The sequence below is a fragment of the Oncorhynchus kisutch genome, linkage group LG8 (genome assembly GCF_002021735.2).
Source record: "Oncorhynchus kisutch isolate 150728-3 linkage group LG8, Okis_V2, whole genome shotgun sequence".
In the NCBI taxonomy this organism is placed as follows: Eukaryota; Metazoa; Chordata; class Actinopteri; order Salmoniformes; family Salmonidae; genus Oncorhynchus; species Oncorhynchus kisutch.
Genome location: NC_034181.2, coordinates 76,863,178 through 76,930,686, shown reverse-complemented (window position 1 = coordinate 76,930,686; position 67,509 = coordinate 76,863,178). Strand labels below are relative to the sequence as shown.

At 43.4% G+C, this 67,509-nt stretch overlaps 2 protein-coding genes across 3 annotated transcripts; both read right to left on the bottom strand.

Annotated features, from left to right (window-relative positions):
• Window positions 1–7,058: 7,058 nt before the first annotated feature.
• LOC109878793 (lysophosphatidylcholine acyltransferase 2) lies at window positions 7,059–18,672 on the bottom strand. Of its 2 annotated transcripts, none has more exons than XM_031831245.1 (13): window positions 17,960–18,672; window positions 17,302–17,444; window positions 14,944–15,028; window positions 13,443–13,555; window positions 12,644–12,704; window positions 11,271–11,364; window positions 10,928–10,982; window positions 10,629–10,711; window positions 10,407–10,532; window positions 9,993–10,146; window positions 9,476–9,574; window positions 9,017–9,158; window positions 7,059–8,586 (listed from the first exon to the last, which is right to left on the bottom strand). In XM_031831245.1, coding segments are annotated over exons 1-13 (1,332 nt in total). In that variant the 5' UTR covers window positions 17,961–18,672; the 3' UTR covers window positions 7,059–8,410. The 2 variants fall into 2 exon arrangements, with proteins under 2 accessions (XP_031687105.1, XP_031687104.1); XM_031831244.1 differs by having other exon boundaries at window positions 14,811–15,028; window positions 17,960–18,669.
• A 702-nt stretch (window positions 18,673–19,374) lies between these two features.
• On the bottom strand, window positions 19,375–51,659 carry LOC109878791 (72 kDa type IV collagenase-like). Its single transcript, XM_031831243.1, has 13 exons — window positions 50,104–51,659; window positions 49,469–49,695; window positions 48,489–48,637; window positions 47,795–47,923; window positions 47,371–47,544; window positions 46,269–46,442; window positions 39,658–39,831; window positions 39,222–39,377; window positions 38,863–38,989; window positions 29,845–29,981; window positions 22,446–22,605; window positions 21,942–22,051; window positions 19,375–20,416 (listed from the first exon to the last, which is right to left on the bottom strand). Exons 1-13 carry the CDS (start codon window positions 50,257–50,259, stop codon window positions 20,310–20,312), a joined length of 1,980 nt encoding a protein of 659 aa, XP_031687103.1. The 5' UTR covers window positions 50,260–51,659; the 3' UTR covers window positions 19,375–20,309.
• Between the last annotated feature and the right edge of the window lie 15,850 nt (window positions 51,660–67,509).

Genomic DNA, 67,509 nt, shown 5'->3' with positions numbered 1-67,509 from the left:
TTACAGTAACTACTATAGTCACTACATTCCAGCTGTCAGTCCCCCCACACACTTACAGTATTATAGGCTTACAACCTGCACACCCTGCATAAACTACCTGCACACCCTGCATAAACTACCTGCACACCCTGCATAAGCTACCTGCACACCCTGCATAAACTACCTGCACACCCTGCATAAGCTACCTGCACACCCTGCATAAACTACCTGCACACCCTGCATACCCTGCCTGCACACCCTGCATAAACCACCTACATACACGGCATAAACTACCTGCCCACCCTGCACAAACTTCCTAAACACCCTGCACAAACTACCTGCACACCCTGTACAAACTTGTCACGCCCTGGCCATAGAGAGGCTTTTATTCTCTATTTTGGTTAGGCCAGAGTGTGACTAGGGTGGGCATTCTAGTTTCTTTATTTCTATGTTTTCTGTTTCTATGTTTTGGCCGGGTGTGGTTCCCAATCAGGGACAGCTGTCTATCGTTGTCTCTGATTGGGAATCATACTTAGGCAGCCTGTTTTTCCACCTTAGTTGTGGGTAGTTGACTTTGTTAGTGGCCTGTATAGCCCTAGGAAGCGTCACAGTCATTTTTGTTGTTTCACGTTTTTGTTGGCGACGTTCATAATAAAAAGAAATGTGCACCTTGGTCCGGTCATTTCCCTGACGACGTTCGTGACAGAACTACCCACCACAAACGGACCAAGCGGCGTGGCCGGGAGGAGCAGCATTGTCTGGAGGAATGGACATGGGAGGAGATCTTGGAAGGCAAGGGAACCTGGGCAAAAGCTGGAGAGTATCGGCGTCCAAGGGAGGAGATAGAGGCCGCGAAAGCAGAGCGGCGATAATACGAGGAGTTAGCACAGCGGAGGAGGCACGAGAGGCAGCCCCAAATTTTTGGGGGATGCACACGAGGAGATTGGCTGAGTCAGCACCATCCGTCCTGGCGGATGCCATCCGTCCTGGCGGACGTGGTACTGGTCAGGCACCGTGTTATGCGGTGGAGCGCACGGTATCTCCAGCGCGCATTCACAGCCTGCATTGGACGGGCTAGAGTGGGCATCGTGCCAGGTCGGATGGTGCCGGCTCAGCGCGCCTGGCCTCCAGTGCGTCTCTTTGGCCCAGGATATCGTGCTCTGCGCACTGTGTCTCCGGTGCGTCTGCACAGCCCAGTGCGTCCTGTGCCATTGCCCCACATTTGCCGGCCAAGGTAACCATCCAGCCAGGACGGGTTGTGCAGGCTCTACGCTCGAGACCTCCAGTATGTCTCCCCAGCCTGGTGAGTCCTGTGCCTGCTCCCAGAACCAGGCCTCCTGTATGTCTCCCCAGCCTGGTGAGTCCTGTGGCAGCTCCACGCACCAGGCTGCCTATACATCTCCTCACTCCAGTGATGATTCATGGCACGAAGCCTCCAGTGATGATTCATGGCACGAAGCCTCCAGTGATGATCCATGGCACGAAGCCTCCAGTGATTATCCATGGCACGAAGCCTCCAGTATTGATCCGCGGTCCGGAGCCTCCAGTATTGATCCGCGGGCCGGAGCTTGCAGCGAGGGTCCCCAGTCCGGGCCTGCAGCGAGGGTCCCCAGTCCGGGGCCTACAACGAGGGTCCCCAGTCCGGGGCCTGCGGCAAGGGTCCCCAGTCAGGGGCCTGTGGCGAGGGTCCCCAGTCCGGGGCCTGCGGCGAGGGTCCCCAGTCCGAGGCCTGCGGCGAGGGGTCCCAGTCCGGGTTCTGGGGCGAGGGTCCCAGTCCAGAGGCGCCACCAAAGTGGGGGGAGCCAGAGGTGGAGCGGAGTCTGCGTCCCGCACCGGAGCCGCCACCCGGACCTTCCCCTATAGAGTCAGGTTTTGCGGCCGGGGTCCGCACCTTTGGGGGGGGGGGGGGGGGTACTGTCACGCTCTGGCCATAGAGAGGCTTTTATTCTCTATTTTGGTTAGGCCAGGGTGTGACTAGGGTGGGCATTCTAGTTTCTTTATGTCTATGTTTTCTGTTTCTATGTTTTGGCCTGGTATGGTTCTCAATCAGGGGTAGCTGTCTATCGTTGTCTCTGATTGGGAATCATACTTAGGCAGCCTGTTTTGCCACCTTAGTTGTGGGTAGTTGACTTTGTTAGTGGCCTGTATAGCCCTAGGAAGCTTGTTCGGAAAATTATGATTAAATGACTGAACAATAGTCTTATTTTAAATGAAACTGTAACTAAGTTAACTGAGTTCATAAGAAGGGATTGTGTGACACGGACAAGGAGTAATTAAAGTTAATGAACACCATTCCAACTAGGAAGAAAGGAATGGTTTGTGGATTAAGTAAACAGATAAGGTAGTTAACCTATGGTCGAACCGACGAAACTGAGCTCTGGGGTGTTTTAGATAAGGCAGTGAGTGCATTCCTAGGTTTTCTGTTAATTAGAACTGTCAGCTAAGTGGTGATCGATAATGGTGAGGAGTCAAAAGTTAATTCAGTTGTGTTGTGTGTCTTGTGTATGTGTTAGTGAGTTGGAATGAACTTGTAAAGTTCCCTTTGTCTCGGTCGGGAGGAGGGGATTCATTTTAGAAGCAATGAAATGACGTCATGTTATTGTATATAAACTGTTGCTCGTGGTAACGTAGCAGTGCGCTCCGAGAATAAATTATGTTTCTTATTATTGAAAAGACTGGTCTCCGTCTATTTTATGCAAACAAGAATCTTACAAATTCTCATAAAATAGATTAAGGGAATTCAATTAATGAAAGCATATTGGAATAACTAAATTACAGTAACAAAGCTTCACATTCATTTTTGTTGTTTCACGTTTTTGTTGGCGACATTCGTAATAAAAAGAAATGTACGTTCACCACGCTGCACCTTGGTCCGGTCATTTCCCTGACAACGTTTGTGACAGAACTATCTGCACACCCTGCAAAAACGACCTAAACACCATGCATAAACTACCTGCACACCCTGCATAAACCACCTAAACACCCCTCAAACAATATATGATTCTAATCCTAAACACCTGTCAGCCAATTCAAGTAATTCTACTGAAATTCAAGCAATTTGGCATATTCTCACCAGTTCTGTCTTATTTAACTCTTATTTTAACTGGTCAATTGAGCTGAGAACATTCTCTTATACAGCAACGACCTGGAGAATTGCAGGGGAGACAAGAGTCTTTGAATGGGTCAATAGGAAGATTGGCCAGAGCCCAGTTGGAGCTTGCCCTGTCCATCCAACAGGTGCAGAGTCAGTCAGTTAGGGTATGTGTTGGCCCTTTGATGGATCGGGTATTAACCTGTCCTTCCCTGACCACCTTAGTTTACCGTTCTTAAACTCTGGGATTTAGATGTGAAAAGGAGGCAGCATGTTTTAATAGCCTAGAGAGACAAAAAGGCCAGCCTTGTGTGCCAGGCACACAGCAACAGACTATATAACAGCAACAGGAGACTATACTGTAGTACTTAATTAGGATAAAGTGGATTTTTTTGCCTCTGACTGTCGTCATGCTAGCTAGTAATAACTATTCCAGATAGAGACAAACTTTGTGAATGGAAGAAAACCAACTCTATCTGTCTCTGGCTGGTCCAAACCCACAATCTATGGTCCAAACAGAGAATATACATGACACGTTTTACAGCAGCCTTTTCTAGGCTGGGAGCCTCCCTTGGCCTTCACTGTACTGGCAGCAGAATGTGGCTGCCTGACACAAATGGTACCATATTCTATAAAGTGCACTACTTTTGATCAGGTAATAGGGTGTCATTTGGGACACAGCCTGAAACTGAGACAGGCTGGAGATGGAGCAACACTCAGAGACAGTCACTCTCCACATACCCCTCTCCTTCCAGACTCACATTAAGCATCTCCAATCCAAAATTAAATCTAGAATCGGCTTCCTATTTTGCAACAAAGCCTCCTTCACTCATGCTGCCAAACATATCCTTGTAAAACTGACTATCCTACCGATCCTCGACTTCGGCGATGCCATTTCCAAAATAGCCTCCAACACTCAGTAAACTGGATGTAGTCTATCACAGTGCCGTCCGTTTTGCCACCAAAGCCCCATATACTACCCACCACTGAGACCTGTATGGTCTTGTTGGCTGGCCCTCGCTACATATTCTTCGTCAAACCCACTGGCTCCACGTCATCTATAAGTCTTTGCTAGGTAAAGCTTCGCCTTATCTCAGCTCACTGGTCACCATAGCAACACCATCCGTAGCACTCGCTCCAGCAGGTATCTTTCACTGGTCATCCCCAAAGTCAACACTTACTTTGACCGCCTTTCCTTCCAGTTCTATGCTGCCAATGACTGGAACGAACTGCAAAAATCACTGAGGCTGGAGACTTATATCTCCCTCTCTAACTTTAAGCATCAGCTGTCAGAGCACTGTACCTGAACACAGCCAATCTGTAAATAGCACACCCAACTACCTCATCCCCATATTGTTATTTATCTTCTTGTTCTTTTGCACCCCAGTATCTCTACATGCACATCATCATCTGCACATCTATCATTCCAGTGTTAATGCTAAATTGTAATTAATTCGCCTCTATGGCCTATTTATTGCCTTACCTCCCTACTCTTCCACATTTACACACACTGTACATAGATTTTCCTATTGTGTTATTGACTGTACATTTGTTTATGTGTAACTCTGTGTTGTTGTCTGTTCACACTGCTTTGCTTTATCTTGGCCAGGTCGCAGTTGTAAATGAGAACTTGTTCTCAACTGGCTTACCTGGATAAATAAAGGTGAAATTAATCCCACAGAAGAGATTGGTAAAACAGCTTTAGTTGAGAGGAGAGGTATTACCCTAGTTAGGGTTTTACATTGGAGGAATTACCATACCCAGCCAGCAGCCTCTAATTAGGACCGTCTCACTGCATGGCATCCATTGTCCCTGTGTTTGGCATCTCAGTAAGACAGACAATAGGGGCCGACTGGCTGGAGGGCCCGTCAAGCTAACGATGGTGGCAGCCAAAGGTAATTGGATAGACTTTATCCTCCTTAGGCCAGATATTAGAGAATGGTAATCAATGCTATAGTTTTCTTTCACAAACAATTTGATTTTCTGCTGCGGTTAGGTTTAAATCCCATTAATTTAAATCCCCTTCTTTTCTGAGGGACAATTCTTCAGAAAAGTCTTGTTTGGTCCATAGTCAACTAAGAGACTTACACAGAAAGAAGAGAGTAAAAAACAAACTACACAGAACTAACTAATGCCCCTGACTGTGGGAAAAGAAGAGCAATTAATAAGGTATCAATGGTATCAACATCATAGCTATCCAATAGGCCAAAACTCTCAATTATGTATTTATTGTGGTAATCTGGACACTAGTAAAAATGAAATTGAAATAGTTAACTAAAATGCATGTTGGTAAATAGATGCTGGTGAAAAGACGTTGGGCCAGTTTGGCTGCGTCTACATAGCCAGCCCAATTCAGATAACTTTTTCTACCAATTGATCTGTTGACCAATCACATCAGATCTTTTCACATCAGCTCCCCTTTGGGCTCCTGAGTGGCGCAGCGATCTAAGGCATTGCATCTCAGTGCTAGAGGCGTCACCACAGACTCTGGTTCTATCCGGGGCTGTATCACAACCGGCCGTTATCGGGAGTCCCATAGCGGGCGCACAATTGGCCGGCGTCGTCCGGATTAGGGGAGGGTTTGGCAAGGTTAGGCCGTCATTGTAAAATAACAATTTGTTATTAACTGACCTGCCTAGGATAGGATAAAAGGATAAATAAATACATCAGTGCTGATCTGATTGCTCAAAATAACAATTAGTGAAAAAATATTAGCTGGGCTGCCTGTGTAAACGCAGCAATTGTGTGATACATACATCACTATCTCCACCATGGGGTTAAAAAGTTGTATTTGTCTCCCAGTGTACAATGAATGTAGTAAGAAAGAATCAAGTAACAAAAGCTAAAAGCAAGCATTTTGTAGATGTGCACTGCACCACCTCTGCTGACATGAATCTAAATTATAGCCACAATCATTCCGTGGCCATCATACAATAAGAAATGTAATCATCCCCCGCTTCCAATTGGCTTGTTCAACTCCTATCCTCTTCCCTTGGAGAGAGGGATGACGCTAGTCAAGTGGATGACTTCTGTCACCTGGTGGTGGGTTACAGAACAGAACATGCAGATAAACCACTGAACAAAAATACAAATGCAGCATGTAAAGTGTTGGTCCCATGTTTAATGAGGTGACAAAAAAAATACCAGAAATTTTCCATATTTTTCTCATATTTTGTGCACAAATTTGTTTACATCCCTGTTATTGAGCATTTTTTCGTTTACACATGACAGATGTGGCACATCCATAAACTGATTAAAGAACATGATCATCACACAGGTGCACCTTGTGCTGGGGACAATAAAAGGCCACTTTAAAATGTGTAGTTTTGTCACAAAACACAATGCCACAGATGTCTCATGTTTTGAGGAAGAGTTCATTTGGCATGCCGACTGCCACCAGGGCTGCCATCAGAGAATGGAATGTTAATTTCTCTACCAAAGGCAATGTCGTTCAATGTTATTTTAGATAATTTGGTAGTATGTCCAACCAGCCTCACTGCAGACCACGTGTAACCACGCCAGCCCAGGACCTCCAATTCTGTCCCTATACCCTCACAGGCCCACCCATGGCTGCACCCCTGCCCAGACATGTGGAATCCACAGATTAGGGCCTACTAAATGTATTTAAATTGACTGATATCCTTATATGAACTGTAACTCAGTAAAATCTTTGAAATTGTTGCATGTTGCATTTATATTTTTGTTTAGTATATATGCCATCCAGCAGACACTTTTTATACAAAGGGATTTACAGTAAAGTGCGTGCACACAGGTATAGTATGTGTATGTGATCCCTACAGGAATTGAACCCCCAACCTTGGAGTTTCTCATGCCAAGCTCGAATCAACTGAGTCAAACAACCATACATTTACATACACACAAGTAAGTACACTAACAGGGAGAATACACATAATTAGAACAAGACAGTTGAAAGCAAAAAGACTAATTACAGAAGTTTAAAAGCTATAAAATACAAGTCATCGAAGAGTTAAAATTGTACTGGATTTTATTGCAAAAAAATAAAGTTTGCTGTGTTCACAAAAATTAACAGAATTGCAACAATGCACTCTGCTAAATAAATAACAATGCCACCTAGTTAACTTGAAACCATACATATCCCCTGGAATACACTGTTGTATTACAAGGCACACTTGCCTTTTTGCTCACAAATTGCCTTATTTTTCAGTAGATGCTTGGGCTTTAGTTTGGCTAAAGCCATACGGTTACACTGCTGCCTCAGCAACCTCACTCTTCAATGGAAATGCAAATAGAAACAGATGCAGAGCAAAACCTTTAGCTAATTATACAGCAGCACTACTTACAGTGTGTGTCCCTGAGCAGTGGAAAAACTGTAAAGCACAGCATGTATCCTTATAGCTTGTATTATTGTTCCTTTGCTGGGTTGCCAGATTGGGTTGATATCATTAGAAAAAGCAGGTATTAATGACGTTTCCTGCAATCCAGTCATACATTAAAGACTTTCAACTCATACAAAAGCAACATTTGGCAGCCTTTCCTGTTATCTTCAAGGAAAATCTGTAGAAAACAGAGGTGAACAGGTAGACACATTAAAGAGTACAGGACACAGTCATCTCAGAAGGGTATCCAGGTCATTTACATACATTATGGGCTGGCACTAGGTAGTTTTCATCTGAAGAGGCAAAACTATGACAAAACAATGGGATGCCTTAAATCAAAACCAGCAGGGGAATCTATAAAAAACATTGGCAAAAAGTTAAACATTGCTATGAGCAACTTCCTAAAAGCGTTAGGATTAAGTGGATATCCGTATAATGTTCAACCTTCCTATGACCACATTACTGCCATAAACAAGGATCTGAAAAAATATACTTGGAGGTCTATGATTCCACCCCATCTGTACAGAAACACAACCAATAGCTCTTACAAAGCTCGCTTACAAATCTTTTTAAGGCACTAAAAAATCATAGAAAGAATTTAAGCAAAAAATATATTTATTTTCGCAAAAAAGCAACATTAATTTTAACACACATCATCCTATTTCCTATGAGGTCAAAATGAGGTTCCAGTTCTCTAAAATCAGTGCAATAGAAAATATCCTGTTGTGGTTCATCAGACTCAGTAGTTCGCCTCTCTGTGTATTCAACTGAGAGCTCAAAAAGAGTTCCGTCTCTGTACATGATCTCTGTATACGACAACATTGCAGTCGCCAACTGCAGACTTACTGATCAACAAATCACCTTGGATCTTAAATTACTGTATAATTAACAGTAGATCAGTCAGTTTGCTCAGTCCGTGATCAGCTACTGAACAAAATGTATGGTAATGCTCTCGAACACATCGACAGTCTCTGCCTCAGACTTAGTCGTCCTTCTTGTCAGAGATGCTCTCTTCCTGGTTGTCCTCAGAGGAGACATGATTGGTAGAAGAGAGTTCTGACTCCACCCCCTGGAGGGCCTGGTACCGCTGGAGCTCCAGATAGGTGGTGAACAGCTTGGCATACTCTGGGTGGTTCAGGGCAAACGCCTGGAACTCGGCTGGAGAGGGAAATGGAGAGACAGAGGGTCAAATCAAAACTTACAGTAGTATATCTGGTATATTATCGATGCTCACAAAACTGGAATTCAGTTTCAGAGAGGATCAGTGACTAAAGAAGCAATTCTGTTACATCATAAAAATGTAAACAAAATTCCAAAGTTGTTGTTTAAAATGGCCTACTTTTGGTGAAAGTAATGTTAATTTCCTATGGATATTAAAACTAAAGGATGACAAAAACTATACAAATATTAATATCCCACTTTCAAATCCATATAGTATTTCTCTTTCTATATTTCTAGAATGGAGAGATCCAAGGCTCAACCCGGCCTTTTCTATGGTGTTCCGTCAAGGCAAGCAGTCAGCTGCCTTTAGTTCAATCTGGAGTCCTCCACTTCAGATAACCTTTGACCTTCACAAGGGTCTACTTACAGAAAGTGATGAATTCAGAGCTGTCTGTATCTATCTCCTTAAAGAGTTTGGAGACGTTGAGGTCACACACGCCTAGAGCAGAGCGAAGCATGGAGGAGAACTCTTCATGAGTGATTCTTTGGTCCTCGTCAGTATCAAACAGCTGAGAGGAGAGGGAGACAATTAGTTAAGTAATGACAACACATAGGATTGATTATTGAAATCGAGACTGCTCTTATGACCGTGTGTCTTTCAAACCTACTTCATGTTCCCCTCAGACAAACACAAAATACAGTACCCCCCCCCCCCCCCCCCCACGTATTTTACTTTATCGTAGCCACTGAGTGCTCCTCTATTGCTTCCAAACCATGGGTAGACACAGTCTGCGTCAGCTATGTTCCAACGCCCCAATGTCATGTGTTGTACAGCTAAATGTGACACGGCAACATTCGCAACAAGCAGTTTTTTTATTGGCCGAACCTGGAAAGCTGTGCGGAGGACCTCTTCGGTGTTAGCTGGCCGACATAAGATGGTTACACCGATGACATACTCTCTGAAGTCAATGGTGCCATCTCCATCCTAGAGAGACAGAGTGACAGCTAAGTATCAGTTAACAAAGCCAGAGTACACATTGCATTCGGTGGACGACAATACTCTACAAATACAGTATGTTTTTCCAAGATGAACAATGGTTCCTTTATTTCTTCAGACAGTTTGTTTACCCTCTCTATGAACAAAGCAGTGGGGGACAGCATACCAAATCCTCGGTTACTTAGCCCATCCAGTCACAGGTTGGAGAGAACAGACAGAATGGCTGTGGTCTGATTCTCTACGCTTTGAAAGAATAGTGTAGTCATACACTTCCCTTTGTGGATTTCAAAGGAATGTTGTAAGAAATATGGTGCAGACTTCCTCCAGCCAAGCTTGCACCAGTCCAACACAACCTAGGAAAGCCTAGAAGAGAGATTGAACCGAACTAGATGTGACTGGCTCTCACCCTGTCAAATAGAGCAAACAGCTCCTGCAGGGCGGGGCTGATGGGCAGCTTGAGGAAGCTGGCGAACTCCTGGATGTTGATGCGGCCTCCTTTACAGGAGCAGGCCACAGCTGCAAAGCCCTCTAGCTCCTTCTTCACGTTGTCCCACTTCAGGCTGAGGGGGACCGGGGAGGAAAGGAGGAGGGCAGGACACAAGGACTTACTCAGGGGTGGAAGAGAGTGTAGGTCTGTGTGTGTGTCCAACTATTACCAATTGCCGATGTAGCAGTTGGCCAAATAAAGCAGTATTGTCTAAGGCAGTGTTACTTCAGTGAGGAGCTTGCCAGTGGGTGACACAACAGTACATAACAGAACATAGTGTGTTGCCACAGTGGCAATAGCACAGTATTAGAGCGGTAGAGGAGCCAGTCTTACTCAAGTTTTTGGCTGATCTTAGTGAACTCCACTAGACCAGCCTCCATTGGCAGGGTGAGCTCCCCAGCTGAGATCATCAGTCTACAGTCCTCATATGTGTGGTCCGTCACTGGCACACCCAGGGCCCTGCACACACATAGGGATAGCATTGAAGAGATGGGTAAGAATATACATAAGGAAGCGATTATTAAATGCTGTAATACCATTCACACACACACTTACTGGGCCATAACATTTCGTACTGTCCTGGCGAACAGCACAGGTCTTTTCTTTTCCTCCTCAGTAGGGGTAACTGGAGGAAGAAACTGGAGGAGAGGGCAAAGGTCAAAACAGGGACTAATCAGGAAGTACAGGCTAACTAGAGGGCTACCTAGATAAGGTCTTTATAACACATTCATAAGCCATACATAACACCTTTATAAGCCATACATAACACATAGGTACTGCTAATGAATGTGTTATGAAGTCATTATCTCTTGGCTTTCTAAGTAAGTATTCCTGTGTAGTGTGTTAATACTAACCTCTATCTCTACATTGGTGTAGAGCTGAGACAGAGTGAGAAGCAGCAGGGTTCTCCTGAAAGAACATCACCACAAATCATCATCACCTCTATTCAAAGGGCATAACGGTAATCCCATACAACAAGATTGAAATGTAAGCCCACTAAACTGAAAAACAATTCATTGCTCAACAGTGAAAATCTCTATTCCCAGAGTTTGAGGCCTAACTATGGCCCATGAGGAGAAGTCACAGGAACATAGTTGCAATGTGAGACACTGTACAGAAAACAACAGGGGAAATGTAGCGTCGAAGCGTTGAGGCAACACTGATGATTGTAATCCACTGAGTGCACTGCAGACTTACGAGCTGAAGCCTTGCCAAGTCCAAGTCACAGTGTCCAGTCTGTTGGGATATCTCATGACCACAGGCTGCACCGGGACCCCAGGGATGAAGGCACCTGACGGGGAGAGAGGGACAGAGTGAGACCCTACTGACCTCCAGCACTGACTACTATTCTAACTTAATGAGCACACACACACACGACCTATATGTGCAAACACAGGAGCACAGAAAGCCTACTAATTGGACAGAGTGCAGCCGATGACAACTCATTTACCCACAGTACACGTCCAACCAATAACAAGACCTGAAGCTGGATGCATCTAACCCTGATCAATATATCAATCAGTACTGTAAGGAAGCCACTAGTATTAGGTATGTTGGTTTGGATATTGCCACTATAGTAGAACAAAGTAATTCAGTTAGATGCAAATGTCTATGCAAAAACTGTAACATGCCATAGAGTGTAATTGATGGTCTTATATGCTGTTATTTGCATTGATTATTAGATGCATTCTCAGTTTACAGCTTTAGGATTGAACCATAGCAATTGCTACTGTATAATTCCCTCAGATCCTAATAGCCTAGTTCTTGGTATTGAGTGAAGATGATCAGTCAGTCATTTCCTTCTGAAGTTAATTATCACATCGTGCAATCTATTCCATGTCGCTATGGCTACTGTTCTGTTTCAGGAAGTAATGGATTCACTCAGGCCCCTTCACTCTAGAGAAGCCCATTGTGTGTGCATCAGGTGACTGACCACACAATGAGGCAGATAGCATGTAGCATACTGGGAGTAAATGAAGAGGTGTTGTGTCAAAACAATTGTAACAGTGTTACTTCCGTCCCGCTCCTCGCCCCAGCCTGGGCTTGAACCAGGAACCCTCTGCACACATCGACAACAGTCACCCTCGAAGCATCATTACCTATCGCTCCACAAAAGCCACAGCCCTTGCAGAGCAAAGGAAACAACTACTTTAAGGTCTCAGAGTGGGTGAAGTCAGTGATTGAAACTCTACTGGCGTGCACAGCTAACTAGCTAGTCATTTCACACCGGTTACACAAGCACCCTAGAAAGAAGCTAAATGAACACCATTCTGCAACCGTATGATGGCCCTATCTCTGCCATTAGTTTACAAGTGAATTTGCATTAAGTAAATGACACCACTATAGTGTGGATGGTACTGTGTGTCTCTCCCAGCAGACGGTCTGTCCCCACTATAAACAAATGAAAACCAGCCTATTAAGTGGGAATACAACATGGACATTGTAGGGTCCCACATGATTTTCATACCCTATCAACAGTACACTGTTTGGTATAAGTTGATACCTTGGATCCACACAAAGGTGTTTCTACTCCTATTTAAAAACAAGCATGGTAGTGAAGTTCAACCTACCTTGTTTGAAAGTGATGAGACATGAGCGATTTGTACAAGTCCCCTCAGGGAAGACCAGGATCTGGAACATAAATAACTAAATGTTTCTTTTAGGAAAGGGAGATACATTTCAGTTGTACAACTGACTAGGTATCTCCTGCATTTAACCTAATCCCTCTGAATCAGAGAGGTGCGGGGGGTTGCCTTAATCAAATCCACATCTTCGTTGCCCAGGGAACAGTGAGTTAACTGCCTTGCTCAGTGGCAGAATGACAGATTTTTACCTTGTCAGCTCGCTGATTTGATCCAGCAACCTTTCGGTTACTGGCCCAATGCTCTAACCATTAGGTTACCACCACTGACAATGTAGATGGATCTAGTCCAGTGTTTCATTCTATGCTGAATGAAGCAGACTTTCTGTCACAAAGAAGAAGCCACAGAAATTGTGTTTGAAGGATATGTCACGTGAGAGGAAGTTGACAAGCTAGACAAGACATGATAAATGATGATAAAAAATGTCAAATGGCTGTGTGTATGTGTGTGTGTTTAACTATACTTGTGGGGAACAGAAGTCCCCCACATGAATAGTAAACAAACAAACAAAAAAAATGGACCCCAGTTGGTTAGGCCCCACAAGATCAAATGGTATTTATTAACCCTTAGGGTTAAGGTCAGAATTAGTGTTAGAATTAGGTTGAGGGTTAGGAGCTAGGGTTAGAGTTAGGGGTTAGGGAAAATAGGATTTTGAATGGGACTGAATTGTGTGTCCCCACAAGGTTATTCAAGACTGTGTGTGTGTGTGTTTATGCATGCTACAGACCTGTGGCCAGCGGCCTCCAGACTTGGCTCTGCTGTCTATCTCCATAATGGTGTTCTTACGGGAGTCTGGGTCCTGTCTGGAGACCAGCACCGGCTGGAGACACCGCACAAACCCTGGATGGAGAAAGGAAAGACACATCAGATAAACTCACACAGGAGTGCTGAGCAATTAGTGTTTCGAATACGATTCTTTTTTTAAAGATGAAATGCACTATGCATTATGTGGGTTGAATGCTGTTATACATAATAAAACAATGAATAAAAGTCCCATGATGGTAGTGACTGTCCATTACTGCTTATCACTTATTAACCAGCATTTATTCACATTACTTTACTAAAATATTGCAGTTGTGTATATTACATCTGTTTTATTTGATAACTTTATTATTTTATTATAATTTTGTTCATCTCTATAGAGTTGCTACCTATGCTGTCTGACAATATCACTATTTTGTAGTTCTTCAAAGTAAATAAGGCATACTTTATGACTGCTGAATACCAACTATCAATCCCTAAGATCATGTATTTTTAGTTAGAGATGCCTCACGAAGCAACATCTGCTCTCTATATCACCTCACGATCTCACATGCTTCTGTCTTCCGTTGCAGGCGTAAAAGAAACACAGACTGGACAAGCAGATGCACAATAGATTATGGTCATTGTAGTTAATTACCATGTTTTATGCACTAAACTATGTATAATATTGGCCTGTTGAAAACTACAACATCACACAGTTCAGGCTGGATCTGATTTATCTCTAGAGAATGTACGAGAATGTGTGCAATGTACGCATTGAGCTCACAGAATAAATGTATTTTTTTTAATGGAAATTAAATAATTGAACCACTGTTGGTCAATTAGTTGTTTAAAAATGTCAGTTAAGCGCTCAGCACTAACACACACCATTAGAGGCTGGAGGCCTGTAACCCTGGAGAGAGGAAACACACACATCAGATAAACACTAACAGATATTAAATCTGCCAACAGAATCAGCACAAATACCCACACTTATCGCTGACAGACCCACACACACTTATCGTTGACAGACCCACACACACTTATCGCTGACAGACCCACACACACTTATCGTTGACAGACCCACACACACTTATCGTTGACAGACCCACACACACTTATCGTTGACAGACCCACACACACTTAACGTTGACAGACCCACACACACTTAACGTTGACAGACCCACAGACCCACACACACTTATCGTTGACAGACCCACACACACTTAACGTTGACAGACCCACACACACACTTCCTGCTGACTCACAAACACACACTTACTGCTGACTCACAAACACACTCTAAACAAAAAAATCCCTCTACTAAAAAACAACAGAAAGAAACAACACTCACTGCCGAATATAGGAGTGGCGAGGTTCTCAGTGCGGGACACAGTGGAGGGCAGGCCTGCTACGATGCACACAATGCCATCAAAGAAGGTGGAGTGTGGGGCCACAACCAGAATGGGGGCCTCTGTACTGCTCACCTGCTGGCCCTTCACCACCACCCTGAAGCCCATGAAGAAGTAGTAGGACCTCCCCAGGAACGCCATCACACGCCGACACATGAACCTGGGGAACCAGAGAGTCAAACAACAGAGATTTAGCATGAAACTATACAGATTAAACTAAATAAAAAATAAATAAAATAAAAACAGTTGTACACTGTCAGGAATATTCACCTAGAGACACTGAACGTGGATACATATAGCCTACATCTGAATGGACCAATATTACAGTCAACATAGATCTGTGTGTTGTCAGGACCTCAACTTAGCCTTTTGATGGTCAGTAGTACTGTACTAAGTTGGTGCTCCATGTTCATCAGCTAGTTAGTGTTATCAACTATCAAATAAAACAGACCTGAACACGAGCGATAAACAACCAGCAGCTGCATGTAGCTGTGGTCATATCAACACATACAATCAAAGAGGGAGGGAAGTGGGCTGCTTTTGAGTCACAGAAGAACACATTTGGTTTATTTATCATGTGTTGCATGAAGCCTCATGCAACATATCTTTCCGAGGAAATAAAGAAGAAGAGGTAGATAGTGTTTCGTTCGATACAGACAAGATCTAATGAAGACTGCTTCAGCTACACACAAACTGGACACTTTTATCTCCATCTCTGCATTCAAAGACTCAATCATTTACACTTACTGACACTTGTGGCTGCTTTGCATCATGTATTGTTGTCTCCTCCTTTTTGCCCTTTGTGCAGTTTTCTTTGCCTAATAATGTTCATACCATGTTTGTGCTGCTACCATGTCGTGCTGCTGCCATGCAATGTCGCTATCGTGTTGTTGTCATGTTGTGTTACTACCATGCTGCATTGTCATGTGTTGTTGTCTTAGGTCTCTCTTTATGTAGTGTTGTGGTGTCTCTCTTTATGTAGTGTTGTGGTGTCTCTCTTTATGTAGTGTTGTGGTGTCTCTCTTTATGTAGTGTTATGGTGTCTCTCTTTATGTTGTGTTGTGGTGTCTCTCTTTATGTAGTGTTGTGGTGTCTCTCTTTATGTAGTGTTGTGGTGTCTCTCTTCTCGTGAGGTGTTTTGTCCTACTTTTTATTTTATATCCCAGCCCCTGTCCCTGCAGGAGGCTTTTTGCTTCTTGGTAGGCCGTCATTTTAAATAAGAATCTGCTATTAGCTGACTTGTTTTGTTAAATAAAGGTTAAATAAAAACAAATAAATAAATACACAGAAAGGGCTTATGTAGGCTACATTCCTTTAAACTGCTTGACAGTTCATTTTTAGTTGAGGATGAACAAGAATTTGTGTGAAATTGCATAGTTGTTACTCCTTCGTCCTTCCTGCATTTCTCCAGGTGTGAAAATCCCACAGCTCTTGATGTATAGGGGCAATTCCATGGTAACAGAGTGATGCTGAGACAGATTTTTCACTTTAAAATCTAGGTCAAACAACAACAAAGACTGCAAAGTTAAAGTTGCACTATGCAGGAATCTCTAAGCCATTTCCTGGTTGCTAAAACGAATAGCTAGCCTAATTTCAGTTTATGTGACAAAATAAGCTAGTATAGTGTAGAGAATAATTGTACCATCGAAACCTCTGAAATATAGTTTCCATAATCAAAATAATTGTTTTTTCAGCTGTTTGAAACTGGTGTACAAAACCGAAAGTAAAAGACTCAAAAACAAAAATTAACAGGAAGCATAGAAATAGTGCACACAGAACAGATTTACCGATTCCTATACTTGCTTTCATGTAGAATGATAGATCTATAACTCATATTTCTATGTGAATTTGGTCCGTTGCCCCAAATTATACATATTTTCACTTTAAACAAACCACACAACTATATGCACAATGACTACTTTGAACAATTTCCACAGAAAATTTAACAAAAACACACAGTGCACATGCAATATTTGGTAAAAGAATGATGGTTTGTACTGTTTGTGCAGTTCTGTTAATGTGGAAGTGCCCCTACGCATCTAGAGCTGTGGGATTTTCACACATTAAGAAACGCAGGAAGGAGGGAGGAGTAACAACTACGTAATTTCACACTAGTTTAACTCCTCAACTAAAAACGAACTGTCAAGCTGTTAAGGACTGTAGCCTACATCAACTCATTCTGTGGATCTGAAGCTGTCTTCATTAGATATTGTCTGCATTGTCCAAAACACCAGCTAGCTCATCTTCTTTCCTTTCTCAAAACTCTGTTACCGTGTTACTGCAAATAGGCCTAACTACTTAAGTCATAAACAACAATGCTCTGTACATCCTCTGGAACTAATGACTAAAGTACTCATAGTGGACGCATAGTTGAAATATAGTTATACATACAGACCAGTAGTGGCACAGGATGGTGTTTTGCAGTATATTTACCGTCTCCATCCGGTCATGGGTGCCATTGCTCCTTTGAGAGGGTGCAAGAATGTTGTTATGACAGCAACAGGCCATGTTACCATGAGAACCAGAGTCAGGAAGATGGCACGGATCGGTACCAGGAAGATTCCCCGGAATACACACTGCAAAAAGAGATAAATAAATATCACACACACACCAGTTTTATTTTTTTTACAGATCTACAACGTGTTAAGGTTACTGACTTCATGCCACTGAACGGACTTTAAAGAGCCATTTTAAAAACACACATTTCCTAACCAACATATATAATGCGCAACGATACAACCATTGACCAAGGGATACGCACGTTATAGACTTTTCATTCTAGAAATTCACATGGTTGGAGGAATTTCTAGAAGGGTACACAAATGCCTCCATTTTTTGTGTTACACAATAACAAGGCATTACAAAATGATTGTCAGGGTTTCATCGGTTTAGATTAGCTATGTACCTGTACTGTATGCTATAGTCACGCACCACCAGACACACACACAGTCGAGGAGCTATAGAGGACAACCACCCGGCTGCGCTCATCGGTGGGTAGTGGAGTAGAACTGTTTACGTTTGAATACCAACCCCAGTTCCGTGACCGATAAATTAATTGAGTTGATCGATTTATTTTACATTTTATACTCACTTTAATAATGTCAGCCTTTGCCAATTTCACCTCCTGCACAAAAGGATTAAGGACGGCCGGAAGAAACAGGGATTGCTGCCTGGGTAACGCGAACACTCTCCGGGGAGTCATTCTTCTCGCTCGGGTCGCGGTATGGCGTCAAGAAGCTTTAGAATTGCACAGTAGTTCTGCAATCACCCCACTTCCTCAATTCGAATCTAGCTAATTCTGTTCGCTCTCCAAATGTTGCGATAACATCGTTCACAACAACCGTAGAGTGAGGACGAGAGTGATCTGGAACTCTGCCTCCGATTACTTTTAGGCCCCACCTACTGCACTGGGTTTACGTGGGATTGTAACCTTTTGCCTGGTGAGCAGTGGTGGGGTGAAACCACAAATAAAATTACTTGACACAATAACAGAGCAAACTAGAATGCGATTTGAGCCCAAACAGAGTACACCGTGGCAGAATACCTGACCACTTTGACTGACCTAAAATGAAGGAAATCTTTGACTATGCACGCTGTACGGACTCACGGAGCATAGCATTGCTATTGAGAAAGGCCGTCGAAGGCAGACCTCTCAAGAGAAGACAGGCACACAAAATGAGTTGGAAACTGAGCTCCACTTCCTAACCTCCGATTGCACTGACACACAAAGAATTCGAAAACACAGTGTGCCATCACAGCAGCAAGATTTGTGACCTGTTGCCACAAGGACAACCAGTGAAGAACAAACACCATTTTAAATACAACCTATATTTATGTTGATTTATTTTCCATTTTGTACCTTAACAATTTGCACACCATGCCAATAAAGCCCCTTACAATGAAATTGATTGACTGAAACAAATGGTGTTGAATTACAAAATGTATCATTTTGAAGCAACTACAAGATTAGGGTTGCATTCAATAGACTAGATATAGGGCCTAAAGAAAAGAAAACACAGAAATACCCATAGAAGAATAAGAAGTTATTGAGGTTTATTTTCACAGTTTAGCAATTGGGGTCTAATTGTTGTGTTCATTTGTATGAAATAAACAAAGTCATATCTCAAGTGCAAAGGCATACATACTATGGCTGGCGTGATGATGTGCTCTGCTCAATAATAAAAACCACAGAAAAGCGTTTTTCAGAACTTCATCCATCCACAAGATGTCACCTGTTAGTCAAATATGGCATTTACATTGACCACAGAGGTACTGTATGTAAGGGCCCTCAAAACGGCTCAACAAGGACCTGAATACAAATGTACAGTATGAAGTGTACTTGAGAAAAAACGTTTTAGAACTACACCTATTTATAGGCTATTCATTTACTGATTACAAATTGTGTGCTAGTAGGCTACAGAAAGGCATAGTCATATCTAGTGTGACAGTCCTATCTGGTAAGAAACATCATGGGCTTTTCTCTCTCACACACACACACACACAATGTATTGACCATCCATCTTTATTATTTTACAGACAGAGAATGACACATTGCACAAAACATTATAAAAAGTATACTAATCAAAACAAAATGACTAGTATCAAAACAACAAAACAAAAAGATTATTACACAATACTTCTGTGGTACTTCTCTTGTCATGACTCTATCATGCAACAACAAACCAGATATTCTCTAGGCAGTCCGTGCCTTTTATCTCCCTGTACCATCAGTGAAACAATAGACAGATCCTACAAAATGGAGAATTTGGTCTCCATATTTGTGCAGTACCCCTGTATAGTCTAATACAAAGTGCTAGCCCTATTTGAAGAATAAGGTGTGTCTATAAGTACTTACTTCTGAAAATAGTCTGAACAGAATGTAGAAAAACTGCATATCAAATATAGGATCATGCAATTAAGCATTTTCTATAAGCACCATTATCTGTCCAGACATATTGTGCAAATTCATATTTTCAAATGTATTCCACAACACTGAAATTGCTATTGACTATTTCTCATTCTATTGCGGTATCATGTACTCTCTAGATTGCAGACATAGCAGTAAATATAGACAGCATTCATTCTCCAGATGATGCAATACTGCTCAGGTGAAGGTACATTTATATAGGAGAATATCTTCCAGTACAACACTGCCTGTCTCTATGTAGTGTGGACATACCGGATGTCTGAGTTTCTAATAACAAACCAGGGGGTAGAGAGATCAAAGTAAATCTGCATCATCATAACATAGAAACTGATAATATCACACAGTAATATAATACAAAATCCTGATGCCTACGTTCCGCCTGTGCAGATGGTCCCACGGTGTGTTAGAGGGTGTCTTTAGTTTCTAGGCTAGGGTGCAGGATAGGCTGGTTGGATAGGGATGGGGGAATCAGTCCGCTGAGAGCTTAGCCAACGTCTATGCGTCTCACTGTTGCTTAGTGACAACCCAGCCAGTCCTTTGTAATCTCGCCCAGTTTGACGATCTTCAGGCTACTGTCATCCATTTTGAAGTAGTGGGCACCTTTGAAGAAGTAGGTGTAATCTGGAAAACAAACATTATGATGAGAGACAAGGTACATCAAAATCATCACATTCAGTGCATCAAATATACATCTAATTTCCTTGAGCAAGCCATGAGGCCTTACACACTAGAAGGGAAAATGTAAGATATTTTACACTATGTCCCCTAGAAGCTTAGAAGCCAGAGGAAGAGGACATGATGATGTCACTCGTCTCCTCAGTAAAAACACCCAATCAGGAATCAGCGGTGGAGGAGCTCAGGCTAATTAGAATGAAGACAGAGGTACCTCTGTGAAGCAGCGCAGGCTGGCTCTATCAAACACTGTTTCTTAGTCGGGAAGTGCGGTGTGTGATGTATAGTATATGTGTGTCAGAAGCAAGGGTATAAAAAACCCCTGGTTAACTGCCATAGACTTAAGATTTACCTCCTGTGTTATACTACTCTCGCTGCTTGCTCTCTACTTCCTCCTCTCTCTCCTCCTGCCTCTACTCTCTCTCCTTGCTCTCTCTCGCCTCCTACCTCTACTCTCTTTCCTCCTGCCTCTACTCTCTCCTCCTGCCTCTACTATCTCTCCTTGCTCTCTCTCCTCCTGCCTCTACTCTCTCCTCCTGCCTCGACTCTCTCTCCTCCTGCCTCGACTCTCTCTCCTCCTGCCTCTACTCTCTCTCCTTGCTCTCTATCCTCCTGCTTCTGCTCTCTCCTCCTGCCTCTACTCTCTCTCCTCCTGCCTCTACTCTCTCCTCCTGCCTCTACTCTCTCTCCTCCTGCCTCTACTCTCTCTCCTCCTGCCTCTACTCTCTCTCCTCCTGCCTCTACTCTCTCTCCTCCTGCCTCTACTCTCTCTCCTTGCTCTCTATCCTCCTGCTTCTGCTCTCTCCCCCCTCCTGCTTCTGCCCCCTCTCCTTGCCCTCTCTCCTCTACTCTCCCTCCTTGCTCTCTCCTCCTGCCTCTACTCTCTTTCCTCCTGCCTATCGGGCATGCAATGATGTGCAGTGCAATGATGTCAGAGGGAATGAAACAGTTTTGGTTGTTTTAAGTAAAGTCTTTGTTGTTGTAATATCTAAACAGACGTGGCAGTTTCACCACTAAGGACTCCAGCTTTAAGGCCAGGTGCCAGTTCATAATGAGAGGACTGGCTGGGTCAGGTTGGGTTCTAACTGCCAGGAATGTAAGCCTGCAGCCAGTGGTGTGTCAGTACAGCTCAGACTGAAGCAGTGCTCCCTCCATGTTCACACAGGCCCCAGCTACCTCTCCAGTTGACATCTCTCTCTCTATATTTCTCTCTTCAGTAGATATCCCACTGGGCACACACTGGTTGAAGCAACATTGTTTCCACGTCAGTTCAATGAAATTACATTGAACCAAAGTGGAATAGACGTTGAATTGATGTCTGTGTCCAGTGGGTATCTCTCTCTACATCCCTACCCCCTCTTCCTCATCCCTCTCTTCCCCTCTCTCCCCACCTGCTCTATGTGTGTGGTGATGTCACTCTAAGTGATGTTCAATAAAGTATCTATTATACAGTATTGTATTCTACTATGCTTACCGATGCCATTCAGACTAAAGGCAGAGTCAATGCCGTCTGGGATTCCGTTCCAGGAGTCAGCGATGAGCTTGGGGAAGCCAGGGTCCATCTTTTTCTTGGCTTCATTGTACCTGGAGGGGCATGATAACACACAGAGGCCATGATATCAATGTTTAGTCATGAGTACATGATGCTATGTTAGTCTGTTAGGTACGAGAAGATTGGGCCGTTTTGGTTGACAAATCACAGCAGTCATGCAAGAGTTAAGTACATACAGCAACAGTATCCTACATTATCCCTGTATTAGGTAAGAGCAGAGTGAGCTGTTTTAACAGTCCATTGGAAGCTAAGGTCTCTCATTAAAAGCAGACATGGCTCAGCACAGCAGCACACCAACATATCAACACAAAGTGACGTCTATAGAATTAGATTTTAAAGTAATTCTAATTCTATAGCGATGTCATCGCTACAATCCTGAGTGGATCAGACACAGGCTTTGGTAGGGGTTGTGTTGTGGTGACTCACCTCCAGAACTGGTCTCCAGCGAACAGGTAGGTCTTCTGGCTCTTTCCAAAGGAGAAGGCTGCGTCAATGCCTTTCAGGTCTGTGGGCAGGCCTATAGAGGAGATCCTCTTGGGGTAGCCTTTCTCTATCTGGTCTGCATTGAAGATCCACATCTCATTGCCTATATGAGAGAGAGAGGAGGGGAGAGATGGCAAATGAGCACAGGTCAAGATGCTCACAGGGAAGGGTTTGTGAGGATAGAGTTTCTCTAAACTCTTACCTTATCATTAGCCACAGAGAGACAATGATCATAGGAGTTGGCAAGACGGTACAAACAGATCTGGGGCCAGGCTAACATTTGATCATAGCTTGTGGTTAGGGAGGACTGGATAAATGATTGAGGAAATGTGACTCATAGCTTTACAATTGAAGGGCTGGATGGAAAATAAATGGTTCTGTTCTACAAGGCAAAGCATTCTCTTCTTAAATAGAGACACTATGTTTTGGAAGAGCTCTGATTTCATGGTCTTTTCATGGAGCTTTTCTAAAGGAGAAGGGCATGCTTCTACAATGCATGGCATGTATTATAAACCACTAATAACTACTTACAGTACTAATGTCCAAAATGTCCAAACCACATACTAGCAGTATACTTGACTGAAATACTAAAAGACACACTTATGATTCTCCTAATGGTGAACTTCTTAGAAATAGGATGTTATTGACTGGAAATTGTCACAGCCGTTTAACGGTGAGAGAGAGGAAACAGCCATTAAAATGGCATTGTATGTTTTTCTGATCAAGTCAATAAGCACAACAATGAAATGCATATATGCAAGCGTGCAATCCTGGATTGTTCTCCTGGGTATCAACATCAATGACAACTAATCTACAGTCTCCTATACATACAAAAAAACCTGTATGTATGTATTAGGGTTGAATGGCGGGAAACCGGTTACCGAGATTTACCACTCCCCTTTCCCAGGATAAATACAGTAACTGTGAGAAACCGGTTACCGAGATTTACCACTCCCCTTTCCCAGGATAAATACAGTAACTGTGAGAAACCGGTTACCGAGATTTACCACTCCCCTTTCCCAGGATAAATACAGTAACTGTGAGAAACCGGTTACCGAGATTTACCACTCCCCTTTCCCAGGATAAATACAGTAACTGTGAGAAACCGGTTACCGAGATTTACCACTCCCCTTTCCCAGGATAAATACAGTAACTGTGAGAAACCGGTTACCGAGATTTACCACTCCCCTTTCCCAGGATAAATACAGTAACTGTGAGAAACCGGTTACCGAGATTTACCACTCCCCTTTCCCAGGATAAATACAGTAACTGTGAGAAACCGGTTACCGAGATTTACCACTCCCCTTTCCCAGGATAAATACAGTAACTGTGAGAAACCGGTTACCGAGATTTACCACTCCCCTTTCCCAGGATAAATACAGTAACTGTGAGAAACCGGTTACCGAGATTTACCACTCCCCTTTCCCAGGATAAATACAGTAACTGTGAGAAACCGGTTACCGAGATTTACCACTCCCCTTTCCCAGGATAAATACAGTAACTGTGAGAAACCGGTTACCGAGATTTACCACTCCCCTTTCCCAGGATAAATACAGTAACTGTGAGAAACCGGTTACCGAGATTTACCACTCCCCTTTCCCAGGATAAATACAGTAACTGTGAGAAACCGGTTACCGAGATTTACCACTCCCCTTTCCCAGGATAAATACAGTAAATGTGAGAAACCGGTTACCGAGATTTACCACTCCCCTTTCCCAGGATAAATACAGTAACTGAGAAACCGGTTACTGAGATTTACCACTCCCCTTTCCCAGGATAAATACAGTAACTGAGAAACCGGTTACTGAGATTTACCACTCCCCTTTCCCAGGAAAATACAGTAACTGTGAGAAACCGGTTACTGAGATTTACCACTCCCCTTTCCCAGGATAAATACAGTAACTGTGAGAAACCGGTTACCGAGATTTACCACTCCCCTTTCCCAGGATAAATACAGTAACTGTGAGAAACCGGTTACCGAGATTTACCACTCCCCTTTCCCAGGATAAATACAGTAACTGTGAGAAACCGGTTACCGAGATTTACCACTCCCCTTTCCCAGGATAAATACAGTAACTGTGAGAAACCGGTTACCGAGATTTACCACTCCCCTTTCCCAGGATAAATACAGTAACTGTGAGAAACCGGTTACCGAGATTTACCACTCCCCTTTCCCAGGATAAATACAGTAACTGTGAGAAACCGGTTACCGAGATTTACCACTCCCCTTTCCCAGGATAAATACAGTAACTGTGAGAAACCGGTTACCGAGATTTACCACTCCCCTTTCCCAGGATAAATACAGTAACTGTGAGAAACCGGTTACCGAGATTTACCACTCCCCTTTCCCAGGATAAATACAGTAACTGTGAGAAACCGGTTACCGAGATTTACCACTCCCCTTTCCCAGGATAAATACAGTAACTGTGAGAAACCGGTTACCGAGATTTACCACTCCCCTTTCCCAGGATAAATACAGTAAATGTGAGAAACTGGTTACTGAGATTTACCACTCCCCTTTCCCAGGATAAATACAGTAACTGAGAAACCGGTTACTGAGATTTACCACTCCCCTTTCCCAGGATAAATACAGTAACTGAGAAACCGGTTACTGAGATTTACCACTCCCCTTTCCCAGGAAAATACAGTAACTGTGAGAAACCGGTTACTGAGATTTACCACTCCCCTTTCCCAGGATAAATACAGTAACTGTGAGAAACCGGTTACCGAGATTTACCACTCCCTTTTCCCAGGATAAATAGAGTAACTGTGAGAAACCGGTTACCGAGATTTACCACTCCCCTTTCCAGGAAAATACAGTAACTGTGAGAAACCGGTTACTGAGATTTACCACTCCCTTTTCCCAGGATAAATACAGTAACTGTGAGAAACCGGTTACCGAGATTTACCACTCCCCTTTCCAGGATAAATACAGTAACTGAGAAACCGGTTACCGAGATTTACCACTCCCTTTTCCCAGGATAAATACAGTAACTGTGAGAAACCGGTTACTGAGATTTACCACTCCCCTTTCCCGGGATAAATACAGTAACTGTGAGAAACCAGTTACTGAGATTTACCACTCCCCTTTCCCGGGATAAATACAGTAACTGTGAGAAACCGGTTACTGAGATTTACCACTCCCCTTTCCCGGGATAAATACAGTAACTGTGAGAAACCGGTTACTGAGATTTACCACTCCCCTTTCCCAGGATAAATACAGTAACTGTGAGAAACCGGTTACTGAGATTTACCACTCCCCTTTCCCAGGATAAATACAGTAACTGTGAGAAACCGGTTACTGAGATTTACCACTCCCCTTTCCCAGGATAAATACAGTAACTGTGAGAAACCGGTTACTGAGATTTACCACTCCCCTTTCCCAGGATAAATACAGTAACTGTGAGAAACCGGTTACTGAGATTTACCACTCCTCTTTCCCGGGATAAATACAGTAACTGAGAAACCGGTTACCGAGATTTACCACTCCCCTTTCCCAGGATAAATACAGTAACTGAGAAACCGGTAAATTATAATAAATTATTTAGATAAACAGCATGGCGTGAAATGGAATTGTTAAATTATTAGCAATTTCTATATCTGGCTATTCTACGGCCTCTGCATGATGAATCAATGCTCAGGGTGGGGACAGACAGCCCATCTCAGGGTGGGGACAGACAGCCCATCTCAGAGTGGGGACAGACAGCCCATCTCAGAGTGGGGACAGACAGCCCATCTCAGGGTGGGGACAGACAGCCCATCTCAGGCTGGGGACAGACAGCCCATCTCAGGGTGGGAACAGACAGCCCATATCTCAGAGTGGGGACAGACAGCCCATATCTCAGGGTGGGGACAGACAGCCCATATCTCAGGGTGGGGACAGACAGCCCATATCTCAGGGTGGGGACAGACAGCCCATATCTCAGGGTGGGGACAGACAGCCCATATCTCAGGGTGGGGACAGACAGCCCATATCTCAGGGTGGGGACAGACAGCCCATCTCAGGGTGGGGACAGACAGCCCATCTCAGGGTGGGGACAGACAGCCCATCTCAGGGTGGGGACAGACAGCCCATCTCAGGGTGGGGACAGACAGCCCATCTCAGGGTGGGGACAGACAGCCCATCTCAGGGTGGGGACAGACAGCCCATCTCAGAGTGGGGACAGACAGCCCATCTCAGGGTGGGGACAGACAGCCCATCTCAGGGTGGGGACAGACAGCCCATCTCAGGGTGGGGACAGACAGCCCATCTCAGGGTGGGGACAGACAGCCCATCTCAGGGTGGGGACAGACAGCCCATCTCAGGGTGGGGACAGACAGCCCATCTCAGGGTGGGGACAGACAGCCCATCTCAGGGTGGGGACAGACAGCCCATCTCAGGGTGGGGACAGACAGCCCATCTCAGAGTGGGGACAGACAGCCCATCTCAGGGTGGGGACAGACAGCCCATCTCAGGGTGGGGACAGACAGCCCATCTCAGGGTGGGGACAGACAGCCCATCTCAGGGTGGGGAGAGACAGCCCATCTCAGGGTGGGGACAGACAGCCCATCTCAGTATGGAGCGTAGCTCACTGTGCATATAGACCTATCATCTCATCATGGTAACTTTTCGTCTTGTGCCAGTTGGGCCTACATTTGCTACAGCATAGTCTATGCTCAGTAATAGAAAGACTGAATGCACCTCTAATTTACCCATCTCCATCTGGCTTCCAGGGGTCGCCTTGTTTTTTAACTGTAAAGATAGAACATGTTCTGTATTGCAGCTGCAGAGTTTTACAACAGCCTGTCGTTGCTTTAAATCAGTGCCCAAATCGCAGTCTTTCTCTCTCTCCATCAACTCCATTCAAAATAGATCATCCTGTTCTAGATTGACATACAGCCCTATTTATAGATGTCCTCACCTACCGCTATCAGGTAATACATTCAATGAGGTATTAACCTTACATTTAGCTAATTAATGATGGGTTATGCATAATAAGCTTATAACTTATAGCCTCTGTCTCTTTTGCAATACCCAAGCACCTCTGCTCCCCTGGCCTCCTTAAAAAACGCCCCTTAGCTCTTGGAGTCCCATGCAGGAAAAGCCAGACTAGAATAGCTTGCTGGACAATAGACAATTATACCAGTAGACTATTGGAAGAGGGACGCAAGCTCTTTTTTTGCTGAATGTTAAATAAAGCAGCCAATAGAACAAACAGGTAGTTTGAAAGAAGAGTGAACTCACGATGGTGGTCGGTTATAACTGTTATTTATTCAGACCCATAACCATTCAATCTTCATGAAGAGAAGTGAAAGCCTTCTGCAACTAATCCTGGTCCTATATTACTCAACGATGTCATTAGAGTGATGAAGATAAGGACAACAACACTTATTTAATTTAACTGTTGAAAGCGAGGAAGAAATGAAGCGTCAGCCTACTAATTGTACAAATTCCAAAATTAAAATCACATTTCTAGGCTATACTAGCAGTGTGTGCTGCTTCAGAATTGCATGTTCTATTCTGCTTGATCATGGTTTGAATGATGTGCGTAATTCCAGCCCATATAATACAGTATAATACAATATAGTATAGTAATACTGTTCACACTCAAAAAGACTAGCCTACGGGAGATAGTTTCATTTATCTACCAAAGAGAGCATATAGCTAGCTACAACTATAGGCATTTATTGGATAACGGCACAATTACTTGGCCTTTTTTGGCTTTGGGTTCATTAAATGTGGTTAATGTAGGGCTCATAAAATGTATTTAATGTGTGTCTCATAAAATATATTTAATATATGGATGGCTCGTCAGGCTCAGGTAGCATCAGGTTTTAATCTTCATGCTGATCAAAGCTCTAATCAAATCCAGACATATTTATATTCCTTATAATGCTTTTCAATGACACTTCTGGTTTTAGACAAATTACCGGGTTACCCGGGAGAAAAGTGATTTATTCTAGGGATGGAACATTTGTAAAATACATGGAAAATATTCAACCCTATTATGTATGTAATGTATGTACGTATGTACAGTGCATTCAGAAAGTATTCAGACCCTTTGACTTTTTCCACATTTTGATACGTACAGCCTTGTTCTAAAATTTATAAAATGGTGTTTTTTCCTCAACAATCTACACACAATACCCCATAATCACAAAGCAAAAACAGGACATTCAGAGACTTGTCCTGAAGCTACTCCTGCGTTGTCTTGCGTGAGTGCTTAGGGTCGTTGTCCTGTTTGAAGGGGACCCTTCGTCCCAGTCTGAGGTCCTGAGCACTCTGGGGCAGGTTTTCATCAAGGATCTCTCTGTACTTTTCTCCATTCATCTTTGACTCGATCCTGACTAGTCTCCCAGTCCCTGCCACTGAAAAACATCCTCACAGCATGTTGCTGCCACCACCATGCTTCACCGTAGGGATGGTGCCAGGTTTCCTCAAGATGTGACACTTGGCATTCAGACCAAAGAGTTCAATCTTGGTTTCATCAGACCAGTGAATCTTGTTTCTCATGGTCTGAGAGTCTTTAGGTGCCTTTTGGCAAACTCCAAGCGGGGTATCATGTGGCTTTTACTGAGGAGTGGCTTCCATCTGGCCACTCTACCATAAAGGCCTGATTGGTGGAGTGCTGCGGAGATGGTTGTTCTTCTGGAAGGTTCTCCCATCTCCACAGAGGAACTCTAGAGCTCTATCAGAGTGACCATCGAGTTCTTGGTCACCTCCCTGACCAAGGCCCTTCTTCCCCATTGCTCAGTTTGGCTGGGAGACACAATCCTGTCTTTGAGCTCTATGGACAATTCCTTCGACATCATGGCTTGGTTTTTGCTCTGACATGCACTGTCCACTGTGGGACCTTAAATAGACAGGTATGTGTCTTTCCAAATCATGTCCGAAATGGCACAGTGATGCTGAAACGTTGGTGATTTACCCAATAAATGACTGGGAGTTTATATATGGAGTGTGTGACTCTATTTTTATAGTTTATTTTCCGTTAGTCAGCACCTCCACACAAAAAAAATGGGTGTGTGTGCGCCAGCTCATGTTTTTCAATCAATTGAATTTACCACAGGTGGACTCCAATCAAGTTGTAGAAACATCTCAAGGATGATCAATATAAACAGGATGCACCTGAGCTCAATTTTGAGTCTCATAGAAAGGGTCTGAATACTTTTATTTTTAATACATTTCCCCCAAAATCTAAAAACCTGTTTTCGCTTTGTCATTATGGGATATTGTGTGTTTAAAAAAAAAAAATTGAATAAAGCTGTAACATTACAAAATTTGGAAAAAGTCTGAATACTTTCTGAAGGCTCTGTATCTCAACGGTGGATGACACAACTCAGTCTCCCATACATACATTACCTGCAAAGAACACAGTCTTCTCCTCCAGTGGGTTCTCATAGGCAGCATCGATGGTGACTGGGAGCTCAGGCCAGTAGGTCGCTACCAGCATGGGACCTGAAGGCTTGCCCCGGAAGTTAGTTGACCTGAATATGAACCTGATAGAGAGAGCAGAGAGAGAAGTTACCTACTGGTTCAAATCATGTAAGAGGGGGCTGAGAGGAGAGAAGGGAGAAAGGGGCGGGGGGTCAGATGAAGGGAGAGTAGAGGGCAGTGGGGAAGAGAGGAGAGGGGGGAAGGGGATAGGGGAGATGGAAGAGAAGGAGCGAGGAAGGGGAGAGGAAAGAGAGTGGTGAGTAGGAAAGAGGGAAAGAGAGGGGAGAGGAGAAAGAGGGAAAGAGAGAGGGAAGAGGGGAAAGAGAGAGGGGAAAGAGGGGAAAGAGAGAGAGGAAAGAGGGAAAGAGAGAGGAGAGAGGAGGAAAGAGGGAAAGAGAGAGGGGAGAGGGGAAAGAGGGAAAGAGAGAGGGGAGAGGGGAAAGAGAGAGGGGAAAGAGAGAGGGGAGAGGAGAGACGAGGGAAAGGGAGAGGGGAGAGGGGAAAGAGGGAAAGAGAGAGGGGAAAGAGAGAGGGGAGAGGGGAAAGAGAGAGGGGAAAGAGAGAGGGGAGAGGAGAGAAGAGTGAAAGAGAGAGGGGAGAGGACAGAAGAGTGAAAGAGAGAGGGGAGAGGGAAGAGGGAAAGAGAGAAAGAGAGAGAGGAAAGAGGGAAGGGGAGAGGAGAAAGAGGGAAAGAGAGGGGAGAGGAGGGAAAGAGAGAGAGGAAAGAGGGGAGAGGAGAAAGAGTGAAAGAGAGAGGGGAGAGGAGGGAAGAGGGAACGAGAGAGGGGAGAGGAGGGAAGAGGGAAAGGGAGAGGAGAGAGGAGGGAAAGAGGGAGGGGTGAGGAGAGAAGAGCGAAAGAGAGAGGAGAGGAGAGAGGAGAAAGAGTGAAAGAGAGAGGGGAGAGGAGAAAGAGTGAAAGAGAGAGGGGAGAGGAGAAAGAGTGAAAGAGAGAGGGGAGAGGAGGGAAGAGGGAAAGAGAGAAAGGAAAGAGTGAAAGAGAGAGAGGAAAGAGGGAAGAGGAGGGGAAAGAGAGAGGGGAGAGGAGAAAGAGGGGAAAGAGAGGGGAGAGGAGAAAGAGTGAAAGAGAGAGGGGAAAGGAGGGAAAGAGAGAGGGGAAAGAGAGGGGAAAGAGGGAAAGAGAGAGGGGAAAGAGAGGGGAGAGGGGAAAGAGAGAGGGGAAAGGAGAAAGAGGGAAAGAGAGAGGGGAAAGAGAGAGGGGAGAGGGGAAAGAGAGAGGGGAGAGGAGAAAGAGTGAAAGAGAGAGGGGAGAGGAGGGAAGAGGGAAAGAGAGAGGGGAAAGGAGGGAAAGAGAGAGGGGAAAGAGAGAGGGGGAGGGGAAAGAGGGAAAGAGAGAGGGGAAAGAGAGGGGAGAGGGGAAAGAGGGAAAGAGAGAGGGGAAAGAGAGGGGAGAGGGGGAAAGAGGGAAAGAGAGAGGGGAAAGAGAGAGGGGAAAGAGGGAAAGAGAGAGGGGAAAGAGAGAGGGGAAAGAGAGAGGGGAGAGGGGAAAGAAGAGAGGGGAGAGGGGAGAGGAGGGAAGAGGGAAAGAGTGAAAGAGAGAGGAGGGAAGAGGGAAAGAGTGGGGAGAGGAGGGAAAGAGAGAGAGGAAAGAGGGAAAGAGAGAGGAAAGAGGGAAAGAGAGAGGAAAGAGGGAAAGAGAGGGGAAAGAGAGAGGGGAGAGGAGGGAAGAGGGAAAGAGAGAGGGGAGAGGGGAAAGAGGGAAAGAGAGAGGGGAAAGAGGGAAAGAGAGAGGGGAGAGGAGGGAAGAGGGAAAGAGAGAGGGGAGAGGGGAACGTGAAGGACAGTAAGAGATGTGAGAGGGGAAAGTAAGGGGGAAAGAGAGAGAGGGGCAGTGAGTGAGAGGGAGAGTTTCAGCAGCCCAGGGAGCGAAGCCACAATAGCCTGATTCATTCAGCATCTGGTTCTCGTTAGGACCGGGGTTTATAGAAGCCAGGGGAACAAGACCCGTCTTGCACAGATTTCCAACAGGCAGCTGCATGAGCAACAACAGCAGCAGCAGCAGCAGCTCCACAAGTATTGTCCATTGACCTATTTTTCAAAGAGCCAGATATTTCTCAGATAGATAAAGCCTGTTAATGGTTATAAAATGCTATGCAGATATGGACAAAGTAGTCACATGATGATCTGCTATAGCAATCTATTCAAGGTTGAGTTATGTTGAATTAGTCCCACAAAACAAGCCAACCTGACCTTGAATCAGACAGGAAGACAATTCATGTCCACCTCTGATTGTGAGATTACAGGAAATACTATATCTGGGTCACAGAGATTTCATCATTTCACTCACTCTTGTCACATTCTGGATGCATATGTAATACACTTCCTGCATAAGATGTAGTCAGAGAGGTTAGAGAAACCTAGCTAGCAGGGCTGTCTTTGTTCAGTGTCAGTGATTGGGAGTTCCGTAGGGCGGTGCACAATTGCCCCAGCGTAGTCTGAGTTTGGCCGATGTAGGCTGTCATTGTAAATAAGAATTTGTTCTTAACTGACTTGCCTAGTTAAATAAAGGTTAAATAAAAATAATAAAAAAATCACTAGGCCAGTGAACAGTGACAAGTGGGTTCAGTTCAGTGGATTATTCTGCAGACTTCCCACCCAGCCCTGTGCTGAGCCATTGACTGTAAATAAAGTGCTGAGCACACAGTGAAGTTAGACCACCAGCATGTCTTACTCATCCTTCATGTCCAGATCTGCTTTCCATCTACATGCTGAGACAGGAGATATTAGATAGAGGATTCTACCTACACCAGAGAGATTAGAGAGAGGATTCTACCTTCACCAGAGAGATTAGAGGATTCTACCTACACCAGAGAGATTAGAGAGAGGATTCTACCTTCACCAGAGAGATTAGAGGATTCTACTCACACCAGAGAGATTAGAGAGAGGATTCTACCTACACCAGAGAGAGAGGATTCTACTCACACCAGAGAGATTAGAGAGAGGATTCTACCTACACCAGAGAGATTAGAGAGAGGATTCTACCTACACCAGAGAGAGAGGATTCTACTCACACCAGAGAGATTAGAGAGAGGATTCTACCTACACCAGAGAGAGAGGATTCTACTCACACCAGAGAGATTAGAGAGAGGATTCTACCTACACCAGAGAGATTAGAGAGAGGATTCTACCTACACCAGAGAGAGAGGATTCTACTCACACCAGAGAGATTAGAGAGAGGATTCTACCTACACCAGAGAGAGAGGATTCTACTCACACCAGAGAGATTAGAGAGAGGATTCTACCTACACCAGAGAGAGAGGATTCTACCTACACCAGAGAGAGAGGATTCTACCTACACCAGAGAGAGAGGATTCTACCTACACCCGAGAGATTAGAGAGAGGATTCTACCTACACCAGAGAGAGAGGATTCTACCTACACCAGAGAGAGAGGATTCTACCTACACCCGAGAGAGAGGATTCTACCTACACCAGAGAGAGAGGATTCTACCTACACCAGAGAGAGAGGATTCTACCTACACCAGAGAGAGAGGATTCTACTCACACCAGAGAGATTAGAGAGAGGATTCTACCTACACCAGAGAGAGAGGATTCTACTCACACCCGAGAGATTAGAGAGAGGATTCTACCTACACCAGAGAGAGAGGATTCTACCTACACCAGAGAGAGAGGATTCTACCTACACCAGAGAGAGAGGATTCTACCTACACCCGAGAGATTAGAGAGAGGATTCTACCTACACCCGAGAGATTAGAGAGAGGATTCTACCCACACCAGAGAGATTAGAGAGAGGATTCTACCCACACCAGAGAGAGAGGATTCTACCTACACCAGAGAGATTAGAGAGAGGATTCTACCTACAGAGAGAGAGGATTCTACCTACACCAGAGAGATTAGAGAGAGGATTCTACCTACACCAGAGAGAGAGGATTCTACCTACACCAGAGAGAGAGGATTCTACCTACACCCGAGAGATTAGAGAGAGGATTCTACCTACACCCGAGAGATTAGAGAGAGGATTCTACCTACACCCGAGAGATTAGAGAGAGGATTCTACCTACACCAGAGAGATTAGAGAGAGGATTCTACCTACACCAGAGAGAGGATTCTACCTACACCAGAGAGAGAGGATTCTACCTACACCAGAGAGAGGATTCTACCTACACCAGAGAGAGAGGATTCTACCTACACCAGAGAGAGAGGATTCTACCTACACCAGAGAGAATATAGAGAGGATTCTACCTACACCAGAGAGAGGATTCTACCTACACCAGAGAGAGGATTCTACCTACACCAGAGAGAGAGGATTCTACCTACACCAGAGAGAATATAGAGAGGATTCTACCTACACCCGAGAGATTAGAGAGAGGATTCTACCTACACCAGAGAGAATATAGAGAGGATTCTACCTACACCTGAGAGATTAGAGAGTGGATTCTACCTACACCTGAGAGATTAGAGAGAGGATTCTACCTACACCCGAGAGAATATAGAGAGTATTCTACCTACACTAGAGAGACACATTACATTGACCCACTAGACTTGTGACTGCCCTCCAGACTCCAGACATTACATTGACCCACTAGACTGGTGACTGCCCTCCAGCCATGACATTGGCCCACTAGACTGGTGACTGCCCTCCAGACATTACATTGGCCCACTAGACTTGTGATTGCCCTCCAGACTCCAGACATTACATTGACCCACTAGACTGGTGATTGCACTCCAGACATTACATTGGCCCACTAGACTGGTGACTGCCCTCCAGACATTACATTGGCCCACTAGACTGGTGACTGCCCTCCAGACATTACATTGGCCCACTAGACTGGTGACTGCCCTCCAGACTCCACCTCCAGACTCCAGACATTACATTGGCCCACTAGACTGGTGACTGCCCTCCAGATATTACATTGACCCACTAGACTGGTGACTGCCCTCCAGACATTACATTGACCCACTAGACTGGTGACTGCCCTCCAGATATTACATTTACCCACTAGACTGGTGACTGCCCTCCAGATATTACATTTACCCACTAGACTTGTGATTGCCCTCCAGACTCCAGACATTACATTGACCCACTAGACTGGTGATTGCCCTCCAGACTCCAGACATTACATTTACCCACTAGACTTGTGATTGCCCTCCAGACTCCAGACATTACATTGGAACACTAGACTGGTGACTGCCCTCCAGACATTACATTGGCCCACTAGACTGGTGACTGCCCTCCAGACATTACATTGGCCCACTAGACTGGTGACTGCCCTCCAGACTCCAGACATTACATTGGCCCACTAGACTGGTGACTGCCCTCCAGACATTACATTGACCCACTAGACTGGTGACTGCCCTCCAGACATTACATTGACCCACTAGACTGGTGACTGCCCTCCAGACATTACATTGGCCCACTAGACTGGTGACTGCCCTCCAGACATTACATTGACCCACTAGACTGGTGACTGCCCTCCAGACATTACATTGACCCACTAGACTGGTGACTGCCCTCCAGACATTACATTGGCCCACTAGACTGGTGACTGCCCTCCAGACATTTCATTGACCCACTAGACTGGTGACTGCCCTCCAGACATTACATTGGCCCACTAGACTGGTGACTGCCCTCCAGACATTACATTGGCCCACTAGACTGGTGACTGCCCTCCAGACATTACATTGGCCCACTAGACTGGTGACTGCCCTCCAGACATTACATTGACCCACTAGACTGGTGACTGCCCTCCAGACATTACATTGGCCCACTAGACTGGTGACTGCCCTCCAGACATTACATTGGCCCACTAGACTGGTGACTGCCCTACAGACATTACATTGGCCCACTAGACTAGTGACTGCCCTCCAGACATTACATTGACCCACTAGACTGGTGACTGCCCTCCAGACATTACATTGGCCCACTAGACTAGTGACTGCCCTCCAGACATTACATTGACCCACTAGACTGGTGACTGCCCTCCAGTCTGTGACTTCCCTATTTATCTGTCTACTGACTAAAACTAGGGAGAAGCAGAACAAAACAAAACGGATGCACACAGAAATCAATATCCTAATGGGCCTAGGCTATTTTTATTAACCTTGATTGGTTGACAGCTCCACGAAAAAAATAAAATTGTCAGAGGAAACGAAATGCCAATAACCTTAGTAGTCTCTATGCTAATCTTTGCTTATTGACTTGAGTGTCCATCTCTCCTCACTTTTTGTCTCTATATTGAATCTCTTCTCACTCTCGCTTTCTCTCTATACTGAATCTCTCCTCACTCTTTCTCTCTATATTGAATCTCTTCTCACTCTCACGTCTCTGTTCCATCTCTTCTCACTCCTCTGCTCCATGGCTCTGATAGCTAAACCATCTGGTGACCTAGAGCCAACAATGAATAACTAGGGACCAAAGTCATCCCACCACTGAAACCTGAGATACAGCCTAACTGGCCCTCTGAGTCCAGATATCTTGCAGCCATGGGTTTGGTATTGTAACTCCTCCATAGAGATGTCGGATCTTAATTTGACCACTCTTTTGTTGATGAGAATTTTCCTGCACAGCAGTTTATTCACGTTTTTAAAAGGCTTCTAAAGTTTGTAATTTCCACTAACATTTCAGACTCGATTTGCACTAACTTAAAATGTATCAACACCTACAAAAATATCCATGAATTATGATCCACATAATTATTCACATTTCCTTTAGCTTCAGGATTATTTCCCTACTGTAGCAAACTGGCTCAAATTAAGATCCTACAGCCGTAACTCCCTCCGTAATGGCATTTCCCTCCATCTGAGAGACACACCCCATAATTATAGCTATCATTGAATATGTGTCATTGTTAATGATATCATGGAACTAGAACACCGCAAATCATTTTGAATGAGACAATGATCTTGCTGATGAGGAAATGGAGAATCTCTCCTGAAATCCCCAGGTCCAGTGTCTTGTCCACAACACATCACTGTATAGGTATTCTTTAGGATGTTTGAGCAGCAGACAACAGATGAAATACCTAAAAAAATTACCAAACTAACCCAATCAAAGATATGACTTACAGGCATAGTCAAATCATTTCTAAACTAACTATTGAGACTGTTAAAACCATACTCCGGTTTTAATTGGCAGTACTCCCTCCTTTAACAGTGAATATTACATTGACACATCAACCAAACACGACACTGTTTATACAGTAGTTTATAGTCCACAGAACAGCCTTCAGCATGACGTTTGTCCCTGTTCCCTGAACAGTGTTAATACATGGTGAACCGCAGCGAGTAAAGACTTAACGCTTAACTAAAGCAGGACTCCATGAACTAAAGCAGGACTCCATGAACTAAAGCAGGACTCCATGAACTAAAGCAGGACTCCATGAACTAAAGCAGGACTCCATGAACTAAAGCAGGACTCCATGAACTAAAGCAGGACTCCATGAACTAAAGCAGGACTCCATGAACTAAAGGAGGACTCCATGAACTAAAGGAGGACTCCATGAACTAAAGCAGGATTCCATGAACTGAAGCAGGATTCTATGAACTGAAGCAGGATTCTATGAACTAAAGCAGGATTCTATGAACTAAAGCAGGATTCTATGAACTAAAGCAGGATTCTATGAACTAAAGCAGGATTTGTAAGCATGATTTGAGGGTGGTTTCCCTCCAGCCCCTGACTCAGGGTGTGCAGGGGGCAAAGCCAGGCAGTCTACTTGTTTGCTTTGGACACCTTTCCAAGTCAGCAATGACAGCTATATAGTAAAGCTCACCTTAAAACCTTGAAGGCTAAAAGATGTGGTGGCAAAGTCTGAGAAGGAACATATAAATGTCCAATGAATCCTAATCTAAACTTGCTTTTCAGTCAACATTTTGTTATTTGGATGGCATGCAATAGCTTATTGTTTGGGTTGAAAGTGTTCCTAACATAATTTGTCCCAGACAGGATTAATCTGTTGTGGTGAAGAGTTCATGTTTCAGAGGGAAAGTACACTGAGTCATGGAAAGCTGAGAATGAACCACAACAGATAATGTAAGATGGAGAGATACAGAAAGCCTATTCCTTTTCTACACTACATAGGACAATCCCAGTTGAAGTCTGTACCCTGTACTGTACAGTAGGCAATGGTTTACAATCTTAATAACAGGCAGCCATTTTGGTTTACCATATCAAATCAAAATCAAATCAAATTTATTTATATAGCCCTTCGTACATCAGCTGATATCTCAAAGTGCTGTACAGAAACCCAGCCTAAAACCCCAAACAGCAAGCAATGCAGGTGTAGAAGCACGGTGGCTAGGAAAAACTCCCTAGAAAGGCCAATACCTAGGAAGAAACCTAGAGAGGAACCAGGCTATGTGGGGTGGCCAGTCCTCTTCTGGCTGTGCCGGGTGGAGATTATAACAGAACATGGCCAAGATGTTCAAATGTTCATAAATGACCAGCATGGTCGAATAATAATAAGGCAGTAATAATAATAATAATATAATATAATAATAATAATACCATAGTTGATACAGGATTGTGAGAGTGGTTATTATTACCAGTTCTTTCATAACTTTATACTTATACTAAGCATTAGAGCTCAGACAAACAGAGAGAACACCACCCCCTTCATTCAAACAAAACACCTGATTGCCAAGAGAAAATAATTCATTCTGAGACCAAACAGAGCCCCCTATTTAACTACCCATTGTTTGTGGTGAAATGATTTAGTTGTGGATTGTTAGGTCTAACTTGTGGACTGGTCTGCTCCAATGACTCTAACCACAGAGTCTAAAATAAGAGTCTTCAGGTTAAATGTTCCTTCTGCCTGTTTTCTTTCTGCCTGTTTAGACAGATCAGTGGTCAGATTGGTCTTCTCAAAAAGCATGTTGCCAAACAAAAGTGGATTACCTAAAGGTCAAATGTTGCTCTAACCATTGGAAATCAGAAGTAATACTGTAGAATCCCCAGTAAATCATTTACCTGTCCTTGAAGAAGAAGGTCTCTCCTCTGATCTGGGCCACAGCATCAAACACCACAGGTTCATTACAGATGTCCATAGGAGTGACTGGGCCCTGGGTGGGAGGCACGGGCTTGTCTGTACCAGTACCTGAGAGGAAAAGGAGAGGCAACATGGTGAGCATTGAGTAGATGAGATTGATATGCTTCAACAAGGAGAAATACATTTGTTACCTGCAGGACATTCACCAAAGTACTCTGGTTATGAACAGCGGGTGAAGTCATGGTTACACATTATTTGAAAGGTACCTACATAATGACTTCATAACACATTCATAACCCATACATAACCAATAAGCAGTACATAAGAATTTCAAACTGACCATAGAGCTCCTGGATTCCCTTGATGTCGTCATTGGACAGTCTAAAGTTCTTGGTGAAGGTGTACATGGGGGCCATCAGAGCACCAGGGTCCTGGGAGTGCTCCAAGCCCAGGGCGTGGCCAAACTCATGGGCCGCAACCAGGAACAGACTGTAGCCTGGACAACACCAATAGGAGTGAGAGATACAGCAACACATATTCAAAGCATAACAAGTCAAGTTATATTCAGATGAATGAAAATAGTTTCCATGTTGGGAAATTCCTGTTGGCCACTTTCCCTTCATTCTGCATAGACAATGACTGAATAAAATAATGAATAAAACAGAATAATAATACAAATGATTCAAATAAATAAACATGAATTGTCATTGTCCACTAAACTGCTAAAACCACCTACAAACAAGCATAATGTCAAAGGTCATCGATGACATATTTACCTTGATCAGGACAGAAGCCCCACTTGCGGTCGTCGTCGTAGCTCTTGGTGGAGGCGCACCACATCTTTCCGTCGCTACGTCCAGAGGCGGTGCAACTGTCATAAGTGTCTCCAAGGAACGTGAAGGGGAACACACAGGGGGAACCCTCAGAGTTTCCTCCAACGGTGGACATGGCTGCATGGGTGAACAAAAACACATATTTCAGGACCAAATGGACTTTTGTTAATGTGCTGATGAGGTCGTGCTAAAAGGTATCAACGTGATTTGGGTTGAATTGCTAAATGGATTTGCTTGAGAAACTATCATGACTGTAATGACATTGACATCAGATGTGTTTTGTATCTACGGTATATCCAAAACAAAACCAAATACTACTCTCCAAAAAGGGGCTTTTCTTTCTCTGCATGATAATATTATATCTGGGATCTGGGTTGGTACAGCACAATACTGGGCCTGTGTAGTTTTTTAAGCAGCCTGTTTCTTATTCAGTGCTTCTTACACACAAGGCTACACTGCACACCAGCATTCCCAACCAATTAGAACCAGATGAAAAAAAAAAAACTCAGCCTTCAACCCCCCCCCCCCCCCTCTCTCTCCCTTTCTGCCTCTCTTTCTCTCCCGATATCCCACTCTCCCGACTCTACCCCAAACCCCTGAGCCAGCCCCACTGACACAATGGAAAATAACCCCCGCCAGCAGCCACTCAGTAAAATACTTTTACAGTCATTCAGGAGACTAGCTGCTGCAATATTGGAAACCATACGTCTGGAACATTATAACATTCTCCTACACCAATACATGGCATCAGCACAGCACACCTTGACTAATAAATGCAAGCACCCACACTAGTGATGCGCAGGTTGACTCATAACCTGCAGTCCCGGGAGGATGGGTTTAGGGTCATTAAATATTGTGTGGGCGGGTTGAATAAAGAGAAACAATACCTTAAAAAATCCATAAATGTATAATTATTGTGCAATATATATAGGTTACATTGAGGTTTTTCTTTGATTATTTTAGGCTATCTGGTATTAGTGCATAAACCTAAGCTTCAGGGCTTAACTGTACGTGTGCCAAATAGCCTACACCGCCAATCACCAAATAATGCTTTTGGGAATGGGCAGAAAGCCAAATAATGCTTTTGGGAATGGGCAGAGAGCCAAATAATGCTTTTGGGAATGGACAGAAAGCCAAATAATGCTTTTGGGAATGGACAGAAAGCCAAATAATGCTTTTGGGAATGGACAGAAAGCCAAATAATGCTTTTGGGAATGGACAGAAAGCCAAATAATGCTTTTGGGAATGGACAGAAAGCCAAATAATGCTTTTGGGAATGGACAGAAAGCCAATTAATGCTTTTGGGAATGGACAGAAAGCCAAATAATGCTTTTGGGAATGGGCAGAAAGCCAAATAATGCTTTTGGGAATGGGCAGAAAGCCAAATAATGCTTTTGGGAATGGGCAGAAAGCCAAATAATGCTTTTGGGAATGGGCAGAAAGCCAAATAATGCTTTTGGGAATGGGCAGAAAGCCAAATAATGCTTTTGGGAATGGACAGAAAGCCAAATAATGCTTTTGGGAATGGACAGAAAGCCAAATAATGCTTTTGGGAATGGACAGAAAGCCAAATAATGCTTTTGGGAATGGACAGAAAGCCAAATAATGCTTTTGGGAATGGGCAGAAAGCCAAATAATGCTTTTGGGAATGGGCAGAAAGCCAAATAATGCTTTTGGGAATGGGCAGAAAGCCAAATAATGCTTTTGGGAATGGGCAGAAAGCCAAATAATGCTTTTGGGAATGGGCAGAAAGCCAAATAATGCTTTTGGGAATGGGCAGAAAGCCAAATAATGCTTTTGGGAATGGGCAGAAAGCCAAATAATGCTTTTGGGAATGGGCAGAAAAAGTTCACGTCAATACACAGAGACAAAAAGGACATTGTCGAAGTTGAATTCAATAAGACAAAAGCTACGAAAGGAGAATTGAAAATAAATAGGAGGGAGGGCCAGAAAAGTCATGTTCAGAAAATATTTGGTGAAGTGGTAAAAGAGGATTATAGCAGTACCGGCTATGTTATGTGTGATGATTGTGAGGTGGTACACAAATTCCACAGCCACAAGACGGGACTTCAAATTAGGCCTATGGCACGTCAAGGGAACTGTAGCCTACTGTTCAGATGGGTTAATGGAAAGTGAAATCTGGACACTGACTGTAGGTCTATAACCTCTCACATAGCCTTAAAAATAACTCATGCAGAATTAAGCATTTCTTGCAATTCCTTTGACCTCTCGGCTTGGTTTTTGCTCTGACATGTACTGTCAACTGTGGGACGTTATATAGACAGGTGTGTGCCTTTCCAAATCATGTCCAATCAACTGAATTTACCACAGGTGGACTCCAATCAAGTTGTAGAAACATCTCAAGGATGGTCAATTGAAACAGGATGCACCTGAGCTCAATTTCAAGTCTCATAGCAAAGGGTCTGAATACTTACACAACCGTTCAAAAGTTTGGGGTCACTTACAAATGTCCTTGTTTTTGAAAGATTTTTTTTTTTTTTGTCCATTAAAATAACATCAAATTGATCAGAAATACAGCGTAGACATTGTTAATGTTGTAAATGACTAATGTAGCTGGAAACTAGCTAATCCAAGTTTATCATTTTAAAAGGCTAACTGATCATTAGAAAACCCTTTTGCAATTGTTAGCACAACTGAAAACTGTTGTTCTAATTAAATAATCAATAAAACTGGCCTTCTTTAGACTAGTTGTGTATCTGGAGCATGAAATCAAATCAAAGTGTATTTGTCAAGTGCGCCAATGGACAATAGAGAATAAAGGACAATGACCCAAAGCACAGCTCCAAACTATGCAAGAAGCAGTCAGCTGGTATTATGTCTATAATGGAGTGGCCAGCACAGTCACCGGATCTCAACCCTATTGAGCTGTTATGGGAGCAGCTTGACCGTAAGAAGTGCCAATCAAGCCAATCCAACTTGTGGGAGGTGCTTCAGGAAGCATGGGGTGAAATCTCTTCAGATTACCTAAACAAATTGACAACTAGAATGCCAAAGGTCTGCAAGGCTGTAGTTGCTGCAAATGGAGGATTCATTGACGAAAGCAAAGTTTGAAGGACACAATATTATTTAAATTAAAATTCATTATTTATCGCTGTACTGCAGCGCCAGCTGTGCCACCAGAGACTCTGGGTTCGTGCCCAGGCTCTCTCGTAACCGTCCGCGACCGGGAGGTCCGTGGGGCGATGCACAATTGGCCAAGCGTCGTCCGGGTTAGGGAGGGTTTGGCCGGTAGGGATATCCTTGTCTCATCGCGCACCAGCAACTCCTGTTGCGGGCCGGGCGCAGTGCACGCTAACCAAGGTTGCCAGGTACACGGTGTTTCCTATGACACATTGGTGCGGCTGGCTTCCGGGTTGGATGCGCGCTGTATTAAGAAGCAGTGCGGCTTAGTTGGTTTGTGTATTGGAGGACGCATGACTTTCAACCTTCGTCTCTCCCGAGCCCGTATGGGAGTTGTAGCGATGAGACAAGATAGTAGCTACTAACAATTGGATACCACGAAATTGGGGAGAAAAAAGGGTAAAAAATATATATAATTTTTTTTTTTAAACATTATTTATAACCTTGTCAACATCTTGACTATATTTCCTATTAATTTTGCAACTCATTTCATGTATGTTTCATGGAAAACAAGGACATTTCTAAGTGACCCCAAACTTTTTAACATTAGTGTATGTAAATAAGGTATTTCAGATTTGTATTTTTAATACATTTGCACAAAAAAAAAACTGTTTTCGCTATGTCATTATGGGGTAAAACATATATTTTGTTTTTGAATAAGGCTGTAACGTAACAAAATGTGTGCACTGCATAATGACAGCTACATGTATCTAATTATAGACAAGTTGACTAACAAATAACCCACCAAAATGTCAAATTATAAGCAGACACATATTTAAATCAGGCAAAAAAAATATCCTGTACCCCCTGTCAATTTTTTTTTTGCCGTCTTTGACTGTAGCCTATAAAACATTTCCTACATTAACGGTGCCACGACTTCTGCCCAAGTCGACGCCTCTCCTTGTTCGGGCGGTGCTCGGCGGTCGACGTCGCCGGTCTTCTAGCCATCACCGATCCATTTTTAATGTTCCATTTGTCTTGTCTCGTTTTCCCACACACCTGGTTCTCATTTCCCTCATTATGTGTTGTGTATTTAACCCTCTGTTTCCCCCATGTCTTTGTGTGGTACTGTTTATTCTGTTTCATGTTGTGCGAACGTTAGTCTGTTGCTCTGGGTTATGTTAACCCGTATTGTTTATTCTGTTTCATGTTGTGTGAACGTTAGTCTGTTGCTCTGGGTTATGTTAACCCGTATTGTTTATTCTGTTTCATGTTGTGCGGACGTTAGTCTGTTGCTCTGGGTTATGTTAACCCGTATTGTTTATTCTGTTTCATGTTGTGTGAACGTTAGTCTGTTGCTCTGGGTTATGTTAACCCATATTGTTTATTCTGTTTCATGTCATCCACACGTTAGTCTGTTGCTCTGGGTTATGTTAACCCATATTGTTTATTCTGTTTCATGTCATCCACACGTTAGTCTGTTGCTCTGGGTTATGTTAACCCGTATTGTTTATTCTGTTTCATGTCATCCACACGTTAGTCTGTTGCGCTGGGTTATGTTAACCCGTATTGTTTATTCTGTTTCATGTTGTGTGAACGTTAGTCTGTTGTGCTGGGTTATGTTAACCCGTATTGTTTATTCTGTTTCATGTTGTGCGAACGTTAGTCTGTTGTGCTGGGTTATGTTAACCCGTATTGTTTATTCTGTTTCATGTTGTGTGAACGTTAGTCTGTTGTGCTGGGTTATGTTAACCCGTATTGTTTATTCTGTTTCATGTTGTGTGAACGTTAGTCTGTTGCTCTGGGTTATGTTAACCCGTATTGTTTATTCTGTTTCATGTCATCCACACGTTAGTCTGTTGCGCTGGGTTATGTTAACCCGTATTGTTTATTCTGTTTCATGTTGTGTGAACGTTAGTCTGTTGCGCTGGGTTATGTTAACCCGTATTGTTTATTCTGTTTCATGTTGTGCGAATGTTAGTCTGTTGCTCTGGGTTATGTTAACCCGTATTGTTTATTCTGTTTCATGTCATCCACACGTTAGTCTGTTGCTCTGGGTTATGTTAACCCGTATTGTTTATTCTGTTTCATGTTGTGTGAATGTTAGTCTGTTGCTCTGGGTTATGTTAACCCGTATTGTTTATTCTGTTTCATGTCATCCACACGTTAGTCTGTTGCTCTGGGTTATGTTAACCCGTATTGTTTATTCTGTTTCATGTTGTGCGAACGTTAGTCTGTTGTGCTGGGTTATGTTAACCCGTATTGTTTATTCTGTTTCATGTTGTGTGAACGTTAGTCTGTTGTGCTGGGTTATGTTAACCCGTATTGTTTATTCTGTTTCATGTCATCCACACGTTAGTCTGTTGCTCTGGGTTATGTTAACCCGTATTGTTTATTCTGTTTCATGTTGTGTGAACGTTAGTCTGTTGTGCTGGGTTATGTTAACCCGTATTGTTTATTCTGTTTCATGTTGTGTGAACGTTAGTCTGTTGTGCTGGGTTATGTTAACCCGTATTGTTTATTCTGTTTCATGTTGTGCGAACGTTAGTCTGTTGCTCTGGGTTATGTTAACCCATATTGTTTATTCTGTTTCATGTCATCCACACGTTAGTCTGTTGTGCTGGGTTATGTTAACCCATATTGTTTATTCTGTTTCATGTCATCCACACGTTAGTCTGTTGCTCTGGGTTATGTTAACCCATATTGTTTATTCTGTTTCATGTCATCCACACGTCAGTCTGTTGCTCTGGGTTATGTTAACCCGTATTGTTTATTCTGTTTCATGTTGTGTGAACGTTAGTCTGTTGTGCTGGGTTATGTTAACCCGTATTGTTTATTCTGTTTCATGTTGTGCGAACGTTAGTCTGTTGTGCTGGGTTATGTTAACCCCGTACTGTTTATTCTGTTTCATGTTGTGTGAACGTTAGTCTGTTGCTCTGGGTTATGTTAACCCGTATTGTTTATTCTGTTTCATGTTGTGCGAACGTTAGTCTGTTGCGCTGGGTTATGTTAACCCGTATTGTTATTTTGTGTACACTTTGCCGTGTGCTTTTGGTTCACCTAAATAAAAGGCTCTGTTGGCTACCCAATATCTGCTCTCCTGCACCTGACTCCCTTACAGCCATTAATGCATACCTGACACACGGGTTAGGGTTGGGTGAGGGCCTCAGATTGTCACTATCACATATAGTCGGGCGGTTGCGGATGGGTTAATAGCAATAGTGGGCGGGTGAAGAAACAGCTGACCCGCGCACCACTAACACACACACACACACACACAACCTGGCTCAAGTATAATCGAAAGCACACACATATTTCATTATAATCCTCAGATTATGGTTTCCATGCAACAGTCAGGTCTGTTGGACACATCAGTGCCCTTAGCTGTTTGGGTTAACACCGCTGATGAGGCTTGTATGCTATATGGACGGAGAGACACCTTCGAACTTTGGCAGTATGAACTGGGAACCCACCTGTTTCAGGGCAGAACCCGTAGGACTTGTCATTGTCATAGTTCTCAGTCGTAGCACACCAGCGGTAGCCGTCGTCACGCCCCTGAGTGGTGCAACCATCATAGTTCTCCCCTTGGAACGTGAAGGGGAACTTACAGGGAGCTCCGTCCGCGTTTCCACCCAGGGTGAACAGCACTGTAACACAGGAAGTTGAAGGAATTATCTATACAGTTTACAGTAGGTTTCCATAATTTAATCAAATGCCATGGCAGTTACGTTGAACCTGAGTTTGAGTGATTTCACAGACTCAATCTTAAGCTAACTGAACCGCAAAATCATTGTTTGTCAGGGTGTTACACATCCACTCTGTCCAGACTCAAATGTTTATTGCTACAGTATATCAACAGTGTATAAAACTATCAACAAGAGAAATGTTTCACAAGACTTCACTGAGTACGCCATTTTCTCAAGATCAAAGGATAACCAGTTAGGAGGTTTCATAAGACTGTTGGTCTCATATGAGTCGACTGTAAGTCTATATGTATCAATATGTCTTTGTGCTTATTTATGGTGAGTCTATACCCTAATGTCAGTACCATGGACAGCAGCACAAACAGGCAGACAAAAGGACTGATGAAAAGCTTCATGAATCTTGCCCAGCAACACAGAGAAGTGGGAGTATTTTATGACCCAGACAACAACACTACTTTCCCAGAATGTACTCCCACCCACTTGGTCCCAGTCCAACAGCAACAAAGCTTCTTCTAACTAATCACAAACCTCTCATCTGGAGTAACTCCTGGCCAACTCCTCGTCAGAAACTATAGCTAAAACACCACAATAGACATTCCTTGAGGGACTGCTGAATGCAACACTCTTAACTTTATACAGTCCATGTAGATATCAAAATGCACACTATAACTGTTTTGCACAATACATTCACAGGAAGTCTTTAGAGGAAAAAGAACAGCCATGTTGGCTCCTACTCACACTCATGGGGACAGAAACCCAGGAAGTCTTTAGAGGAAAAAGAACAGCCATGTTGGCTCCTACTCACACTCATGGGGACAGAAACCCAGGAAGTCTTTAGAGGAAAAACACAGCCATGTTGGCTCCTACTCACACTCATGGGGACAGAAACCGTATTTGCCGTCGTCGTCAAAGTTGTATGTGGTGGAGCACCAGAGGAATCCATCATCACGGCCCTGATTGGTACAGCTGTTGTACTCCTTCCCCATAAACATGAAGGGGAACTTACAGAACTCCCCCTCTGCATTACCAAACTTCACCTTCACAACTGTGGAGAGGAGGGGATGGAGGTGAGGGGAGAGATGATGATCCAAAGAGCTCAAACAGAGCTGTTTCAGATACCGTGTGGTTCAGCTATCTCCATTTCATTGGTGAAATGTTAACCGCAAATTGCTTTAAAAATGTGTGACCATGAATAAATAGGTGATTATTAAAAACAAGTAGGTTTATATATTAGATCAGGATGAACTCGTATTTACAGACTTTATTTACAACTCAGACAGTACAGTCTCCAGTACCTTGTCCTTCTCCCAGGGTCCACTGCTCGTCGTCATCAAAGTGGGAGTCTCCTCCGGTGCCTGGTCCAGGAGCGAAGGCATGAGCCAGCAGACCATCTTTACCATCGAAGGGGTAGCCATCACCATGCTCTGTGGATTCACATAACAAGGGCTAAAACAAAAGGACTCAAGGCACAGATCAGTATACAATTACAGCCTTACTGGATGGATTCAACTCAGAATATAACTGTTTCTGAAGTAGCTTAGTGTTAGACTTCAGCAGTGTAGATCACGTATGGGATGGTGCCATGAAGACATGTAATGAAAACACGTCATTCTGGGCTTGTTTTGACCACAGACAGTGACCTCTATATGTTCTTACTTGATGTCTGGCCTCGCCACGAGAATATTGACTTTATGTGAGACACAGGGAACCCAGAGAAAGAGCAACTAGTAACTCACACATAGGCAGGCCTACAGTACTACACTATACGATTAGCAGCACTGAGCACCCATCATCTATTCTAGTTCCCAGCCACTGCCGCCCTTTTGCGCAATAGCCGGATGATGAGTAGCCTGGTTAAACTAGTCTGAACGAAGGTGAGAGCAGAATTAAGTCTGGTTTAACTAGGCTACTCATCATCTAGCATTGCTGACGTTTCATACAGTACATTCAGCAGAATATAAAAGTCAAAACTGTTCTGTAATACCGTACCGTTGCGGCCAAAGTTAATCATGATGTCAGCCTCTCCATCCATGAGGCGGGTGAACTTGAGTGGGGTGACGTCACTCCAGACTTTGAAGGCCCTTAAGAAGGCGTCATCAATAGTCTCCTCGTCCAGGTCAGGAGAGTGGCCTAGAATCCTGAGAGGTGGAACACAGAGAGGAGAAGAAACTGAGGAGGAGACTCATTAAACAGCTCATCCCTGGCTGAAGATGTGCTGCATGATACATCTTACATAATGGAATATTACTGTGTGATTGACTAGGTATGCTTGAGGAAATACACATAATACAAGCAGAAGAGGGACCAACGTCAGCGTATAAAACCCTCAAACGTGAGATTCACCTATGTCAAAATGCAGAAGACAAAAGCTTGTACACCCATCTCTCTTCTATTTACAGGACAAAAGCAATAGATCAGAGCTTTCCTAAACTCCCCTTCTGGACATAAAGTCCATCAGTCTTCAGGCCTTGCCTATGACTCATGTGGTTAGAATGCTCCATGAGAGAGTCCAGCAACTAACCCCTGCTATGTGAGCCTGTCTGAACAGGATAACGTCTGTCTCTTGTTGTTTTGGTTAACTCCTCCCCATCTTTGTTATTCTCCATGGTACATACAGCGAGTCTGAGGGGTCATGAGGACACAGAAAGGGCTGATGTAAACAACAGAACTTTACTCTCTTCTTAACCTCAAATAAAACCTATCAAACAAGCACACATTGTACAAGAATCTTGGAGTTAGCAGATTGTGGTTGGGTTGGTGGGCAGCACATAGTTGAGGTTTTCATCTCCCCAAAACAAACTGCAGGGGCTGGAGGAGTCATTTCCTTAGTTCAGCAGTCAGCACATTGCACAGCGACATAGGGAGTTATATGGAGTACAACCCTATGGCACATGGGGTTCAAAGCCTATTGCACAACTCCCTATACCAAAACACTATTTGGGCCAAACGAACATGTTTTGACCACTGACCTGTAGGTGATGGCGTTTTGCTGCCACTTTGGTTTCCTGTGGAAGAAGTTGTATTGGGCAACATCAGGAACTCCACAGCGGGGCTTCTTCATGATCTCCACTGTCTTGGGGTCGATCTCGCCCGTCTCTTGCAGAGAGAAGAACTTCTGCATCTTCTTCAGGGTGTCTTTCAGCACCATGAGATTACATCTGTCTTGTGGGCAGCCATAGAACTTGTTCAGATAGTGCTGCAGAAGAGAATACAAGACAAGCCTATGAGTTGATATAGGATCTATTCTGATGCCTTTCTACTCTATATAGTGCATTCATCCATGTAGACATACTGTATCAATGAATACATGAACATTTGTGTGCATTACACAATGAAACATCCCCACTGGGCACAGATGTCAATTCAATGTCTGTTCCACGTTGGTTTAATGTAATTTCATTGAAATGACGTGGAAACAGTTGGATACCCAGTGGGTATCTGAAGCCAAAACATTATGAGTTTCATGAATGATGCCATTTTAAAGTAATTCACAAATGGTAGAATAAAATTTAAGTTCTATCTTCCTGAATTGATTGAAAATAACCGATAAAGTATTTTGAAGAAAAAGTCGGAAAAGTTGAACAGTTGTTTAAGGAACACTTACCAGAGCCACTTCTTTGTCTGTTTTTGGACTATCGTCTCCTGGGAACTTGATAATGGGCGAGGGGGCTGCAGAGGTTTTCTGGAGAAAGGCGATTAACTGTACCAAAAACACTTTGAGGACAAGGTGTCGGGGGCTAAATGCCGTCTGGCACCCCATCTTTCCCCGGTGGAGAATCGCTGTGTATGTAATCAGGATGGAGAAAAACAGAACGTTTCTGGGTTGGATGTCCTCTTGCCTCTTCTGTTGCTTTATCTTCTCCTCAACGGGACATTCTGCACTGCAATCCAGGTCTGCTAACTCAGTTGTGCTTACACATGCAATTTTGTATGCTGCTTTCCACGGGAAGTGTAGGCTACACACTGCGCAGTCTCCCCAAATCGTGGAACGTTGGAGAAATGTAACCGGATACCTGTTCCAATTACGAGTTTACTGGGTAATTCCTAGCTTCTGTGGTCTGTTTTCTTTGCATTGTAAGCTAGGCCTACAATGTTGTATTCAGGCATACATTGAAGCGGGTACAATGAAGGCACGAATCCAGCATAAATAGTAGATAGATTAACAATGAAACCAAACAGATAGGGAAAATGCAGCATAAATTGCAATGAACACAGTTGAAACCAAGGTCTATGTCATAGCATAAAAATAACTCTTTCTAGGCTACGGGCGAACAGAGGCCATCGGCCGCGGGACTACAGGGAATGTCTTGTGACGCTTCGATCACACCGACAGGGATTGCGCAAAATAGTACGCAGCATCATCTGGATATGTATTCAACATTAGACTTCTGCTACCATTTCTGTCAAGCCACTGTACATATAGTTTGACCGCATATGTTCAATAAATCCAACACGCTGCAAGGCAAACGCAGCTTTCATTGGAGATTAACTTAATTCTGGTGTACCAAAATGCAATGATTATGTCGGTGTGTTCGACGCGGAAGTGTTAGAAAATGTTTATGAGCTCCTATACACCGCATTCATCCACTCAGAGGACCAAACACCAGATAATGACATGAATTAAGGAAAGAGACAAATGTAGCGGCAAGGAATCAAAACAACCACTTTAACAATGACAACGAAATGGTAACGTGTGTAGCCTAATATCGCTAGAAATAGTTACATTTAACAAAATGTTAAAACCACTGAAAAAGATGGAACATGAGTTCAGCAAAGTTGCTCTCTAACCAGGCCCTGAAGTTGAGAGTTCACCTGTTCTGTCCTGGCTACAAGGTGAGCAGCGCCCCTCTTAAGACGTTTCTGATTATGTTAGCAAAATGCCTACAAAAGGCGTTAGCAAAAATGTTTCCCTGACACCTGTTGCTGCAAGGAACAGTACATTTAGTATCCCAGACCTAGGTGTGGCTTACTACTTCATTCATAGAAGAAACGATGCTATCTTGAAAGAAAAATAGTTATTCGGCTGTCCCCATAGCAGGACCCTTTGAAGAACCCTTTTTTGGTTCCAGGTAGAACCCTTTTGAGTTCCATGTAAAACTCTTTCCAGAGAGAGTTCTACATGGAACCAAAAAGGGTCCTACCTGAAAAAAAGGGTTCTCCTATGGGTCAGCTGAAGAACCCTTTTTCTAAAGAATGTACCTTAGCAAGTTTAGACGGTCTCCTAATACTATATCTTACCATAACCCAAAATACTATTAAAAAAAAAATGTTATATTAACTAAAAAATGATGTATAGCTCCAAATCATGATAAGAATAGTAATGTTGCTCTCATAGACTAGGCTACATCAATCACCAGCTATATCAAGCACTAGTTCCATGTGAACATGTCATGGAATGCACTTTATTCTGGTATTTTTTTCACAGCTTCTGAGAGTTTACAATTGGACCGTTTGCTGTTCGGACTCTGATGGTGAACAGTGGTGCCAATGCCAACCAATGGATGCAAAGTAAATAATCCCTTAATCTCTTCACACAGCCTCTGTGCTGATCTTGTGGGACTGTCTTTTTATTCCAAAATGTGCCTCTTGGAAAATGTATTATGGAAAACAAATGATCATCTTGGAAAATAAGTAGTCTATTGCAAAACGAAGGCAATTTCATAATTCAACCACGATGGTGACATTACATCATCTCTAGTGGTGTCATGGAGATTAGAGCTGATATATCGATATCGTGTGACAATCCCACCGATAACCGATATTCAATAAATTTTAGTCTCATGCTTATCATTCTCATGATGTGTCATTATTGTCACTGTGTAAGAAATCAACATTTTAAACTAATTTCTTGGACAATTGCGCTTTGGGATGGTAATTTAAGAGAACTCAGTGTGGAACAACGGCACTTTTTAATTTCCTGCTGTAATTGGCAGATATATCGGTATTGGTAAATTTTGTCCTCCCAAAAATCGGAATCTGACCCACAAACCCAATTTCAGTTGAATTCTAATGAAGATGGGACTAGGACCTATTGGCCCAATAATAGGCCTATGTTCATAGGCTGCTCAGTATGACAGGGTTGGTAGAGTATAGCAGCCTATACAACATAATGGTGGTTTGTTGAATGTGTCGAATGGCTCAACAACAGACATTGAGCAGCTTCTGCTTTGATCTTTTCCTTTATTTAGGACCTTACTTAAATTGTATTTGTATTTATTGTATTTATTTAAATTGTAGTAAACCAAGGTAATCACCAAAGAAAGTCATAAAATGTAACTCATTCAACATTGCATACATGGAGGTCCTCTCAGTCGGGGCCAGATTATGCTCCATCTCTAAACTCTCAGTGATGCAATATGAGGTGAAAGGCTGACATCTGGTGGTCATGCGGTGTAAATACATTATGTACTGAAAGAAGTGAAGTCAGGAAAATCATGGGGAACTAATTAATTGGGCACCACACAAGGCAACATAGGCTTTGGCTTGTTGTCATTATCTCACTTAGAAAATGTGTTTTGTTTAAAGACATAGGTGTTTCTTGACTCATGTTTGCTACCTCTGTTTCCATACAGTATGCTACTGTACATTGTGTTGTATTGAACCAATGGCAGGCTTGGCCCATATCATCAAGCTGAATGCAGTCCCTTTAACATCATATCCATGAACTGTTGTTATACTCTAGAACAGATATATAGTAAGTAGCCTTCCACAAGCCAGAGCAGCTCATAGGAGCAGGAGCCTGTCCTGTTTGATGAGGCAGCTTGATGTGAAGGATTGTGGTGAGGCAGCTTCATCATTAAAGGGTTGTGGATTTGTATCATTTCCCTCTAGTGGCTGAACAAAGCCATGCATCTCTTTCTCATCAGTAGCTCACATAGAGCAATGCTAGGCTTGCCACATCACATAGGATATCTCTTAGAGATCCTGAGCCTAACTCCATTTGACATCTCTTTGTTTCTCCTATCACTGTGGATTACCCCTGACAGTATGACTGTGGACTGACTCCTTAATAGAGGAAGCCAAAGGACTTTACCCAGAGATCTGACAGACAGACAGACGGATATACTGTAGCTAGCAAATAGGATTTCTGTGGCTTATCTCATAAACCAATTTCCTGTGCTTTTAGCCAAGAGTACAGTTAATTTTTCATAGCATAGGCCTGTTTGTGGCTGAAGCAGAGTAAATGTAACATCCATTTGCCTACAATATCCTGGGCCTGTCACTGCAGAGCAGGGCTTCATTTCATGCACTGATACATGCAGCCATCTGCGCAGACTGACACGCAGGGAGTGGGACACACACACACGCACTGACGCAAGTGCATACACACACACACACACACACACACACACACACAGACTCATGCACACACACACACACACACACACAGATCTCTCAAAGCTCTGACAAATAGAGAGGGATGCCCATTAAATGTACATGCACCCTGCCTTTTCCAAATAGAAAATACTGAGGCGTGTAAACTTGGGTAACAGCTAAGTGAATGCCTTTGTGCATATGAATGCACATTTGCGGGGGATATGGGCATAAAGAGATTGAGATGATAAACTTTGATTTGCATGTAAATTGTTTCTTTTATTCTCTGTTTACTGCCACAGCTCCTTTAGATTGAAGGCAGCGACTCTCAAGTTCTCGCTCCTCCATGTGTGTGTGTGTGTGTGCGTGCGTGTGTGTGTGCGTGTGTGTGTGTGTGTGTGTGTGCGTGTGTGTGTGCGTGTGTGTGCGTGCGTGTGTGTGTGCGTGCGTGCATGTGTGTGTGTATTTTATGTCGTCCTGATGGTTGACTTTTAAAGGGAAACAAACCTGATTGTAATAGAATATGCCGTATAGTACTTCTATCATTTACAGTATATAACTTCATACATAGCACAGGGCCTAAACATAATCATAAACATCCCACATATATTTGATTTAATGGCTAACAGATAGTTTGTTTTACATAGGGAAGATGTTCATTTTGTGTGCAATATGCTTACTCAAATCAAATTGTATTTGTCACATGTGCCAAATACAACACCTTACCATGAAATGCTTACTTACAAGCCATTAACCAACAATGCAGTTCAAGAAATAGAGTTATGAAAATATTTACTAAAAAACCTAAAGTACAAAATAAAATGAAAGTAAGTAAATCAAATATCAATAACAAGGCTATATACAGGGTTACAGCTTAGTCAAGGTAAATTGTACAGGTAGGTAGGGGTAAAGTGACCATGCATAGATAAACAGCGAGTAGTAGCAGTGTAAAAACGGGAAGTGTCAATGTAAATAGTCCGGGTGGCCATGTGATTTATTGTTCAGCAATTTTATGGCTTGGGTGTGAACCTTCTAAGAAGCCTTTTGGACCTAGACTTGGTGTTTCGGTACAGCTTGCCGTGCGGTAGCAGAGAGAACAGTCTAGGACTTAGGTGAATTACAGCCTAGTATATACAGTTGGGCTAAAAGTGGGGCAAAAAATGGGGCAAAAAATTATTTAGTCAGCCACCAATTGTGCAAGTTCTCCCACTTAAAGATGAGAGGCCTGTAATTTTCATCATAGGTACACTTCAACTATGACAGACAAAATTAGCATTTTTTCTCTCCAGAAAACCACATTGTAGGACTTTTAATGAATTTATTTGCAAATTATGGTGGAAAATAAGTATTTGGTCAATAACAAAAGTTTCTCAATACTTTGTTATATACCCTTTGTTGGCAATGACAGAGGTCAAACGTTTTCTGTAAGTCTTCACAAGGTTTTCACACACTGTTGCTGGTATTTTGGCCCATTCTTCCATGCAGATCTCCTCTAGAGCAGTGATGTTTTGGGGCTGTTGTTGGGCAACACGGACTTTCAACTCCCTCCAAAGATTTTCTATGGGGTTGAGATCTGGAGACTGGCTAGGCCATTCCAGGACCTTGAAATGCTTCTTACGAAGCCACTCCTTTGTTGCCCGGGCGGTGTGTTTGGGATCATTGTCATGCTGAAAGACCCAGCCACGTTTCATCTTCAATGACCTTGCTGATGGAAGGAGGTTTTCACTCAAAATCTCACGATACATGGCCCCATTCATTCTTTCCTTTACATTCCTTTACAGTCGTCCTGGTTCCTTTGCAGAAAAACAGCCCCAAAGCATGATGTTTCCACCCCCATGCTTCACAGTAGTTATGGTGTTCTTTGGATGCAACTCAGCATTCTTTTTCCTCCAAACACGACGAGTTGAGTTTTTACCAAAAAGTTATATTTTGGGCGCTTTGCAGCTCCTTCAGGATTATCTTTGGTCTCTTTGTTGCCTCTCTGATTAATGCCCTCCTTGCCTGGTCCGTGAGTTTTGGTGGGCAGGCCTCTCTTGGCAGTTTTGTTGTGGTCCCATATTCTTTACATTTTATAATAATAGATTTAATGGTGCTCCGTGGGATGTTCAAAGGTTCAGATTTTTTTTATAACCCAACCCTGATCTGTACTTCACCACAACTTTGTCCCTGACCTGTTTGGAGAGCTACTTGGTCTTCATGGTGCCGCTTGCTTGGTGGTGCCCTTTGCTTAGTGGTGTTGCAGACTCTGTGGCCTTTCAGAACAGGTGTATGTATACTGAGATCATGTGACACTTAGATTGCACACAGATGGACTTTATTGAACTAATTCTGTGACTTCTGAAGGTAATTGGTTGCACCAGATGTTATTTAAGGGCTTCATAGTAAAGGGGTGAACACATATGTAGGCAACACTTTTCCCTTTTTTCTTTTTTAGACTTTTTTGGAACAAGTACGTTTTTTCATTTCACTTCACACTTTTGGACTATTTTGTGTATGTCCATTACATGAAATCCAAATAAAAAATAGTTAAATTACAGGTTGTAATGCAACAAAATAGGAAAAATGCCAAAGGGGTGAATACTCTTGCACGGCACTGTATATAAATCACTGGATGTGACAAGGGATGGGAATGGGACAGACTGGACATTAAGAGTTTCTTCTACTGTATCAAGCCTCTCCAGTGGTCCTTGGTCTGCTCAAGTACTACTGATTGACCCCAGTCCAACAGAAGACACACACATACACACACACACACCCCTTCCTTTGGTCCTCTGGCTCTTCTTAGAAGCCTGATGAATCACCAAACCTCTTCATGATTCTCTAAATGTCCAACCTGGTAAAAGACACAGTTCCTCTAAATACACTTCCACCCTCTCCTCTCACTCAAAGTTGTAGAGAGGTTCTGGTAGTAGTAGAACTTAGGAGGATGGAGTGGCACACACAGCTTTGAGTGAAACAGACTGGAACTGGAAAAGCCATGTCCCTCCTTGCATGCCTTAGTATTCAAGTCGATGTGGTGGAATGGAATTGTAGTTGTTATGTTGAGAGCAATTAAGACTGACGCAGAGAGGTTGATAATCAGTCTGGTAGGATTGGTTGTTTGAAATGATTAAGCAATGGTTGCTGAGTAAACAAAACCCAACATCTTCCCCCTGACCAATTAATTTATTTTAATTTGGCTAAGCACTGTGTTCGCGAATAGTATGATACATATTATATCACTCAGTTTGAAACATTGTGATGATGAATTATAGAACATACATTATCTTGGACATATTTAATTTATAAGCACGCTAAGACACTTCAGCACTACTGGGTCATTATTGTTCCATATTGTGTCACTGTGTCACTGCTCCTCTCCACACCTGGGTTCAAATATTATTTAAAAACATTTAGTAGAACTTGCCTGTCGTAATTAACCAATAGAATAGTCTCAAAAGTGTAAACCCTTCCCATCTGGCACTTTTATATAATACACTTTTATTAATATTTCACTTGTTTGAAATATTTCAAATAGTATTTGAACCCAGGTCTGCTCCTCTTGGATGCTTGCAAACTACCAAAGTTAGTTGAAATGCAATGAATAACAGCTTTACTCGCTCAGTTTTGACTGACTGGCGTGTTGTATGTGAAATCTGAGAGCCTGGCCCAGAGAACAACACGAACAGAATTGTTTTATTTAATGCTTTTCCCCTCCATTCTGTTTCTCTTTTAGTGTTGCCGTGTAAACACTGATGCAATAACGCATTCCATTATAGCGCTGAGAGGAAGAGACTTGCGTCTCGTCTCCCGTGGCTCCTCTCCATCTCAATAATAGGTCAACAGCTGTATTTAAAAAATGTATAACATTTTGGGCAGTTGCAAAGGTTAGCAGCGGTGGCGGCGCTCCGAGATGCAATTGGAGCTCAGATCAGCAGTGAATCTCTATGGAGATGAGGGAGGAATAGGTTGCTTTGATGAGTGCAGCATGTAAATGATTTGAATTGTGTTTATAGGACATGGGGCCGACCCCGGCCCTGCGTCACTACAAGGCGGAGATCCTCATGCTCCTGCTGCTCCACTCTGTGGTGGGGCCTCGCAAATACACATCATAGAAATGACCAAGAGAGAGCAAGGCATCAGAACCCAGTCTTTGGGCTTTATTCTCTCTCTCTCTCATTTATTTGTTTTCTTCCTTAACCTCCATGACTGTCAGACAACAGGGATTTAGATTAGGCATCAGAGTTTTTTATGTGAAGTAGTACATATATCATTTTGTCATCTCAATAGAAGACAGCTAAACAATCAGTTTGTAAAAGAATCAGCACCACTAGGCAATGATGGCACCGTTGGGCCTGTATGTATATGTTTTAGAGAAATTCAAATATTGATGCCCTTTTCACGTCTAAGACAAATTACTCTCAAAATATATCCCAGAGAGGTACATACCCAGACATGGAAATGAAATATGAATGGTTACCTTGAATTGCTTTTAGTAATTGTAAAATATTCAAAGTGGTATTTATGGAATGAAAGCCTCACTCTCCTGCTTGCTATGCACAAGCTGGCAGGCTGACAGTAGGGGATTACTTTGTCAGTGGTTGTTCTGATTCGGCCGTCACAGAAGAAAATGAATAGCCTTGATAAGTCATGTTCAGATTTGGATGTACTTGCACCGATGGTGAGGGATGTGAATGAAATATGATGTAAGTGAGTGAAAGCATTCAGTCTGACAGTTCTAAGAGCTCTGCTGCAGATTAGCTCCTGGTGTTGTTTGTACATGTCAGGTGGGGACAGGGACAATTGTGTTTCTAGTGATTACTGTTTGTGAAGGAAATTAGCATGATGAGTAGAAATTACATGTAGTCAATCAATGGTCTTAATTTCTTTACCCATGGCTTGTGTATGATTTAAAGAGCATATCACATTTTGTTTTAAAGAGCTATAATGTATTTTTCCAGAGTCCTATTTCTGATCTCAAGCTAGTAATTTAGCTTCCTTCCTTCTTCGAAAGATTTACATTTTTCCTAAGTGCTTTGTGAAAAAAGAACACGTGAGATTCCTTATTTTAGTAAATGCGCTCCAGTTGTTAGGTTTGACCTATAGTAAATCTCACGAGAAAAAGAAAATTATGGTAGAATAGTAACTACCTGATGACTGACTCTTAATGGAGGGTATGTATAGGCACTTTAGAAGGACATGTTCCCAGGCCCCATTACCTTGTCTCTGGGGAGAGGGAGAGCAGATGCCAAGGCCCAGGCTAGGAGAACACAAATCCCTCTTTGAACATGAGGTGGTGGAGCGTCTCTCTAATCCATTCTCCCTTCTCTCCTTCTTTCCAGGGGGCTCGTATCATCACCTGGCTGGCACTAATGTATTCCAACCCTAGTCTGTCGTCTTAATAATGTGTTGTTTTTTGTGTATGGGAGTGTGACATGTGTGTGTGACACTGTGTGTGCGACGCAGTGTGTGTGTGTGATTGTGCTGTGATTGTGATGTGTGTGACACAGTTTGTGTCTGTGTGTGCTTAGTGGCTGAGATGACCTCATCATTGAGTATAGCCGGTCTGCCTCTCTCTAGTCTACTATGAGGTCTCCAGCAGCTTGTCCCTCAGGCTCGGCTCTTAATTCAGAGAATGTGTAATACATCCAGGTAAGCAGGTTTAATCTGCTTTGGGCTTGCATACAGAGCAGACAGAATTTGATTTGATTTGATGTGTATCTAACCGCTTTACATCAAACAGCACATTTCAACATCTTGCCTCGGTATGAGTTTTAACATGTTTTATTTTAAACTTAAATCTCTCTCACAATCCGAACTGCTTCAAACAAATGTCCCTCAGTCACCTTATTGGCCCGGCTTCCTGGAAAAACGTAATAGCTTTAAAGCTCAATATGGCATTGTTATGGTTTCGTACCCTCTGTCACAAATTCCAGACAGAAGTGAATTTCCTATTCCCTGTCAATAACACCCAGAGTATCACCTCTGAAAATGAGGAAGCATGATTCAATAAACCTGTCACTTATTTATTTCACTTTGACCCCGTGTTACCCTTGTTAGTCCAGGAGAGTTGGATTACCGTTGCTTTTCCACCATGTATGTAACCTTTACAGCCTTCCCAAGAAACACATCAGACTGGCTATATCAGTATCACTCTTTGTCCCACACTGTCCACACACCCCAGTTATTGTGCAGCTGTTTTCAAGCCCCTCTCAGAATCACACACTGTTAAAGAAGTCGCCTGTGCTGGACATTTTTTATGTTTGTGCTTTTCTAATAATTCATTTCTGTGTTCTATTCATGTGCTTTTCTAATAACAAGTGACTGACTGAACGAATCCTCACTATCAGTAGCTGAAATTTGGCAGTACGCCCAGACCTTTGTTTTGAGAACAAAAGATATCTCAGTTTCAAGGTCTCGGCTTAGAGAGAAGAAGCCTTGTGAGGTATTGGTCTGCCACATGAATGAAACAAAACGGTAATGATGAATTAATTATGCTAAATCATGCAAATAGAACTTGTCTGTGTATTGCCGTATACAGTATAAGACAACTGCTGGGACTGCCACAGCAGAGCTCCTGATTGACATGTGTACTGTGGTGCATTGAGTTGGTTGGAACCTCTCCAGCGCACTGATAGTAATAAAGAATGAATCATTTAAGATTGACTTTGAGTGTAGCTGGTTGTATTTCCATGAAATACAGTATATATATATATTTCTTTTTTAAACATTTATTTTACTAGGCAAGTCAGTTAAGAACAAATTCTTATTTACAATGACGGCCTACCCCGGATGACACTGGAGCAATTGTGCGCCACCCTATGGGACTCCCAATCACAGCTGGATGTGATGCAGCCTGGATTCAAACCAGGCACTGCAGTGATACCTCTTGCACTGAGATGCAGTGCCTTAGACCACTGCACCACCTTATATCACTGATTCACTTTTAGTGACATAGCCTTAAACTAGTGGCTTTTTTGATCCAGATATGAAGACACTATTACTCATCATGCAGCTCTTCAGACTGCAGAGGCATGCTACTGTATGTTGTCACCACAGAGACTCTACCCTGGCCTGGCCTGACTGTAGGTTATGAAAACAGCATTGTGTTGTGATGCGTGTTAGCAGGCGGCGGCCCGGAGGTGGTTCCATGTATGAGCCAGTGTTCTGGTCATGGAAGCCCATGCCTCCTCCTATTTCTGCAGCCTGTGATCTAGGATCTGGGTCCTGTTGTATAGGCCTGCCAGTCTGTGGCCCGTAGGCCCGCTCTCTAACTAAGCACCGGATGGCACGCCACCTCTCTTTCCTTTCTCCACCCGCCTGCCAGGGATGATAGTTTACGGGATATTGGAAAAGACCTGTGTCAGGAAGTGGAGGCCCACAGGCCATTGGGGAGCGGAGGTGGTGTTGCTCTAGATTACTGTATCACCTCTCTCTCTCTCTCCAGGTAACAGCAGAAGTTGTGTCTGATGGGTGACAGGTTTGTGTGTTTGAGGGATTGTAAAGCACTGGGATCAGAGCCTTGTGTTAAGCACAGGAGGTTGGTAGCACCTTAATTGAGGAGGATGGGCTCGTGGTAATGGCTGGAGAGGGATTGGTGAAATGTTATCAAACACATGGCTTGATGCCTTTCCATTGGCTCCGTTCCATCCATTATTATGAGCTGTCCTCCCCTCAGCAGCCCCCACTGGTGTTGAGATACCCAAATATAAGGATGTCAAGAATGAACTCTATATCTATATAATAAAGATGGGTTTGTGTATTAGGTTTGTGTAGTAGGTTTGTGTAGTGGGTTTGTGTATTAGGTTTGTGTAGCAGGTTTGTGTAGTAGGTTTGTGTATTAGGTTTGTGTAGTGGGTTTGTAGTGGGTTTGTGTAGTAGGTTTGTGTAGTGGGTGTGTGTTTTAAGTTTGTGTAGCAGGTTTGTGTAATAGGTTTGTGTAGTAGGGTTGTGTAGCAGGTTTGTGTAGTAGGTTTGTGTAGTGGGATTGTGCAGTGGGTTTGTGTAGCAGGTTTGTGTAGTAGGTTTGTATTAGGTTTGTGTAGTATGTTTGTGTAGTGGGTTTGTGTAGTGAGTTTGTGTATTAAGTTTGTGTAGCAGGTCTGTTATCCTCTAGTTTTCAGTGCATGTTTCCTAGTTGGGGTATGAACATTTTATTTCTATGTAAAATAACTAAAGGCACATGACAGGCCTTTGACATGACATGTTAGACGGTGTATTTTATCTTTAATATGGGAATGTGACAGGGAATGAAATGAATCAGTGCTCTGTGCTAACCCCAGCAGCATTAATATGCAACCCGGATAGACGGCCCAACTGTCATTTATATGATATTCCCAGAATAATCATTATTATTCCCAGGTCTTGGCAGGAACATTTGGCCTATAAAGGAATTACCTTTGTCTCTTTGCTAAGTACACCAATACATCAGGCTGTAATCTCTCCCATAGATGAATCATATTTCATATTACGCAAGGCAAATGTATTCATATTGCATATTTTTCTAATTTCTCCTGTCTGACCATGTATGTATTTAGTCTTACCAAGATGAATCCTCTGATCCTATTGGGTCAGGACTGGAGGCAGGTGTTTTTATTATACCAATAGGAGGAAATAAGAGCTGGTATCAGGACGTAATCCTACACATATTTTTTTATAGCTCTGTAATATATCAGGGACAGTGATTTCCCTCACCAACAACATTGTTAGACCCGCTTTGGTGATTACGGTGTGTGTTTATGTTTGTGTGTTTGTGTGTGTGTGTGTGTGTGTGTGTGTGTTTTGAACAACGGTGAATGGGTGGGGGTGGACAATATGCCCTGGTATTTCCTACAGCATTGTGAATATCACTGACGTATGAAATTGCAGTCTGTTTCCTCAGATCAGAGTGCTTAATCATTTAAGAGGACCAATCCTTGAAAGGATTACAGGGAGGGGGTGAGAATGGGGAAGGGAGGGGTGAGGAGGGGTCTGAGAGAGGGGGGATATTGAGGCCTTTTGGGTTTGAGAGAGGAAAGTGCAGAGTTCACCATTCTACATTGCCTCTGTTGACCCAAATTCAACAATACCCTGATTATAATTTTCCCAGGAAATGGACGTATTAATTCTGATCTCTTTTCTCTGGTTAAATGTATAACCTGTTTGATAATAGTACTACTCAAGACGACTAGATGATGAAATTGGTCAGGTCAGGTTATGTATGATTTGAGGTTTACTTGACACAGGTTGTGCACAATGTGCACACTCACCTAACAGCAAACAACACTAACTGCAGGTACACAAACAGTACTTACAGTACATTTGCACTCTGCAATTCACTGATGTTCTACACTTGTCTGGTCTTCCCTAAGGCATCTCCCCTAGTGTTAGACAGGACGTGTAGATGGAGGTACAGACAGATTGCTACTGGTGTTAATGTTAATGTAAACGATCGGCCTGTCAGGCAGAGCTTGTGTTTCTTAATCTCCTGCTTCTGCCTTAACATGATCAAAGTGATTCAAATAGAAGCCTGTATTGATTTACGGCACCAGGCCTGTTTATGCATTTATGTCACCTATCTGCAGTTCCCATCTGTGTTTTAAAAGTCCTGTGAAACTGCCTGGAACCCATAGATGTCAGTCTCCGTAAAGCAGTGATTCTCTGGCCCCATGGGTCGCATGTTCCTGTCACAATTAGGTTATGAGTGAGGATTTAGATACAGGCAGATTATTATTTTGACCTTATGTTTGGTTTGGGTTACAGATGGGATGCTATTCAGACTATAATCCCCCAGTTCCTCATCCTGTCAACCTTTACTCATACCCTACTTTCTGTCTGGTGTGTTACAACATACAGTAAAGTGCCCATGTTGGGTCTTCACTTGAGCCAGTTTGCTATAGCAGGAAAATAATCCTGCAGCAACAGGAAATATGAATTATTATGTGGATTAAATTTAATGGACATTTTTTTAGGGGTTGACATTTTTTCAAAGGGGAAAATCCCCCCCAAAAATTAAGTGTAATTTACAAACTTCAGAAGCCTTTATAAATGACAAATACACTACACGTTTGACATTTCCTGCATTACAGGAAAGTTTTAACTCCCAGGCCCAGCGGTCTGAACAGCACCCATAGGCTCCTCTAACTCCCAGGCCCAGCGATCTGAACAGCACCCATAGGCTCCTCTAACTCCCAGGCCCAGTTATCTGAACAGCACCCATAGGCTCCTCTAACTCCCAGGCCCAGCGATCTGAACAGCACCCATAGGCTCCTCTAACTCCCAGGCCCAGCGATCTGAACAGCACCCATAGGCTCCTCTAACTCCCAGGCCCAGCGATCTGAACAGCACCCATAGGCTCCTGTAGCACCCAGGAAATCTGAACAGCAATAATGAACCCTCTGTCACAATAAGGCATGCTGATTAGGACAGCCATTGCAGGAAAATGAAAATGAATTCCTATGGCTCTGGAGAAGTGTCGTATGGAATTGTTGCCAGCCAGGGTCAGCCTTCCAGACGGCTAGTGTATGCAAAGTAATTCATCCACTCGCATTATCCCAATAATGATATATTTCAGGGATTATGAATTGGGATGTTTCCTCGCTACAACGCTTTAAATTATATTTAGGAGAGGGGAGCGAAGATTACTGCTGCCCTTTAATTTCAGAGACGGAGCACGTTGTCACCATCTGCATGAAATCTTATTCTAATAGCAAAGAGCAATTTGTGGGGTATAATCACCTAGGCGACCATTACACCAATGACCCGGCCCGCCCGCCTTCCAATCACATTCTTCAACAGAGCTTTTAGTGCCTTTGTGGGGGAATGTGTCGTGCATTAAGACTGGTTGAATTAGAAAAGAAAAATGAAAGAGGGAATTATTTTTATTCATGTGAGTTCCTCTCATGGAACATTACTGCTATTCATTGCTACCTTTGGAAATGTATGCAGAATGAGAAACGTATTCATTTCCAACTGCTTCTGCATGATTGTATAGCCTCTCCTCTTCTGTTTTTTCAAGTATTAACTAACAAATGTGTTTTTCTCTTTGCAATATATCCTGTGATCAATCATTGATTCTTATAACAGTCACACTTTGTTGCAATATGTTTTCATTTCTGCAAAAAAGTAGCTGAGTGTAGGTCTAACATGTGAAAGTAGTACTGTACATGTCAAAGTAGAAAGTCTGTTCCCGCTATAGCTCTGTGAGTGGGCCCCAGTGTATAGCCTTCTATATCAGATTTCCAGCTTCAGTAAAGGTGTGTATTTTCCACACGCTAGGTCCGTCAGTCGGGTAGTGTGTGTGTTTGTGCGTGGATGGATGGTGGCCGTCAGGTTCCTAATTGATGACTGGTGGGTGAGTATCGGAAGCAGTCAGCTGGCAGCTGAGGAGAGATCCGCTGGTAGGTTGGTACCCCCTTCTATCAGAGGTTTCTTTGAACCTCCAGATTAGGAGGTGCAGACACACGTTTAGACGCCACATGGGGGAGCACAGCAGTGTCGCCCTGCACCCCCTCTCCTTCCTTCCTCTGGTCCAAAATCCAGGGACCCCGCGGCATACTACAAAGCCAACAGTTGAGTCTGAAGACGGGAAACGTCCCACTGTTTTTCTCCCAGAAAATATGTCTACCCTGTGATTCTTGGCTTTAGTCTCTAAATGGAAACAGTGTTGTTTCTTTTCTTTCACACTACAGCCAGCAGCTAGAGTAGAATGTCAGGGTAGTTTCCTCAGGATCCTCTCAGACATGAGAGGCCTGTTTGAGCCCTGCGTCGCCCCCTAGTCTGCCCCCGCCTGGCCTTCATTAGGCCTGCTTATTGGACACAGACTAGACTTGTGTGTTATTCCTCACGCGAAAGGTGCCAAGGAAATTGCTGAGTCCTATCGGTCGTAAGACATCTCCTGGCTGCGATTTCCTGGGCTTGCTTTGCACGCGTGGCCAGCGTCTGCCTGCCCGATGGCTGGGGGGATAAAGAGAGCTTACAGAGAACTGGGGCTCAGACTGGCCCTGGCAGGCCCCTCACACACCACACAGGCCTCAGCCTCACTGGAACCTGATCGCCACATCATCAGTGGGCCGGACACACAGCCCTGAGGGGCTCCACTCACTCTGTCCTATGGGAGTTTGGCTTTGCTAACCCTTGTATCTTTGAAAGTTCCTGTGCTCACACTTACAGGAAAATACAGAAACAATATATAAATTGATGAGCTGAATGTAAACATCATGTTTTAATGTAGTTAGTAGATTATTGTTGGATGCTTTTCAAGCTCACACACTGCATTATTTATTTACTGCTAATGCGGTCTGCTATCCATACAAAATGTGCTCTAACAACTTTAGGCCTATTCATCATGGGAACATATAACATCGCTAGAACATGCAATCAGCTGACAGTAGATACACAAGACTATTTGTGTACTGTGATCCAGTAACGGAAGTATGTCATGTCATTGCTATACTGAGCATATGGTGTGTGTGTACGTATGCGTGTGTGTGTCTGTATGTCTATGTGTGTGTGCTCTGTGCCCTGGACGAAGATGAAAAGTTGTGTGGACTTGTAACCCCTCTTCCCCCGCCGGTAATCACCCGGGAGCCCTGTAATCCCTGGTGCATGCGGATGCTGCTGCCAGGAATATTACTGTTCGTAATATTCATCTGCTCTCATATTCCTTTCTTTTACCAAGATGAGGCTTCCTCACGCGCCATGTTCTTATGGGAATTAACTGTACTACAAGGGGATTCATCCAGAGGTAGATTTCTCCTCCTCGTCAGAGAAGGGATCAAGCCTTAACCCAGCCTGAGGTCGTTTCAGTATCAGTGCTTAAAGGAACGAAACACCCCCTCGCTACACCGTCCTCACGTCTCCATATCCTCATAAACACTCCTCAGAGACATGAAATACGACGTTCCTCCACAGTAGGGACTCTCTCCAATCCACGTCCCGGCCCACATGAATCATGTCAGCTGAATGCCGATCCAGAGGGAGGTGGGCTAAAGCTGCTTTAAGGTGCTATGTCGTCCCCCAGCAGGCTGTGATACCTGGCTTAGCAGCAGGTAAACCCAGTACCACAGGCTGGGGACAGCTACTATTGTCTCCATCCAGCTGATCAAAGACACTGACACAGCACCCGTATCACTAGAACAGGAATGAATGGGAATCATCATCAACCAGGCAGATGGGTTCAGTTCAGGCGTGTGGTTGAAACCTCTTTCCATCAGTCTTGAGACTATCATTTGGTTGGGTACTATCTGTCAAACATGTCTCCCGGAGGCAAGGTGGATTTGTGCTTTTTCATGTATCTTTGAACAACTGCCGGTCGAATGGTAACATACATGTATGAAGAATTAGTGAAGCTAATGACTGAAATTAGTTTAACCATGGAGTGGCTTTCATTGAGGTGTGATTACACTCATACTAGGGCGGCAGGGTATCTAGTGGTTAGACTCGTAACGGAAAGGTTGCAAGATCAAATACCTGAGGTGACAAGGTAAAAGTCTGTTGTCCTGCCCCTGAACAAGGCAGTTAACCCACTGTTCCTAGGCTGTCATTAAAAATAACAATTTGTTCTTAACTGTTAACACTATTGTTTTCACTATATATTTGACCTCTTGGGGATGTCATTCTAAAACATAATGTTAACTTTCACTGCTATGCGGATGACACACAGCTGTACATTTCAATGAAACATGGTGAAGCCCCAAAATTGCCCTCGCTAGAAGCCTGTGTTTCAGACATAAGGAAG

Bases quoted from the DNA above. Each gene is read 5' to 3' on its own strand.
- LOC109878791 (XM_031831243.1), bottom strand. From the start codon at position 50,259: ATGGGGTGCCAGACGGCATTTAGCCCCCGACACCTTGTCCTCAAAGTG. The intron at 47,545-47,794 runs GTACTGGAGACT...TCCTCTCCACAG, and splicing joins GACCCTGGGAGAAGGACAAG to TTGTGAAGGTGAAGTTTGGT. The intron at 39,832-46,268 runs GTGGGTTCCCAG...TCACCCATGCAG, and splicing joins CGGGTTCTGCCCTGAAACAG to CCATGTCCACCGTTGGAGGA.
- LOC109878793 (XM_031831244.1), bottom strand. From the start codon at position 18,070: ATGACTCCCCGGAGAGTGTTCGCGTTACCCAGGCAGCAATCCCTGTTT. The intron at 13,556-14,810 runs GTGAGTGTTGTT...TTCTCCATCCAG, and splicing joins CGCCACTCCTATATTCGGCA to GGTTTGTGCGGTGTCTCCAG. The intron at 8,587-9,016 runs GTAAGTAGACCC...TTCCCTCTCCAG, and splicing joins CTCTGAATTCATCACTTTCT to CCGAGTTCCAGGCGTTTGCC.